A 67,395-nucleotide genomic window follows, 5' to 3' on the forward strand; every position below is an offset into this window, starting at 1 on the left:
TTTCAATATTCAGTCTTTTTATCAGTCATCTTTTTTCTGTTCCTTTATGTTTTTTTTCAAACCATTTTGTTTTGTTTTATTGACTGTGAGACAATGTTTCTCCCATCTATGCATCTCTTTGACACATATTGGTACTCATAATTTTCAGGTGCAATACATTAATGATGTGCTGAAAGCTCTTTTTCTCCAGCTTTTTCTGTTCATTTTTTGCTCATCTGTTCTACATTGTATATTATTTTACAATATGTCTCTTTAAAAACACAAAAATCATCATATTTGTTCAAGTTTTCATGTTTATATATGAGCCGTGTCACGACAAAACCAACATAGTGCGTTTGCGACCAGCATGGATCCAGACCAGCCTGCGCGTCCGATCAGGATCCATGCTGTTCGCTATCACTTTCTCTACTTGTAATAGAGTTGGTAAGCGAACAGCATGGATCCTGATCAGACTGCGCAAATGCGCAGGCTGGTCTGGATCCTTGCTGGTCGCAAACCCATTATGTTGGTTTTGTTGTGACGCGGCTCATATAGTCTTTGCATTGGAAATGATATGTTGATTGTTTCCTACCATTTTTTGATAAAAATAAATGGTTATATTGTGTTCTGAGTAAAAAAAAGTGTTCTTTACTCATTATAGTAATGCTTTTGGTATATTTTTGTTTCTGAAACAAGTCATTAGGCATATTGAGTGTCCTCAGTGCATGTCTGTTCAGTCATGTTTTAGTGTTAACGAAAATTCCTTTACTTGTTGAAGACTTTTTTCCGAAGACTTCATCTATTAATATATTGAAGCATTAACGTACAAATTTGTCAGTATGTATTTGTGCTGACGCTTTTTGACAAGCTCGATCAAGTTTCTGTCAATATCTTTATATAAGCTTCTAATTTGTAATAGCTAAAAGTTTCTAAATACATATATGTCTTGATTTAAATTAGCTGAGAAGAGAACTAGTGAAACAATTATCATTTGTAAGGTACAGAGCATTATAGAGAATTTAAGATGTCAAGGTACATATGTATTTATATATTCCAAGGGAAAAAAAGCATTTACTGCAACAGGCTTCTATTAAAGCTAAAAAAGAAATGCATGGTAAATCACAGAGAAAAGGTCAAAAGCCAAAAGTTATTTATAGATCATACTTTATCAGTATCAGTTCATGCCGAGTTCCTTATCAGAGTGTAAACATGTAGCTTTAAATATTATATGTAGACATATATGTATGTAAATATTTCAGACATAAAAATGCAATCAGTATAATATAATGTCGTGAAGAACTGTTCAATATTTTTTGTCTTTTATTATTATTATTATTATTATTTAATATTGATTACATAGTTGCAGGTATATATGAATGTTTTTTATGCTTGTTGATAGATTTATTATATGTATACAATGAAAAAATAACAAATCGTCACAAAATATATCATGACTGAAATCGTCCGTTAACAAAGAATCTTTTCATAAAAGTTGGTGGTTCTACACGGGTGCCTGCTTGTGCCTGAAATAATGCACGGAGGGACGCTTGTGGTCTTCCTTCACCAGTAAACCAGTAAGGCGCCATTTGATTGTTACAGTGTTGATGTAACTTAAAACCCAACAAATCAAACAATAAAAGTTTTTGTTGGGTCTGAAAGTTGCTCTGGACAATGCATAGGTTTCATCATGACTTTGAAACAAGACCGCAGGTGCCCATCCATGAATTATATTTCGAGACACTAGCAGGTAACTGAGTGAAAGCACTGACCTGAAGCTATCATACAGAACTATGCTGTAATAATGAACAATTTTTCACTGGAAATCACTTATAATAAATTGATATTTGAAGCTAAAGTTCTAAACATAATTGATAAAATCATGTAGATAAACTTTCAACACTAGTTGATTTTTGGCAGTTTAAAGAATTTGTAGGTTTTAAGATAGTTATAATTTATAAAATATGAAGATTAAGACACTGAAAAGAGACTGTTTTGAAAAAAAGAGAAGATTTTATAAACTTTTTTTTATAAACAAAATAGGTCATAGCAATAATACTTTTTTTTGCAAGAAAAGCAATTGAGAAGTTCCATTTTTTTGAGACTGGTTTAAAATTTAGCTTTCACTGTGTCTTTTTAGCTCACCTGTCACAAAGTGACAGGGTGAGCTTTTGTGATCGCTTTTCGTCCGGCATCCGTCCGTCGTCCGTCCGTCGTCCGTTCGTAAACTTTTACTTTAAATGACATCTCCTCATAAACCACTAAGCCAATTTCATCCAAACTTCACAGGAATGTTCCTTTGGTGGTCACCTTTAAAAATTGTTCAAAGAATTTAATTCCATGCAGAACTCTGGTTGCCATGGCAACCGAAAGAAAAAACTTTAAATATCTTCTTTTAAAAAACCATAAGAGCTAGAGCTTAGATATTTGGCATGAAACATTTTCTAGTGAGTGTCTACCAAGATTGTTCAATTAAAAGCCCTAGGGTCAAAATTGGCCCCGCCCCGGGGGGTCATTGATTTTCCCTATATGCATATAGTAAAAACTTAAAAAATCTTCTTTTAAAGAACCCAAAGAGCTAGAGCTAAGATATTTAGCATGAAACATGTTCTAATGGGTGTCTACCAAGTTTGTTCAAATAAAAGCCCTGGGGTCAAAATTGGCCCCGCCCTGGGGGGTCATTGATTTTTCCTATAAGCATATAGTAAAAACTTAAAAAATCTTCTTTTAAAGAACTCAAAGAGTTATGGCTAAGATATTGAGCATCAAACATGTTCTAATAGGTGTCTACCAAGTTTGTTCAAATAAAAGCCCTGGGGTCAAAATTGGCCCCGCCCCAGGGGGCCATTGATTTTCCCTATATACATATAGTAAAAACTTAAAAAATCTTCTTTTAAAGAACCAAAAGAGTTAGAGCTAAGATATTTAGCATGAAACATGTTCAAATAAGTGTCTACCAAGTTTGTTCAAATAAAAGCCCTGGGGTCAAAATTGGCCCCGCCCCGGGGGGGGTCATTGATTTTCCCTATATGCATATAGTAAAAACTTAAAAAATCTTCTTTTAAAGAACTCAAAAAGCCATGGCTAAGATATTTAGCATCAAACATGTTCTAATAGGTGTCTACCAAGTTTGTTCAAATAAAAGCCCAGGGGTCAAAATTGGCACCGTCCCGGGGGTCATTGATTTTCCTTTTACGTGTATAACAAAAACTTAAAAAATCTTTTTTGAAAAAACCTAAATAGCAAGAGTTAAGATATTAAGCATGAAACATCTTTTAGTGAGTGTCTACAAAGTTTGTTCAAATAAAAGACCTGTGGTCAAAATTGGCCCCGCCCCGGGGGTCATTGATTTTCTTTATATGTGTATAGCAAAAACTTAAAATCTTCTTTGAAAAAACCCAAATAGCTAGAGTTTAGATATTAAGCATGAAACATCTTCTAGTAAGTGTCTGCAAAGTTTGTTCAAATAAAAGCCCTTGGGTCAAAACTGGCCCTGGCCCCAGGAGTGTCATTGTTTTTAACTATATGTGTATAGTAAAAACTTAAAAAAAAATCTTCTTTTAAAAAGCCCAATGAGCTAGAGCTTAGATGTTTAGCATGAAACATCTTCTTATGGGTGTCTACCAAGTTTGTGCAAATAAAAGCCCTTGGGTTAAATTGGCCCTGCAAGGTTGGGGGGGGATGGTTGGGGGGGGGGCCTATATTACAGGTGAGCGACCTCAGGGCCATCATCTTTGTTTTTTTCAACACAGATTTTGAATTATGCTATAACAGTATTAATTTTCTGTAGACTTGTTATGGACAATATCAGTGTGATGTATTTTGTGATGATTTTTTGCAATGTTGTTAGTGGCTGTGATTTGTTACCGTATTTTTTCCATTTAGAGATCCATATTGTAGTATAAGAATCATCGCTTCATAGTGTTAAAATGTGCTGTCTTTGTTATGCTGTTATTGAATGATTTATGTCACAGAATAATCTCAGTGTATACACAATATATTATCATATTTATGTTTTAACATATGTGTAATTATGTTTTATACATTTTATAAGCGTGTTATTTGAAGTTATTGCAGAAATTAATCATGTTATGTGTATGAAACAGACACAAAAATTAAGGTATGTTGACCACAGTTTTTTTTGTCCATATCAATGAAATAATCATGATTTTCAAGGCTTACTGAACTAAAATTACTTTGCCCAAATACTATAATTGTTTATTTAGTTTGCAATCTGGAACTTACAGTTGTATATTTTAAGTGACCAATAAGAATATGTTTTAACCATTTCATTTTCTTTATATAAATAGATATGCAGATGAACTTTATGCAGGCAAGCTGTTAATTATTAAAGTTAAGGATAGTAAATAAAGGTAATAAATTGCCTATAAAGTGACAACTGAAGTGTCCATGGCTGAGTGGTTAAGCTTGTTGACTTCAAACCACTTGCCCTTCACTTCTGTGGGTTCGAATCTTGACAGGAACTTTGGATTCTTACATGTGAGGAAGCTAGCTCACTAGCTTAATGTATATCAGTGTTTCTACTCGGGTGCCTGAAATGATTATTGCACGGTAGAGCACTCAAGGTCTTCCTCCACTATTAAAGCTGAAAAGTTTCCATATGACCTATACTCTGTTGTTGTGACTTCCAGCCAGTACAGTCCAGCCTACAAAAACATATGAGCCGCGCCATGACAAAACCAACACAATGGGTTTGCGAACAGCATGGATCCTGATCAGACTGTGCGGATGCACAGGCTGGTCTGGATCCATGCTGGTCGCAAACCCATTATGTTGGTTTTGTCATGGCACGGCTCATATCCATTTAACCTGATCTGGCTGCTAAATTTTACAATGGACTGATTCAAATTCAAAGTAAGACAAGTTTGTTATACAGGATAAGAATGGCAAAAGTTTGAACAGAAAGATAAATTATCAGGTTTACATAGTTGAATCCTTAGCATGAAATTTTGTTTAAAAATGGTCAATGATGTCATATGAAGATAAGATTAAACTGTTTGGTTTATACAGAATTTTATATAAGTTTGATTGTGTAGGAAACTATTAAGCCTATAGACACACTTTCGGATCCATTCCTGTTACCAACCATTACTGAGCAATGAGTGTAAAGTTTCTTGCTCAAGGAAACAACGACTTGCCCCTGATGGGGTTTGAACCCATGCGGCTAGTTATCATTTGCTTACTAGTTCGATGCTGTAATCACTCGGCCATGCAGCCACATAGACTGTTTTAAAGTGAGTATAGTTTCTTAATAAAACAGTAATTTATTTGTTACATGTTAAGAATTGCTGGTTTTTTTTTTACTGGACTTTACACAAAGAGATTATTATTAAAATGGCCAAAGATCAGGTAAAATCTATGTACAAGTTTGTTTCTTTGTTAGATTAGATAACAGTCAGGTTAGATTACTGTAGAAAATATTTTTTTATGTTAATTGTGCAAAGCAAACACAAAGCAAAAAGCTTATAGTACATAAGCTTAGCTAAGAATTTTCATATCCATTGTTTAAAACAGAAAAAAGTATGTATTGTTTTGCCTTTATTTTTTGAAACTGAGAAATTCCTTAATTAAGCATAATTATTTATCATTTATTCCAAACATTACACACAATAAGCAGTAACCACAAATTCATTCTTGGATTGTCATACAGCATTTCATTACACTAAATGTGGGATGCATTTTACTTTATTTTTAAGCAACTTGAATCAAATCATTGAATAAAGTGTTTTCCTCCTAATACTGTAAATTAAGCAATACTGTATACAGAAAGCTTCCATGCTGAGTGTCAGTTTTCATCATTAGTAAGCAAAGTGTTTCATCATTATTTCTTGGCTTTCTTTAAAGAAAAATGTAAATGTTTTTTTTTCTGTTTTTTTTTGTTTACTAAGATCAAAACATTTTGGCCAATTTTAATCAGAATTTCATTTTACATAGTATGTTTCACATCATTAAAATCATTTTAGGTGATTTGGCATAGATGAGTTTTCTCCCTTACATTAAAAGAAAAAATATGGTAGTTTGGCCAAAACTAAATTTTTATTTGTGTCAGGGCTTGTGACTGGACATATATGATACTGCTAACCCTTAACTTATTTTACAAGAAATTCAATTTTAAAATTCAAAATATCCAATTTGGTAATTTTTTGAAAAAGGAAAATCAAGTTAATAAAAGAAAAAAAAACTGCTATTTTGACCTTGTTAGTAATGAAAGATAGAAACAGACATAATTGATAAATCACTTGATGGTGATCCAGTTTTCATTGTCTTTTTTTCTGTACTCTTTTTTTTATTATGCATGTTTACCATGAATCAGTTCAAATGCTCATTTTGTTCAGCTGAGGATGTTGAAAGTCTTAATATGAGGGAGTTAGCCAGCTCACTTATGGGTTGTTATTTTTTTTCATCAAATGCTCGATCATGCGTGAAAATCTTGCTTTAAGGGACACCTTTGTTGGGGGTGTCTTTGCCCTACAAGTCGAGTTGAAAAATCACCTCATAAACTGTTTAGGTCTCTTGTATTTCTTTATTTCTCAAGTATGTTTTCGATCAATTTTGTTCATGTCGAGTTGTCATGTTTTCGTACATTGCAATATTATATTCTATTACATTACATAATATATATATAATACATTATTTCTCTGTTAAATGCATTATCATTTTATTTGTTCTTTTCTGGTTTTTTATATAGGTGTACAGATTTGTTTTTAAATATTGCAGTTGTACCACATTTTATTTCCACAATCTGTATCCATGATTAATAAAAAAAAGTTTTTATCAATACTAGTTTGTTTGTTTTTTGTTGTGTTTACTTGTGGCTTAGTGGCTGCATTTAAAGGGTCAAGGCATTAGAATTGCAGACACAGTTTATCCCTGAGTGATTGTAAGAGGTGACTTAATGGATTTGAATTACTAGCACTGGAGTTTATGCATCTCTTAGCTCCAGCAGGCGAGGTGGTTTTGACCCCTTGTGTTGCTTTAAGTTAGTAACATCTGAGGTTTAGCCAAAATCATCTAATCTGTTTCAGTGCTATTTGACCTTAATTGTGTTGTGCTGTAAAACCAAACAAAACAAATCTTATTACCTTTCAAACAAAAAATTGTTGCAATTCTTTTATAACACAGGAGCATTCAATTTATTTAAATGTTGCTAGATTAACTTTCATTACTTTATCATTAAACTTGTAATTAAACATGAATAGGTTTATAATTGGGTCTTAGCTTTTTTTCCCAAGGAACTGCATAATTTTGCACCAAAGTCACTTCAACGATGGAGAAGAAATAACATTTGTCAGAATTGCCAAAAAAATGTCAGCATTAAACAAAATAAACATGGACTTCTTCCACCAAATTGTCAGCATTTGATCCGATATCTTCTTCCACCAAATTGTCAGCATTTGACAAGATAATGTAGTCTTCCACCAAATGTCAGCATTTGACATGATAATGTAGTCTTCCACCAAATGTCAGCATTTGACATGATAATGTAGTCTTCCACCAAATGTCAGCATTTGACATGATAATGTAGTCTTCCACCAAATGTCAGCATTTGACATGATAATGTAGTCTTCCACCAAATGTCAGCATTTGACAAGATAATGTAGTCTTCCACCAAATGTCAGCATTTGACATGATAATGTAGTCTTCCACCAAATGTCAGCATTGGACATGATAATGTAGTCTTCCACCAAATTGTCAGCATTTGACATGATAATGTAGTCTTCCACCAAATGTCAGCATTTGACAAGATAATGTAGTCTTCAACCAAATGTCAGCATTGGACATGATAATGTAGTCTTCCACCAAATTGTCAGCATTTGACATGATAATTTAGTCTTCCACCAAATTGTCAGCATTTGACATGATAATGTAGTCTTCCACCAAATTGTCAGCATTTGACATGATAAAAATGTCAGCATTTGACATGATAATGTAGTTTTCAACCAAATTTCCGCATTTGACATGATAGTGTGGTCTTCCACCAAATTGTCAGCAATAAAGTAAAGTTATACTGTTATTCATTGACTAGGCAATTTACCATATGAACAAAATAATTAAAATTTGGTGTTGTTTTTTTTTACACAATTTTATTTTTCTCTATATTATTTTTCCTATCAGTAACAATATAAGTGTTCCAATATTGAGCTTTTACATCAATAACTGACTCATTCTGTTCACTAAAATGTGTAACAGTTTCAAAATAATCCCTTGATACAGTATCACCATGACCTAATTGTCCATAGCCATTCCAACCACTTGTCAATAATATACCAGCATCTAAAATTAGAAACAAAGAACAAGATAAAGGTCTGTAATAAGAGCACAAATGTAACAAAATGCACCCTATATTAATATTAAGCTTTGAGTAGATGTTATCAAATTTAAAATCTTGATTGCTGTAAACATTATACCATGCTTTAAGCATCAACATACAAATATATAAACATTACTGTATATTAGTCCACTTATGTCATTTAACTAAACTTTAGTATTTTAATTGCTTAAATGATTCAGCTCACATAACTAAATTTTTGTAAAGAGCCTTTTTTCAGTCTTATTTCAAATTTCGTTTTTTTGTTGGGTTTTACAGTCCACGAACATGGTAGAGGTAATATGATGACTTTCCAGCTTTACTGGTGGAGTGACCTCAGGTGCCACTCTGTGAAATTTTTCAGGTACGAATGGGCAACTAAGCAAAACCACCTATGTTTCATAAGCCAGCTGGATAGCTTCCTCACATGAAAGAATCCATAGTCCCTGCTGGGATTCAAACCCGCAGTGGTGAGGGGCAAGTAAACAGCAACCACTCCAGAGTCTCCAAAGAATTTGCTTTGTAAAAACATGATGGTGCTATTTCGTTATATAAAATGTTTGGTAAATCACTAAAGATAACAATTCTAGACATGGTATTGGATATGTAATAAATTAAAGTCATTCAATTAATAGGCCATTAGCCATTTCATTAATAGCCCAAATACTTAAATTATCAACTTATTCCAAAGATTAATAAAGGAAAATTACCAGATAATAAACAAGTATGTCTTGTTCCACAGGAAACTGTTTTCACATTCAGTTCATCTGGAAAATCTAAACCGTATGGCACAGTCTGTACCTGGACACAGTCTATAGACTGGTAATATTTTTGATGAACACAGTCTCCTTCAAAACTAGAGTCACAGTCTGGAATTTTTTTTATTCTTTCTGAACATTCTTCATCCTTACTCTTTTCCTGATCTGTTTTTAAAATTATATTTTCATCTGTAACATCCTTATCAACAGTAGTTTTCCCATCAGTTTCTGTAAAATCATCAGAAACCTCAGCACAGTTATCCAAGTCTTTCATTTTTGTATCAGTCTCTTTCTCAATATGCATGAATTGTTTTCCAGAACTAAGTAGTTCTGAACATTTTACTTTGTATGCAGTTTCATATTTAGTATCTTCTGATCTTTTTTCAACATCACTGTGGTATGGACGCTTATCAAGTTCTGTTTCTTGATTTAACAAGCTTTTGTTTTCCTTTGCTGGGTGATATGAAGCTATAAGATCCTGACTGGTTATTGTACCATTTGGTAATCCCAATTGTCCACTCTCATTCCAACCCCAAACATAAACATCTCCTGTATCTAAAAAAAACACAAAAAAAACTGAAAAAGTAGTTCACAGAGGTCAAAGGGGAGTAAAATCAAGGGCAGATTGAGACTGCAGTCAAAGGACAGCTTACCAAAAAATTTCCCCTTGTACGGAAAAATCAAATTGAAGGTTAATGATCATCTTCCATCATATGTGCAACTATGCAACATTTTTTTTTAAAATCAAATTCTTACTTTTTTTTATCAAATTCAAATTACTGCACACATTTTCTTACTTCATACACAGCATCATCATTGGATACCTACGGTTGATTAACATTTAACATGACATTACATGCAATCAATGATTAATAGTTCGGCCATGGGTATCTGTCAATGGTACAGCATTTCCAGGGATAAAGTTGTTTAACTAATTTTTTGAATCACCCCAATCATCATGATCATCTGCCGCCAGTTTTGTCAAAACGTTCTTGATGATACAATGTAGATAAAAGGTTTTGAAACTATGAATTTTAACAGAGTAATCACTTTCTGTTTTTATAAAATGTCACCACCTTCTGATCTGATCAAAATGGTTATCAATATCATCCTGATTTAAAAGCAAAACTGTAACTGTTTAAAAACTTACACATAAAATATGTGTATACAAGCATTATTATATAAAATCATGCTCTTATAATTGATTTATTATAGAAATCATACAATTAAGCTGTATAGCCAAATGCTTTCTAGCTGATCATCTAAAATTGTGAAGTTATATAATTGATTTATCATACAGCATACAAGCAATATAGCTAAAATTATTTTGTAACATAACTGACCAACTATAAATAAACACAAACCAGTCACTGATGTTGAATGCCATCCTCCAGCTGCTATTGAAACTACAGAAATTCCAGACAATGTTTCTACATGTCTTGGTGTTTTAATAAGATCAACCGTAACCTCCCCATGGCCTAGCTGACCTCGACTGAATATATGAACAAAAATCAACAATTATCAAACAGTTTTAATTGCGCAACAAGTTTAATGACAGACGGACAGACAAACGGCAAAAAAGTCATCCCTATATGTCAACACTACTCTGTAGCAGGCAACACTAAAATGAACGTCAAGATTAATCAGTAAATTAATGATGATTATGACTATGATGATGATGATGATGTCATTATAAGGATGATGATAATAATGAAAATGATAATCATGATGATGTTAATGATAATGCTAAAAATAATAATTATGATACTGATTATGATGATTAAAATTCTATGTTGTTTGTTTTATTTTCCCATTAAATTCCAATCCCTTTTTGGTGCCATAGTCACATAAGACAACTGATTCCTAGGAGTTGTCACTAGTAATGATTGATGGAGGAAAATATGAAGGTAGGAAATAATGACCTACCTACCACTGCCAAATGAGAACACTGAACCTCCACATGTCAGCAGAAGTGTGTGTTCAAACCCACAAGATACCATCTTCACACTGTGATTATTTGAAATGACATGTAAGTTTAATTTCATACTATAAGGTTCACCAGATGTCTCAACAATTTGTCCTTCAAAAATCTGTTCCTCTAAAATATAATTGAAACAAATTACAGTAAAGCATGTTGCCTTTATCTTTTTAGGACTAGAATCCATACCTATTGAGCAAAATTTTGTTTAAAAAAAATCACAGTGATTAAATTTTGTGAAATCATTCACAAATGCTTTAAATGTAAAGTCCCTCAGATGCAGGCAAAGCATTAGTTTGTTATATACAAGGAAAATATAAAGAATAAACTTATCTTTTCCAACAAGAATAAAAAGTAAGACAGTATACGGCAGCCATTTCGTCAGTCTTACAAAATCTTACCTTTAATCCCATACACATGATCTTTTGTTCCATCCACAAGGGCTACAAAGTTTTTATCTAATGTCAACTCACATATTTTTGCATCATCTTCTATTACTAAGGTATGACAGTTATCGTGTATGAGTACATATTTTCCTACAGCTATCATTGACATCTTTGATAATTTTTCCTTTCTGTTAAATTGAAGATATGTAGTTAACTGTGAGCTATTGTACCCATAACATGTCAGCTTGTCATCTGTAAAATAAACAATGGGAATAAAATATGACACTAAAGTAAACTTCTTTATATAGATCTACTGCCTTGCACATCATGTAGCACATGCATTTTTAACATTTCTAAATAAATGGCAAATCAAACAGACTTATTTATTTCCAAAACTTCTATTAAAAACATCAATATTTCTTTACATTATATTATTCCCTATTAAATAGTAAAAATAGCAATTATATAAATAAAGAATCAATCAATCAATCAATTAATCAAGCAACAAACCAAACAATGCAAATCAATCAATCCATTAATAAACAAAGTCCACTCTGTCTTAAAAAATTTGAAAGAAGAATTCACAAATTAAGTAAAGAGTACATGTGCAGTAAGGAAAATCAACACAAAAGACACCTATATTTATAGAAAAATAATTCAATAGCTGATATTAAGGCCATATTAGGCAACTGAAACAAAATGTTCAAAAACGTGTATGAAGATACATGTATTCCAGTAAGTAATTTGACATAGGGGACCTACATATGTAATCTATGCATTTGGAAATTGTATGTTTTCTATTATATCCTGCTAGTCATGTGCATTAAATTTAACTGCAATGATAACAAAACCAAGCTGTGATAGGTGTTAATTCAATTTCCATTTACAGAAGAATGATTATAAAAAAAATAATTATTAGATGTGTACCAGTCATTCCCCAGAAATTTGACCATGTGCACAGCTTCATTTGTGTGCTAATTTCTTGTGGAATTGAGAAAAAATTATCGTCCTCTACAAAATTCTTGACTGCATTGGACTGCATCTCTTTCTTACAATGGTTAATCTGTCTAAATCCATTAAATCCGCACATGTAATTCTTTGTTGAACTGTTCATCTGAAAAGGTAAAAGACATTATCATTATAATTATCATTGAATCAAGGAATATTTCCTCTAAGTGGCAATAAATGGAACTTTAAAAGTCAAATGTTTATCTAAATAAGCAGATATCCCATTATTAAACCATATTAGTAACTCGGTTTTATATATTTATCTTGTTATTTACCACTAATAATTAATGGGTTTAGTTGTTGTAAAAGTCGTGAAGTTTAAAAAGGGACGTAACTGTTCTATACTGCGATCTCATATCCATGCCTAAAATTGCCAAAAACATTGTGATTATTTACACTAAAATGAGTATTTTACCTGTGTGTAAATACTTAAAATGTTAATGTTTTTACCTAAAAGATGAACATTTACAAATCACATTCGTATCAATCTGGGACTAAGTATGCAAACTTCTCACAGTGATTGTATACTTCCCTTGGCAGATCTCTGTACAGATAAGGGGAGATCACTCCGTAAGAGATTGCTAAGTATGAACTAGTACGTGATCTAAGTAAAATATTAAATTTTAAACTCGTGTAAGTTCATAACTGAATTTATTGAGCTCGTTAAATAAAATAATATTATGCTAACTAGGCATCTTCCCAATTTGTCAGTGCATTGATACGGATCTGTAATATCTAATTATATATTTGATTAATTAAGTTTACTTTCTCTTGAATATACCGGGATACAATTAATTAATAAGCGTTTTAGGAAGCAATATTGAATTCAATAAATATAAAATCATACATTACACTGAATTATATATAAAATCAAATGGCCTATGATTATGTTTGTATGATTTAAAATAAAAAAGACAGTTTACGTTTGATTTAAAAATGCTTGATAGTTAACTCGTACCAGATCCGAGCAAATGTTCAAAGATGGAGTTCCCTAAAAAGGAATTTTCACAGCATTTAAAGATCCTTTAAAGAGGCCATCACTTAATTTAACATAATTTATGTACATTTTTTATTCTGCTCTCATCTTCAAAAATGCATACATTTTTTCTTTGAAAAAAAAATTAAAAAGAAAATTCCTTCAAATATCAATCCCAAATTTAAAGAAATTGTCCATTAGTATGTACTCATATGTAAAAATATATGCAGTCTAAAAAAGCATTAATTTGTTTTCATGCAAAAACTCGAATAATTCTTTATGGATTATGTTATCATACAGACACTTGGGGTGACAAATATACATTTTATTTGGATTTTGAAGGCGTTTTAAGGTCCACACCCCAAGTGTCTGTGTGTTATCCCGGCTTCAATTAATGATATATGGAAATATATTTATTTTTCAAGAGCTCTATATAATTTATTCACTATATCGATGAACAGTCATATGACAAGACAAAGCAAGAACTAAAATACCTACAGTACTGTATCCTATTTTGATATTTGAGCATGAATATATATGTGCATGTACCATGCTGTGATCTATGTACAGTATGACAGCTATCTTCTCATCAAATCTGGGTACTGCTTGTATTAAAATTCACATTGTTCGTAAAGTTCTACTATTATATTGATATAAATTAAATTTAACATGAAATTATTTCACTTTCTCACCAAAAATATTTGTTTCTTCTATATTTGTTTTAGGCTCGTGAAGTCACGAGAATACTCTTCACATTGGAGATAGAATTATGAAAATAAAGTGACAAAAAATTTCCTGGATTTTTAAACATTTTGTATCTTTATTGACTTATGCAAAAACAATTGACGCTATTTTAAATTTCTTATGATAACACTGACATTGGTGAGTATAATAGTAAGTACAAATGCTCAAGACATTCGTTTGTTGTTTTGTGGTTCGTCTTGAAACTTCTGCAAATTAGATTTGGATTTTACGACCTGCATCGGTGCATGCCTTGAAGTTGTTGATAATGTTGATTTCATTTGTACTTCAGACATGGTTTATTTCTGTTATAACGATCTGTAGGGGTTTTCTGAAGACGTTCCCATTTGAGCACGAGCTTTTCTAAGAGAGATTTCAAGCTTAACAGTTCTTAATCTGACAAAAATAAATTTAGAACTCCAGTGTAATTTCAAGCAGCATGCCTCTAGGTTCATGCTTTTTATAAAAATAAATGCATATATATTAAAGTAAAACATTGGTAAGCAACCAAAGAATGCAAATGGTGCTTACAATACAAATAAATTATCAAAAAGAGGTAAAAATATGTAAAATGAATAAATCCGGAGCAATTTTAGAATCTGTCTGCAGCTAAATCCATGGTTTAAAATCCTAACTTTAACCCATACCCAAAGCACTAACCCCTAATACTAACCCAAGAAGTAATCCGAGTGATTTTGTAGAGAATTTGAAATTTTGAAGAAAATATATTTGGTAAATTAAAGTTCAAAATGTTAAAAATAGCAGCCAGAGGACTTAATCACTTATAAAATTCTAAAATCTACTGTAGCCAAAAATTACACATAATGGCGGCAGATTCAATCAATTTTTGCATATACATAATTGTTGATAATTGTTGCAGTGTTTTGGCGAGTAAAGATAAACAATGCCCAACATCTTAGAGGTGTGAATATGTTAGAAAACTTGCTTGTTAAAAACTTTCGGAGCACTAATCATTAGAAATTATGTGAAGATTTGTATCTAATATTTTATTAATACATTGAACTCCGTAAAGTTAACACACTGATTTTACAAAATTAAATGTTTCTTTCATTCTAACTTGTGGGCAAATCGCTAAACGAAAATTGTAGACGATGACCAGTCTGACTCATTGCCAATGGCAAGTGGCACTGCTCTATCTGCCCTGAATATTGTTACCATCTAAACATACTCACTAGGCCTACATGTATGTGACCCCGATGTTTTTTTGCCTTGTATATATAAAAGAACAAAACTGAGGGTAATACTGGTTCTTTAATTTAATTTGTAGTGGACACTATTTATAGTTTACAGGTTACAAAGTACATTTTTTTATTAAACATTATATATTATACATTGTACAACATAAACATTATATTGCATTAATTACAGTTACATTACTGTTACATTACAGTTACATTACATCTACATCACATCTACCAAGCCATGAAAGTATAAATACCAAACATTTTATACTATTATGAAATATATAGTTTTATACATTTGTATGACTTGTATACACTACAGTACCTTAAATATACTTAATTAACAAATTAGTTTATATAAATAAACCATTTATTTTATTTTATGTAAATAAATTATGTACACATAAAATACATTTTTAAATGTATTACATTATATTGTACCTGCATTTAGTAACCACTTAATTATTTACTTATAAAACAATATACAATTATGCTTAACTTAAAATTATACATATAGCTTTAAAAATATATAAACAATAACATATAAATATAACATACCAATTGTAAATTAAACTTTGTAAATATACATGTACCTTTGTTACTTACACCTGTTTTACTGTGCTGTTAATTATGCTGTAAACTGTAATTTACAAACATTAGTGCAATACAAATAGAAACAGTGATTTTTATGAATAACTATAAGATAAGAACATATGCTGCCATTTTGAATTTTAACACTTAAGAACAATACAAATTTATTAAAATAACTTTTATTAAATTTACAACTGTATTTAATTACTATAAGTTTTTATTTAGTTGACATTAGAACTTTTAAGAACAAATGAATAAAACATACAAATACCAAATTTTTAATTTAAATTTTTATTAATAATATAAAACCAACACATTTACATGTTACAATAACCAACAACTTTTTTAACACAAAAAATAACCTTAAGTAACCCTAACTTTAAAAAAAAAACGTTATGGTTAAGCAAATAGCCAATGTGGTTAAAAAAACATAATTACACAAAGTAAAAATTAAAATTAACAAGGCCAACAAAGTTACCTTTCTTAAAAAATAGCAAAAACCTTAAAAATAGCACTTGGTTACATGTATACAGCATATAATATATAAATATTGTGTTTGCTATTGGTATACATTTATGAAAAGTAGAATTATAGTAGAATTGTTTATTTGAGAGGACTGTTTCTTATTTATTTTCTGGTAGCTTATAATTCTCCAGATGAAGAAGAAAGGATAAAATATGGTATATTAAAACATAATCTTTTTTCAATAATTATATTTATTATTATTGAATGGTGTTTTTCAAAAAAAAATAGTATCATGGTATGCCTTGTAATGGACATTTTGGGTAATTATTTTCACATTTTTTGGAATTTTCAAGATTTTAATTGTAATATTTCAAGTAATTTTAACACAGTTGATAGCTAGAAAAGGGCCTTTATTAGGGTGCATTTTTATGTCCAGTCAAAAAAAAAATCATTGTGCCATGTTACAGTTGTGATTGATTTTTCTTATTTAGATTGTAGAGAATGGCTGATGATGTGGAAATAGTGTCTGGTGATGAAGAAGAAGAAGCTATGGAGAACAATGCTGACATGGAGATAGTATCTGCCAGTAGTGCTACATCCTCTACTGATACTGTCATCGATGTGGTCTCCACAGGTTTATATTTATAGAATATCATTACTTTATTGATAACCAGATTTTGGAAATGTATTAAACGTCTATTTATTTTCCATATTTTTCACTTTTGGTGGTACCGACTAACCAAAAACTACCTACAGAATATGTTATACACTCTCTTTACTAAAATAACTTACTCGAGTAAATGACCCTGTGATGTGGGACTGACTCTACCCACTGCACCCTACATACTTAACATCAGTTTATTTTATGTCTCTTTGTCTTATACATGTATAATAGTTAATACAGTAAATATATGAACATTTAAAAGTCCATGCATTAAACTGAACATTTATAAAATTCAGAACTGTTGCCTTTTTTGACCTGAAAGTGTTTTGCAAAAAGCTAGGTTCATTTTCTAAAGTAGGCATGTATATTAGTATATACAAAGAAAACTTCATTTATCTTTTGTGGGTGTCTCTGCCAATATAATACAATTAAATAACAAATTTTCTATGACCAGGTGAACGATGTCCAGACATTGTGAGCAGTGTGTTGTCTGAGAAGAGGGACAAGGAAATACAGAATGATGGCCAGCATGGTACCAGCAATCATACTGGTAGAGATCTCCAACAGTGTAGTGACTGTAGCAGTTCTAGCGTTCAACAAACTCCGGAAAACCTTACCGTAGCTAAATCTAGCTCTTCTGCTAAATTTAGTTCGTCTCAGAATGTTTGTGATGGAAATGTGTTAGACTCGTCTTCATCTGACAACAACTTGACAATCCAGACAAATAGGGGCTATCTGTCAGATAATGAAAGTGAAATAATTGTTGATGACAGTCCTTTGCCTACAGATAACACTACTGATAGAGTTGGATCCTCGAGTCGTAGTTTGACTGAAGAGCATGATAATCAGATCTGTGACAACGGAGGTGAAATAAGCGTCCGCTATTTAGGTCGCTCAAGGTCTGTGACACCTAGTCCTTCATTTGTAAGGCTGGCCACCCCCAGTACACCTGGGACACCAAGGTTAAGGTCAGGATCAGTAAGTGGAACAACTTATGCTCCGCTATCACCGAAACCCTCCCCGTCAGCAAGAGCGACACCTGGTGAGCGTCAGAGAGCTGGTAGTATGGGGGAGATAGAAATGAGAGACAAAATGATTGGCCGTGAGTTCAAACACGGCATAAGGATAATTGATAATCTAGATATTCTACAGTTACCAAGACCTCGCAATCCAGGTGGTATTTTACCATTAAATGGACATAATCATTTCACTGGTTCAAATGAAGCTTTAAATTTAACTATAGAAGATAGGCAGCAAAGAAGACATACTGCAGGAAACATTCAGTCAGTTTCGAGCTCGTTTTCACCTATCATGCCATCAGATATTATCTCGACATCAGCATCAAAGCGAGCCAACACAAGTTATCTAATTAGTAACATAATAAGAACTACGCCAAATAGACAGAGGATTTCTAATAATGCTACATCATCGTTTGCGACATTGACAAGACGAGGTCATGGTTGTGCCATCAATGAATCTGTAGAAAGACCATTACCTAGTAGCATTGTAGACAGTGAGGGAGTGGCTAAGAAGATTGCCAGGCTTGATAGTGAAGGGTTTATGTGCTCAAATACAAGGGAGAATTTATGGAACACCTCAGGTAGGATTTTTTTTAAAGATTTTTATTTTGACTGTGATGTTGTACCTGTATTAACTCTCCAGGAACAATGGTTAGGAAACTACCCGCCTATATGACTCAAATACTGTTGGGAAAATGCGTAAAATGAAACAAACAAACAAAACGTGTATTAATCTTCACTATGAATGGATTTTGTTAGAATTTGATTATTTTAACACTCGTAATGAGGTTGATTCAGGTTAAATGTACAGCTGTCATTGATTCAGTGCTATGCAAATGGATGATATATTGATATCGCATGACAAATATTGATGATGCACTGATATATAATGATAATTACTTACTTAAAGTATTAATTACTTGTCTTGTCTGTAATTCTTTTTCATACCAATTTAAATGCATAAATTTATACATCTGTCTTGTTTATAAATGCCCATTGTTTAATTATTTTGCTGACCATTTTTTGTCATCTCTGCTATGAAATATGCTTCTGCTTATATATTTGGGGTAAATTTTCATAATTTCTAGACATTCAATTAATATTAAGTAAAAATTATCGATTTTCTAAAATGTTTGTTAATCTACAGAAAAATATGTTAATTAACAGAAAAATAACAATTGATATCATTTCTATGAATGACAGCTCTAGTTAAAATGTACTAATTTCAGTGCTCATGATGAGTAAAAATTTTAGTAGATTTTGACAGGTTATATGGTCCAATATAAACCATTGTAGGCTTTTATGACCTGAGCTGTTAGGCAAGGGTTATATGGCAAACAAGCAAACAACCATAGATACACAACTATAATTTCAGGCAAAAGTCTTTATAACTATTAAATTTAAAATACTGCACAACAGCTACATGTACATTTATATTACATTAAAAGATATCAATTTATAAATTTGCATCGGCTGAGTATAAAGATGATATAAACATCATAATTCTCCAATGATAATCAGTGTTACAAATGTGTTGTGTAAAATCATATCATAGGGAGCAAAAGGCTAATCAGGTTGTTTTCCTTGTTTCATAATTGAAACAGAATATTAAAAATATTGTTTATTCTTGAAGAACATTGCAGGATATATTAACGCTGTTTTTGTGTCGCCTCTACGGAGTAGTGGCGACATATAGGGATCACTTCTCCGTCGTCTGTCTGTCCGTCACAAAACTTGTCCGGATTACTCCTCATTAACTACTGTTGCAATTTCATCCAAACTTTACAGGAATGATCAGTACCAAGTCTAGTTGTGCATATTGTCGGCATTTTCCGGTTCAATGATTTTTGTCAGAGTTATTGCCCTTTAATAATTTTTAATTTTAAAGTTTGTCCGGACTACTTATCTTATACCACTAATGCAATTTCAATAAAACTTTACAGGATTGATCTGTAGCTCAAGTGCTTGCCCATATTGCACGGTTTTCCGGTTGAATGATTTTTGGCCGAGTTATGGCCCTTTGATAAAAAGGTGTTTTTTTCCTGTGTGTTGCCAGATACACAAAAGCTTGTCCGGACTACTCCTTATAAACTAATGGTGCAATTTCATCCAAACTTCACAGGAATGATCTGTACCAAGTCTAGTTGTGCACTGTCCATCTGTCTGTCTGTCTGTCACAAAATTTGTCCCAACATGAAATTGGCCATCATGAGGCTACACATGTGATTACTGATCGCTCTTGTTATTTGAATATTAGATAAATGAACATGTTAATTCATCAAGGACGTTGAAGGGCATATTAGCACATCCTTTGATTATAAATTAACAGAATTGTGGTCATGAGAAAACATTGATCATAATAGTATGTGGCACGAACTTTCGTAACCTTTCCAATAGGAACACGTCCATTTTTTATATAACTTGAAGAAAAAAATTTAATGCAGCGGGTTAAGTAGTTTATTTCATACATATAGTAATGATATAGTATTCTAAGAATTACCATGAGGATTTCATAAAATTGGAGGTAAATAATATACTTTGTTGGAAAAAGCTTTCATGTGTTAGTTATTGGTAGACACACTTTATATGATATAAGTTGGCTGTTCTCGTGTCAATACACATGTACATAATTGAGCAGTGCCATGACAAAACCAAGATAATGGGTTTGTGACCAGCATGGATCCAGACAAGCCTGCGCATACGCGCAGTCTGATCAGGATCCATGCTGTTCGCTTACAAACCCAATAACAAGTAGAGAAACTGACAGCAACAGCATGGATCCTGATCAGATTGCACCGATGCACAAGCTGGTCTAGATCCATGCTGGTCGCAAACCCATTATGTTGGTTTTGTCATGGCGCAGCTCATATAACTTCATTTTTGTGTAAAACCTAAAAAAATTTTTTTTTTCTCATGAATTAATCCACATGTAATATTTTTATGAAAATTATTTTTGATAATCTCAAGCATTCAATTATAATTTTGCTACACATTTTGTATTAGTTGTATAATTGACTAAACCCTATTTGGAACTGTCTGTTATTTCATAAAGGATTTCAATTGATTGAGCTGTCCAAGTCCGAGTGAGAAATCTCTAACAATGGAAGTCACATTATATCTATCTATGCGGTAAAGAAGGAAAAGCACAGTTGTTTTGGGAGTCACAGCCAAAGTCAAGTAGTAAATGACTCCCAAATTTCCACTAGCTGAAGTCATGAAGTGTGCCAGCAGTATAGTTCGCAGAATGATGTACTATACTTGTTCTGACATTTTTACCTGTGACATTTTTTTAAATCATTATCATACATATATTTAGAATTCATAATACATATAGTTTTAAGATCTTGTACATGTACATGTATCGCGGGCTTAGCGCAAAACGGTTGTAACTCAATTTAAGCAAATTTTTCAGGAGCATGAAAAAACTTTTTAAAACTTTTGTTAATGAATAAAAATGTTTTATTTTAGGAAAATATATACATTTTAGTTAAGGAATTAGAAACAAAGTAAGAAAAAAGAAGCAAATTATTTTTGAAAAAAGATATTTGAATAAGTTCAAGTTACAACCGTTTTGCAAATAAAATTTTGATAATTTGTTACATATTTTTTTGTGCAAAAGGGTAGTATCTCAAGTTACAACTGTTTTCCGCACAAATTTTGAGCAAATTTAATTATTTTCTTTGTGCAAAACGGAAGTATCTCAAACTCGCATCTTTTTTATAGGATGTAATAATTGGATAAAATAAAACATTACTTCTAAATCACATAAAATACATGTAGCCATTATAAAATTAGATTATAATATGTGCAAGTCATGTTTAGAATGATAAAAAATAATGAAAGTAAGAATAATCAGTAAAAGTTTGAAGAGAATGAATGTCCTCAATAGAGAATAATATAGCCTATACCACTTTATTTAAAAAATATATTAAGGGATAAGCTAAAATTATTTTTTATGGTAATTATAAATTTATATGCTATTCTATAGGATGGTATAAATGCTATCTTAGGCACATGTACATGTATTTCAAAATAAAAAGTAAGGTTAGCCACCCTTTCAGCTGCTGGGCATTTAACCCTTAATACCCCAATTGATATTATAAAATTACGAATTTCAATTTTAGCGAAATAATTCAAAATCTTTTTGATTTCAAAATCTTTTAAAGGATTATTAAGCTGGCTCTGATCTTCACTGGTTGCATGATAGAATGTGTGACACCATTTGCAGGTTAAGAGTTTAAGCTGTAACATTTGTTAAATATTTGATTGGAAATATGACAGAGTCACCATAACAACTGTGAATACAAGGTCCTCATAATGTGTCTTGACTTAAAGCTACAGTGTCATTGACATCCCTGCAGAGCCCTGGTAGACATCCGGGGTGATTCACGGCTCTACCGGGAACAACCGGGGTACATCCGTTACACTGCCTACAACATTTTGGATGATCTGGGGACATCCGGCATTCGACCCTGGATGGAATAAAATATTTTATATCACCAAGGTGGTGTCGGATGATCTGGGAAGTAAAGCTCTGCAGGCTTCATCCTTAGCTCTGTCGGGAATAACCAGGGTTACACAGGGGAAGCACTGTAGCTCTTCCGGCACAAACTGGGGATGATCTGGGGTATGATATAGCCAGTAGAGCTACGGTATAGCCCCGGTGAATGCTGGCAGAGTACCGGTAAATGTCGGCAGAGCCCCGGACGATGACGATTGAGCTACGGTTGATCCAGGTAGAGCCCCGGTAAAGCCTAGTTCATTTCAAAAGAATCACAACAATTTGCGATGATTGCACTTGAATGTTTTAAAACCCTTCCAATTTCCCTTCAATCCAGTATGGCATAAGGATTTTTCAGAAAATCATCATGAATTACTGTTCTAGAACAATAAATATTATATTAAATAAAAATTATGTATCAATGTTATCAGGGCTCCAGATAAGATGCGTATACGCGTAAATTACGCATGGAAATAACACGTTTACGCATTCAAAACAAAATTTAAGCGTATGAAAACGCACACAAAATTCAGGTTACGCATTGAGCAACATTTCTTTCGCGTATAAACGTAACCGAAAGTAAACTCGGTGATTATCTTATTTTTAATTTCGTCTGAACGCTTTGCAAGCGTCTACCTGTAACTTCCTGTAGTTCCGACCATCATCGGTTGTTATCGTATGTATAGTATGGTGGTGGAATAAACTTCGTATGAATGCTTTGCAACGTCTAACGGAAACTTCCTGTAGTTCCGACTATCATCGGATGTTATCGTATGTATAGTAAGGTGGTGGAATTAACACAATTTCATAAACATCCGGTACAATGTCGCTGTCAAAAGTTAAAACGATTGACTCGTATTTTATGCCGAAAAAAATCGGTTAAGGTTGTAATTAATGAAATAATTAGCGCTGCCACGTATGAGCAACAGAAACATGCCTCAGGTTCAGATAAAACGTACGCAAGATTGTAAACCAAGGGAGTCCAAAAAGCAAAAGAAATGACTTTGACATATCTTGTATTACAAGTATGATAATGCAATAAACATGGAAGCATAATAAATGTTTTACTCTTTTACATACATTTTAAGGAGTAAAAATACTCCTGCCAAATTTCAGATTTCAAGTTTTACTCATTCACAAAAAAATCAATGAGTAAATACTCATTGCCCTAAAAAATTATCTGGAGCCCTGACTGTTATTCTTTTTGTGCGTTTAATTTTTCAATCTACAAGGGATCGACCGGGGAAGCACCAGTGTATTAACCATAGCTTCACCTGGGCTCTGCCTGGATGGTCAGGACCGCATCCTGGTTGGTTAGTTGGGAATACCATATTGCTGCCGGGGTTAGTGTGACTGCAACAATAATTTCACCCCGGATTGTCCCTGATCATCCTGGTTACTTACCAGGTTGGTCCTTGGCTCTGCCGGGAGTAAGTGAGACCACTGCTTAAAATTGATGGGTGCTGATAAATCAATTTCTACTTGTTATACCTTTCAATTTCAGTTATAATATCAATTACAAGTACTTTGTCATTCTAGGAAGTTCATAAAAGCTTAGAATACCTTTAAATTACATCAACCCACTGACCAGTTCTCATTAAATTTGCAGAAGTTGTACATTCTATATCCCCAAAAAAAATTTCTTTTACTTCTGGGCATATTTTGGTTGGTAATATTGTCCAACAATATTGTTCTTGATCTTCATTAACTTTCATCAAGGTCATTGAAAAAACACTTGTATCAAACGAACATATTGATAAATATTTGTTATCTTCACATGTCAGTTAGGTGAGGTATATTTGTATAGATTCTGGGCTACTGATCTGAAGGTCTCTGGTTTGATTCCTAACCAACGCTGCGTTATGAAGTCACACTTTTTGGTTTTTTTTGTTTTTTTTTTATTATAGCAAGAATTGAATTAATTTGAAATTGTTTTAATGTATCTACTTTTAGGAGAACTTTTAAGTAGTGTGGTGTTTCCTTTTGTTTTATCAAGATGACTTGTTTTCTTACGTACTCTGACATACAGACGTTGGACAATCGTAAGTTTTTCTCTAGAACCCATATTTTTCAATGGTTTCTTGGTGACATTATGCAAACGTATATGGTTTAGCGCATACAGACTACAGAGTTAATATAAAAGTACACAGATAGTATACACACAAAAAAAATGATTTGCACGAGTTAATTTACAGAAGGAGAGAAGGGCAATTTTAAAATTAAAAGAAATAAAGTGGCTGAACCAGGATTTTAACTTACGACTTTATAATGTCTATAATATCTTGAAGCAATGACGTATTAATTACTGCTTGCGCTAAGAGGGATTCTTAATTAAGACCATTTAACAACTGGTTATATTATTAGTTATAAAGATTGTTGTCAGGTTATATGGCCCTATATAAACCGCTATTTGTAGGCGGGGTTAAATTGCAAACAGCCGTTTATATACCGCCATATTACCTGTCAACAATCTTTATAACGAATTTATAATACAGCAAGCATTTTTTTTTAGAGAAAAAAGTAAGATGTTTTTATGAATCGACAGCTGCGAGCCTTGTATATAAAACTATATAAACGTCACGATTATCCAATGAAAAGCGACGTTACAAACATGCAGTATTATAAACATTCATTAAGATTTTAAAGTAGATCAAAAGTTTACCGAATTTACTGGCTAGCGGGACAAATGAAGAGTGCATGGTCAATATTGTTGGGAAAAAACATACCCCTGTCTGTCTGTTAGTGAACAATTTGTTTATAAAAATAAACTGCTGAATGTCTGTAATGGATTTGCCCTGCTTTGTATTTGGAAAAATCAATCAAATCAATCAATCAATATACAGGAACTAAAATTGAGCTGTCAACAGTACAGAAACTGAACTGAGTGCACAGGTGATCAGGCTGGCCTGGATCTATACTTTTGGCAAGAACTGATCATTTTCTGTTCCAACATGTCAAGGGTTACAGACTTCAAAGATCATCATAACAAACTTAATAAATTACAGAATTAAAACTGGATGTTTATAATATTTAAACATGGTCCTCTTCAAATTTGGTCTTACCCTGAATTTGTGATATAGAGTTTAATATGGACTTCTTTTAGGTTAATTCTACATTGTATGTGGATAGAAGCTGTAAAAAGACTTTATATTATAAACTCTTAAGCTATGTTTTTGCTATTTCCATGTTTCAAGGCAATGTCATTCTATTGTTCCTTTTTAAGTATGTCATTTGCTTCAATGGTTTGTTTGGGGATTTTAACAATGGTCTTGGTTCCTGCCACTTTGTCCATTCCCTTCTCAGTTTTTCCTCTTTGTATTTTACAGTGTGTCTTTAGTCTGTATAGTTGGAGATTACACCCCCACCTCCCTCCCTTCAATAATGGTCCCATATCCCCTTCCACTCTTTTATCTTTAATCATACCTTTATGATATACTATGGTAGTTTTCTCAGCCATTCACAATAATAAATTAATAATATGTTTTTTGAGAATGTAAGATGCTTGTACCATGAAGAAAATGGTGATCAATGTAATATAATTTGTCATAAAAGTAGCAAAATGTAATCAAAGCACTGGCAGTATTGACTTCCACAAAGAATACTAATTCACTGTAACTGTTCTTCTTTCAAAATTGCAAAAGATGAAAAAGATTGTTCAGGTAATTTGCCATGAGTAACTTTCTTGATAAGAACACTAAAATTTAGAAGCTTTTGAGAAATAAAAATAAAAGCATTTCTGAAGCATTATGGGTCTGAGCTAGGTGGCCTTGACATACCTTCAATGAACAGACTTTGTGCTACTATGAGCATAAACTGAAGAAGATATTCTGAATTAAATCTACATGTGCATTATTTTTCAAAATAGTGAAACGTTTGTCTGCTCTGTAAAAATAAGTGTGGCGCTAATTTTCGACCCATAAGGGGCTTAATCTGTCCACCTTGTTATTTTATAAACTGTTTGTGTTTTTGAGGTAGGTGTGTGTGTGTGGGGGGGGGGGGAATATGGACATTTGTCCTTCAATATATATTTGAAAGTTATTTCATTTACTAAATCAAACAATTGCTGATTGTGGCAGTGGATATTTTCATTTATTGGAATTAATTTATGAGATTAAACTATTAAAAGATTAAAAATTTCATGAAGATAATATAAAATCACAATTTAGTTGAATTTTTTACCAATATTTAAGGTTTATTTAGATATATTTAAATAAAAAATCTTTTCTACTGTCTTTAAATCCTCCTTTTCATGTGATGATTCAAATAAGACAAACAGAATGCTAATTTACTTCCATTGCACTATCAGAATTTTCAGCGCAAAAAGGTTGTAACTTGAGATACAACCCTTTTGCGCTGAAAATTAAGAGCAATTTGAGATACAACCTTTTGACAAATATTGATTTAACTTGTTAATTTTCAGAATCCATTTAAAATACTTACTGAGGATATGCATAACCACAAAACACATTGAAAATGTTAAAAATGTTATTTTGTGGAAAAAAGTGAGTTACAACCGTTTTGCGCTAAGCCCACGGTATATATTTTGTTTGTTTGTAGGTAACTCAGAGGCTAGTAACGATCATTTGAGTCGAGTGCGGGTGATATCAGACAAGACACCTCCAGAGCGGCCCAAACCACCACGTAGGACAGTTCTCTCACCAGCGGACAATGGAAGTATAGACATGACACATGACAGATCTTTTGTGTCTTCTAGTAAGTGTGAATCTCTATACCATAACATTAAAGGGACTCCACTGAGGGTTTTTGACATGATTTTCGAACAGATTATTTAAGCCTCGGTCTCACTTACTCCCGCAGAGCCCAGGACCATCCCGGGAAGTTTACCGGGATGATCCGGGACGATCCGGGATGAAATTATTGTTGCAGTCACACTTTACCCCGGCAGCACTACGGTAGTTTCCTACTAACCACCCAGGATGCGCTCCGGATCATCCAGGCAGAGCCCAGGTGAAGCTACGGTTCATGCCGGTGCTTCCCCGGTCGTTCCCAGATGATGCCGAAAAGAGCCCCGGTTGACCCAGGCAGAGCCCCGGTCGATCCAGGAAGAGTCCCGGCAGAGCCAGGACGATCCAGGCAGAGCCCGGTAGAACCCCGGTGGATTGAAAATGATAACATTTATACATAATTTTTAGCTCGACTATTCGCAGAATAATCGAGCTAATGCAGTCACCCATTTGTCGGCGTCTGCGTCGGCGTCCCTGTGGTTAGGTTTTTGTATGTAAGCTGGTATCTCCATAACTACTGAAGGGAATGGATTGAAACTTCACACACTTGTTCTCTGTGATTATCTTAGATGATTGGCCCAAGTCCCATAACTCTGATTTGCTTTTTTACATAATTATGCCCCTTTTTCGACTTAGAAATTCTTGGTTAAGTTTTTGTATGTAAGCTGGCATCTCCATAACTACTGGAGGGAATGGATTGAAACTTCACACACTTGTTCTCTGTGATTATCTAAGATGATTGGCACAAGTCCCATAACTCTGATTTGCTTTTTTTACATAATTATGCCCCTTTTTCGACTTAGAAATTCTTGGTTAAGTTTTTGTATGTAAGCTGGTATCTCCATAACTACTGAAGGGAATTGATTGAAACTTCACACACTTGTTCTCTTTGATTATCTAAGATGATTGGCACAAGTCCCATAACTCTGATTTGCTTTTTTACATAATAATGCCCCTTTTTCGACTTAGAAATTCTTGGTTAAGTTTTTGCGTGTAAGCTTGTATCTCCATAACTAATGAAGGGAATGGATTGAAACTTCACACACTTATTGTCTGTGATTATCTAAGATGATTGGCACAAGTCCCATAACTCTGATTTCCTTTTTTACATTATTATGCCCCTTTTTCGACTTAGAAATTCTTGGTTAAGTTTTTGCGTGTAAGCTGGTATCTCCATAACTACTGAAGGGAATGGATTGAAACTTCACACACTTGTTCTCTGTGATTATCTTAGAAATAATTGGCACAAGTCCCATAACTCTGATTTGCTTTTTTACATAATAATGCCCCTTTTTCGACTTAGAAATTCTTGGTTAAGTTTTTGCGTGTAAGCTGGTATCTCCATAACTACTGAAGGGAATGGATTGAAACTTCACACTCTTGTTCTCTGTGATTATCTAAGATGATTGACACAAGTCCCATAACTCTGATTTGCTTTTTTACATAATTATGCCCCTTTTTCGACTTAGAAATTCTTGGTTAAGTTTTTGCGTGTAAGCTGGTATCTCCATAACTATTGAAGGGAATGGATTGAAACTTCACACTCTTGTTGTCTGTGATTATCTAAGATGATTGGCACAAGTCCCATAACTTGGATTTACTTTTTGCATAATTTTGCCCCTTTTTGCCCCTTTTTCGATTCATAAATTCTTGGCTAAGTTTTTGTGTGTAAGCTTGTATCTCCATAACTACTGAAGGGAATGTATTGAAACTTGAAGGGTTTGTACCTTTTCGGACAATTTTATATATTCATATAGGTAAGCATTATTATACTCAATGAAACACCCTTGTGACAAATTTTCGAATAGTCGAGCGTTACTGTCCTCCGACAGTTCTTGTTATTTAATATAATATCTATTGTTCCAGAATAGTAATTCATGATGATTTTCTGAAAAATCCTAATGCCATACTTGATAGAAGGGAAATGGGAAGGCTTTTAATACAAATAAGTGCAATCATCGCAAAATGTCGTTATTCTTTTGAAATGATCCGGGCTTTGCCGGGGCTCTACCGGGATCAACCGTAGCTCTACCTTTATCCTCCGGGGCTCTGTCTGTAGTTACCGGAGCTCTGCCGGCATATACCGGGGCTCTACCGTAGCTCTACTGGCTATATCATACCCCGGATCATCCCCGGTTTGTGCCGGCAGAGCTACGGTGCTTTCCCGGTATAACCCCGGTCGTTCCCGGCAGAGCTAAGGATGAAGCTGGCAAAGCTATGCCTTCCCGGATCATCCCGGACCACCCCGGTGATATTAAATATTTTATTCCATCCGGGGTCGAATGCCGGATGTTCCCGGATCATCCCGGATCATACAGGACGTTGCCGGCAGAGTTATGGATGTACCCCGGTTGTTCCCAGTCGTACCCCGGTCGTTCCCGGATCACCCCGGACGTCTACTTGGGCTCTGCCAGGGCTCTGCAGGGATGTAAGTGAGACTGTAGCTTTACTCACTTCCTTTTTTCCAGAATAATTATTATCACAGCAAAAATTACCAAAATTTGAAAAGCGTTGCAATGCTTTTCATTTAAAATTGGACTTATATGATACCACAAGTACGATTTTCAATTTATTTCTGAGTATATTTCTTAATTATTTTTTGCATATTGTTCTGTTTTTGTAAAAAATTCAATTTTCATGTTTTTAAGCTTTTGGACCTCAGTGGAGTCCCTTTAAAGTTTAAAGCCCTGCATCAAATGATAGTTAATAAGCATATTTTTTTTTACCTGTTTGTTTGTGTGTCTGTCTGTCAGACTCTCCCTACCTAGAATTTCAATTTTGGCTGTTTCATTTCCCCTTCTGGCTGAGAGGTTGCCTTTAAGGGTTGAGGCGTCAGAATTGCAGTGACCCTTTATCGCTGTTTGATCGTAAGAGGCAAATACATGTAATTTGGTTTGAATTACTGCAGTCTATGTATGAATCTCTTAGCTCAAGCAGGTGGTCTCAACCAAAGTTCTCTTGACCCCTGGTGTTGCTTTAAGTAAGTTTTTAAGTAGTTTTGGCTAAAATCATCTTCCTTGTTTTGGTGCCATATGACTAAAATTATGTTGGTAAAACCAAAAAAAAAGTTAATTATCTGCTACATGTATTTGTTTTATTAGTTCATTGCAAAATCTTGGTTTTTATGATATGATGATGAATGGTTTATTAGTATAAATGGTTTCCTAGTATGAATGGTTTCCTAGTATAAATGGTTTCCGAGTATGAATTGCTTCCTAGAATGAATGTTTTATTAGTATAAATGGTTTCCTAGTATAAGAATGGCAACAAATGTTTCCATACCAGGACTACTGCAAAAATCAAGATTTTTCATGGAGCACTAATTTTCGTATTTTATTTTTATGGATAGATCAGTCCATGAATTTAAGATCCAACCAAATTTCAGTTGATTATTATACCCCCAAAAACGAAGTTTGGGGGGGTATATAGGAGTCACCCGGTGGTCGGTCGGTTGGTCGGGCGGTCGGTCGGTCGGTCCAGACGTCCGTTGCATTTTCCTTGTCCGGAGCATAACTTGAAAACTAATGGTTGGAATTCAATATAACTACATACAACGGTCAAGCACATTGAGAGGAAGTGCAGTGCACAAGAACCATAACTCTATCTTGACTAATTACAGAGTTATTGCCCTTTGTTTCTTTTCCATTATTTTTTTTTTTTTTGTCCGTTGCATGTTCCTTGTCCTGAGCATAACTTGAAGACTAATGGTTGGAATTCAATATAACTACATACAATGGTCAAGCACATTGAGAGGAAGTGCAGTGCGTAAGAAACATAACTTTATCTTGACTAATTACAGAGTTATTGCCCTTTATTACTTTTCCATTGCTTTCTTTTGTCCGGACCTTAACTTGAAGACTAATTGTTGCAATTTATTATTACTTCATACAATGGTCCAGCACATTGAGAGGAAGTGCAGTGCACAAGAACCATAACTCCATTTTGACTTATTACAGAGTAACTGCCCTTTGTTTCTTTTCCTTGTCCAGAGCATGACTTTAAAACTACTGGTTGGAATTCAAAACAACTTCATACAATGGCCAAGCACAATAAGGGGGAAGTGCAGTGCACAAGAACCATAACTCCATCTTGACTAATTACAGAGTTATTTGCCCTTTGTTACTTTTCCATTGCTTTCTTTTGTCCGGACCATAACTTGAAGACTTATTGTTGGAATTCATGATAACTTCATACAATGGTCAAGCACATTAGGAGGAAGTGCCGTGCATAAGAACCATAACTCCATCTTGACTAATTACAGAGTTACTGCCCTTTGCTACTTTTCCTTGTCCAGAGCATGACTTGAAAACTACTGGTTGGAATTCAAAACAACTTCATACAATGGTCAAGCACAATTAGGGGGAAGTGCAGTGCACAAGAACCATAACTCCATCTTGACTAATTACAGAGTTATTGCCCTTTGGTACTTTTCCTTGTCCAGAGCATAACTTGAAAACTACTGTTTGGAATTCAGTACAACTTCATACAGTTGTCAAGGACATTAAAAGGAAGTGCAGTGCACAAGAGCCATAACTCCATTTTGACAAAATACAGAGTTACTGCCCTTTGATTCTTTTCCTTGTCCGGAGCATAACTTAAAACGTACTGGTTGGAATTCAAAACAACTTCATACAATGGTCAAGCACAATAAGAGGAAGTGCAGTGCACAAGAACTATAACTCTATCTTCAGTATTTATAGAGTTATTGCCCTTTGTTCTTTTTCTTTGTCTTTCTGGACTTATTACAGAGTAATTCAATTAAACTTCATCAATGGCCAACCACATTGAAAGGAAATGCAACATACATGAACCACAATTATCTTTAATTGCCCACAACCATAACTCTATGTTTCAATTCTATTACAAGGTATTCTGTTACTAGTAACATCCTCATTTCCGAAGCAGACTTGTGGGGGTATTAATCACATTTAGTGATAGTTCTAGTTTTGCTTCACATTATTTGGAAAAATAAACAATCCACGAATTTAAGTACTCACCCATGAAAATGTTCTTTGTGACAAAACCCTGAAATTTCAGATTCACAAAATTAAATGAATTCACAGTACCAGTATTTCAATGGTAATTCTATTTCAGGTGTGAGAAGGAGACTCAGTCCAACACAATTACACCAGTCAGTGCACAGAAATAACACTCCACCTGGTGGTAAGAATCTATATCTCTCTCGTTTTTGACTATATATTAGATTATTGTGATTTTTAGCTTTACTATTTCAAATGGAACATCGACTTACTAACCTTGGTGTTGATAAAATCATTTTGCAAACAATTTATTTTTCATTAATCATTCATTAAAGATATTCAGTTGTTTTAAGTTTTGCATTCATATTTCTATCTCAGCAGTAACAGCCAGTAACTTGTTGAAATTTCCAAGATATTTTCAGGATTATTAAATATTATAGGTCACTGACCAAGACCAATTACAAATGAGCCCCGTCATGACAAAACCAACATAATGGGTTTGCGACCAGCATGGATCCAGACCAGCCTGCGCAGCAGTCTGATCAGGATCCATGCTGTTCGCTTACCACCTTTATTACAAATAGTGAAACTGATAGCAGCATGGATCCTGATCAGACTGCGCAGATGCGCAGGCTGGTCTGATCCATGCTGGTCGCGAACGCATTATGTTGGTTTTGTCGTGACGCGGCTCAAATGTACTTGCTCTCTTACCAAGATCTATGACTGTACTTAATTATTTCATTTACCTGAAGTTAACGATTACTAATATAAACACTTTGGTTTATTGCCTTCTTTTTAAATACTGGGGATTAAGTTTGTTTCTATTTGTTTAGGTCATGGCAATGGTGGTATCTATCCATCATCACCGGACTCGGAGATTTGTCAGCTACCCCACAACTACAAGTGTAGACTGTGCAACTACTCCTCCAGTAGTTATAACCAGTTCCAGTTACACTCAGCAAAACATGGTGGTATGCTGTTTTTCTATGCTTTTTACAGTATTTGTAGCTACAGTACATGTATTTCTCTTTATAAACCAGGGCTCACCCTGTCGGTCGCCATAGTCGCCATTTGCGATTATTAGCTCACCTGAGCACGAAGTGCTCAAAGGTGAGCTTTTGTCATCACTCTGCGTCCGTCGTGCGTCGTGCGTCGTGCGTCGTGCGTCCTTCAAAAAATGGCGTCAAACTTTTCAAACAACATCTCCTCCTAAACTACATGGCCAATTGCAACCAAACTTTACAGAAATGATCCTTAGGTGGACCCCTTTCAAAGTTGTTCAAAAATTTAAATTCCATTAAAAACTCTGGTTGCCATGGCAACCAATAAGAAAAACTTAAAAAATCTTCTTCTAAAAAACCGTAAGAGCTAGAGCTTAGATATTTGGCATGAAACATCTTCTAATGAGTGCCTACAAAGTTTGTTCAAATCAAAGCCCTAGGGTCAAAATTGGCCCCGCCCCAGGGGGTCATTGATTTTCCCTATATGCATATAGTAAAAACTTAAAAAATCTTCTTTTAAAGAACTCAAAGAGCTAGAGCTAAGATATTTAGCATGAAACATGTTCTAATGGGTGTCTACCAAGTTTGTTCAAATAAAAGCCCTGGGGTCAAAATTGGCCCCGCCCCGGGGGTCATTGATTTTCCTTATATGTGTATAGCAAAAACTTAAAAAATCTTCTTTAAAAAAACCCAAATAGCTGGAGTTTAGCTATTAAGCATGAAACATCTTCTAGTGAATGTCTACCAAGTTTGTTCAAATCAAAGCCCTAGGGTCAAAATTGGCCCCGCCCCGGGGGTCATTGATTTTCCTTATATGACTGTGTATAGCAAAAACTTAAAAATCTTCTTTGAAAAAACCCAGATAGCTAGAGTTTAGATATAAAGCATGAAACATCTTCTAGTGAGTGTCTACCAAGTTTGTTCAAATAAAAGCCCTAGGGTCAAAATTGGCCCCGCCCCAGGGTGTCTTTGATTTTCCCTATATGCATATAGCAAAAACTTAAAAAATCTTCTTTTAAAGAACCCAAAGAGCTAGAGCTAAGATATTTAGCATGAAACATCTTCTAATGAGTGTCTACAAAGTATGTTCAAATAAAAGCCCTAGGGTCAAAATTGGCCCCGCCCCCGGGGGTCATTAATTTTCCCTAAATGCATTTAGTAAAAACTTAAAATATCTTCTTTTAAAGAACTCAAAGAGCTAGAGCTAAGATATTTAGCATGAAACATGTTATCATGGGTGTCTACCAAGTTTGTTCAAATAAAAGCCCTGGGGTCAAAATTGGCCCCTCCCCGGGGGTCATTCATTAGCTTGACATTTTTTTTTTAGATATATACATATTATATATATATACATATATATTTAATATATATATATATATATATATATATATATATATATATATATATATATATATATATATATATATATATATATATATATGTATATATAGATAAATATATATACATATTATGTATATATATATATGATATATATATATTTATAAACCCCAGGGCTTTTATTTGAACAAACTTGGTTGTATATGTATGCATGTATATATATATATATGTGTGACTTTTTTCCGGCACTTGTTTTCATTTTTTGTATATATATATATATATATATATATATATATATATATATATATTAGAGCTGTCATTGATTCAGTGCAAAGCATATCAACGATATATCGATATCAAGTGACTAAAATCAACGATACACCGATATATCGATAATATCCTATACTCACTTGTCTGTCATTCACTTTCATACCTGTTTCAATGATTTCAGTCAAAAACATGTTCTGTACAGTGTCTTGTCCACTGCATGATTTTTTCCAGACAATATTTTTGTCACCATTGCTATGAAATAATTCCACTATATAACAAAAGCATAACATTAGATATAAATTACTGCTTCTGTATATATTTTTGGTGAATTTTATAATTTCTAGACATTTAATTTATTAGTCAAAAGTATCGATTTTTTAAAATGTGTATCGATTATTGATCGACAAAAAAATATCAACGATACATCGATATTGTCGATATCGATGACAGCTCTAATATATATAGGTATTATATAATATATAATGTATATAGATATATATATACATATTATGTATATATATATACGATATATATATATATGTATATATATATGTATATATATGTATGTATATATATGTACATACATACATACATACATACATACATATATATATATATATATATATATATATATATATATATATATATATATATATATATATATATATATATATATAGGTATTATATAATATATATAATATATATATATATATATATATATATATATATATATATATATATATATATATATATATATATATATATATATATATATATATATATATATATATATATATATACATGCATACATATACAACCAAGTTTTGTTCAAATAAAAGCCCTGGGGTTTAAACTGGCCCCGCTCCAGGGGCCTATATACAGGTGAGCGACCTCAGGGCCATCATGGCCCTCTTGTTTTATAAGATTGGCGACTATTTTTGCATTTTGGCTACAAAATCTGGCGATTAATTTTTTACTTCCAACAGTGTTTATATAAGGTGTAAAAATCGATAATGAATGCAGTAGACCCAATTAACACCAGCAGGGTGCATTTAATTGAGTGTCAACTTTTTACCGGTCATGTGCTGCTAACTATATTGCCCGAGGTGAAAAAATACATGCGAGATGTATAATTGTATAAGTACTTCAAAGATATTGTCCAGCATTTATAATAGCCATCAAATATCCGTCAATTAGCCACAAAAATCATTTTAAAATGGATAAACTGGATATTGACTTACCGAAAATTAACCGTGAATTGCAGTAATTGCAAATTTTGATTTTTTTGTTTGTTTTAAGCTACTTGACTAAATCGCCAGTGGAAAACAATGGTAAAATATTTAAAAAGTATTAACTTCCAAACAACTATTTGCACAACAACCAAAATTGTGAATATTTCTTCAGAAAACAGGAAAAATCCGATTGTCACATATTTTCGCGACACCGATAATTTTGATTTTTATTTAAAGGTGAAGTAAGCTATGTTCTGTTTAAAAATCTTTACTACTATGGCAGAAAATTTGTATTACATTGGTGATGATGATATTTTTCAGTAAATTATTCAGAAAAAAAGGCTGCATTCTGTGAATGAGTTTGCAAACTTGTGTTATTTCTATAGGCTAATATGACTTAGATCTACTCCAGTTCTGTGTGAAATGTGGAAATTGACAGAGGTTATAGCTGACAAAATTTGATCAGAACAAACAAAAAAAGTTGTCTGATAACAGCATTATGTAAAGTTATAATGAATCTTTAATATTATTGTTATACAGTAATTATACGAATTATAACGTTTTTATCTGTTCTATAATAATTAAAGTTGTGGTTCTATTTTAAAAAAAAAGGTAGTTATCAATATACACAAATGTATCAGTTTATTTGAGAATCCTTATAAAACTATATGTAATGTTTATTTAATCAACTGCTTATGTTGTTAATCGCTAATTCGTGAATAGTCCGCTGAACTTTTGGCTATTATTTTTTTAAGTTGAAATTATTGGCTGTTATTTTATTTGAGCCAGTGTGAGCCCTGTTAAACTTTGACTAAGAATCACTTCACCCCTATTTCTTAAATAAAAGTGATTGTTTCAATGCTAAAAGGACAATTATTCTGCACTACATTAAGTGGCAGGACCTATACTGAAATCACTTTGTTGCATTGGTCAGTTTATAGGTTGGTTCCTCTACCTTCCAACTTGATAAATCCTATACCCTTTGAAAGATTTTCTTGAAAACATCTGATAGTCACCTGAATACGGCGATGTGCAAAATCCATTCTGTTGCAGTGCTGACTCAATGTCAAGGTTATGAAGGTCAAATGCCTGCCAATTTTGTTGTCACACTTATGTTCACTTTTTAAAAAAAAAATTAAATAGACCTTTTTATAATCCTGAGTCATAGAGATGGTGAGGCACTAATGGTATGTGTCACTCCTGTGACGGCTTGAGTTTAGAAAATCACAGAATCTTTAAGCTGCTGAAGTCATTATATTTTGGCTTTATAATTAGGCTTTGTTTTTTTGAAAAGGGTCCTTTGTCAACTGTTTTAAGTCACTGCCAGACTTGGAATAATCAGACTTCCACAGCTAGGGTTCTATCAGGGGTACTGAATTCTTCTATTTTAGGAAGCTAATCAGTTAATGAATCAATTTTGGTTCTACTAAGGTTTCCAGTATCAATGAAATAGTGGGAGACAAGTCTTCTAATATCAGTAATGCAACAATGTTTCCATAATGACCTTGACATTAGCATGAAAGCCATGAAAATGATGGAAAAAAAATTGTGATTGAATGTTAATACTTTCTTTGTAAAAAGTCTAGAATATTAGTGGAATAATTAGAATATTTATAGTATATTGTTTTGATATTATTTGATTAATTAATAGTTGTGAGCTGTACATATTTTATTACTGTTTATGTTATTATAGGAAATGGGAAGACATTTCGTTGCTCATTATGTGACTACACTACACACGATAAATCCAACTTTAGACGTCATCGGAGACTTCATCATAAAACATCACCTGTTAACGTACTGAAATGTGTTAAGTGTGCATATGTTACGTCAATTTCTCGTAAATTACGCGATCACTACCAGCAGGCTCACCCGGATATGCCGGATTTAGCGCAGTCTTCAGTTATTCCAGGCATATCTAGAAATGTTGTGTCGCCTCAACGTTATATCGGATCTCATGGATATCAGCCAGAGAGTACAGATACAAACAATTACACAGGACATATATTTGATAATTCGTTACTGGTCAATAGATCAAACAGGGTTGGTTTCCCGTATTCTGTTACTGGGAGACAACCTGCGATGAATTTTCCTCTTGACCAGTATGGTGTTCCGTACGGAAATTACAGAGATCGGCATGGAGAGAATCTCGCTTCAAATTATTTACGATCAATTGTATCATCCATAATGAATTCAGAATCATCGCGACAGGCAGCAACTAGCACCGTGACATCATCAAATTATTATATACCGCCCGGTTTAGACAATAGTCATCCCATACAAGACGTACACACTTGTAATAACCATGGTTCATGCCCACACTCTAATTGTAATGACTTTCATCAAGATGTAAAGGTTAAGATAGAGGCGGACCTAGATAATGCCTGCAGTATATCTAGCTCGGCTCACTCGCGAGGTTTAACAATGCCAGATATTACTAGAAACTTGACGGACAATCATACCCATAATCAATCTGATACTGTTAATCCAGGTATTAATTTGTTAGCTAATGGGTCAGCTGGAACATTGCAATTACCGATAGGTCGCAGTCGTAATGAAGACAGTTTATTGTCAGGGAATCCGCACAACGATATTCCCACAGATCTCACTAGTCCTCGTAAAATATGCGGTAATTCTGACCACGCTGCCTCATCAGGAACTGTTACTCATGTCAATATTGAACTTGAAAATGGCAATGAATTAAACCAAGATACAAGCATGTTATCGCCCCCTCCCAGCAACACTATCATTAAATCAGACCATACAACTAGAGGAATTCAGTGTGTTTTACCTATCGTAAAATCTGAAATTGACCTAGATGGAGATTATTATGATTTCTGTGGGCGGCCCCGTTTTCGGGGCATAGATCGGGCTGTGCAATGTAATATGAGCAATTCAACAACGTCTACCACAAATTCACGATCTCAGTGTCAGAGTTCAAGGACAACTTTCCGATCTCAGTCGGTTAGCGAATCAGATGCTAGCGAACATCATAGTTCGGTCTGTGGCGAGTCAAGATGTGAATATTGTGGAATTAATTTTGACGATGAAGTTCTGTTCTCAATTCACATCGGCTGTCATAGTCATACGGATCCGTTCAAATGTAACGTTTGCGGGAAACAGTGCGGTAATAAATACGGTTTTTATTCTCATATAATGAGAGGACATCAATTGTGAATTAAATTTCATCGGTTTTTTTCTCTTTTTACAAAATTGTGAATCTATATTTGTTACAAATTTTTGTTATAATAGTTTATTATTGAGTTATGTAATTTTAGATGAAATGTTTTTTTATTATCTTTTTATGTTTGTTGTAATATGTAACTTGTTAATCTATTTTTGTTCTTGATGAAATGTTTTACTGTAAACTTTGGTCCCATGCCCTCAAGACATTGTTTATCATTGTCATCGTTCAAATTTTAGAACTTTTTCAAAATTTACATCTATGGGAGTTGATAAAAAGTTTCTTTATTCTTGTAACATCTTTACATTCAGTTCAAACGTTTTCCTAAATCTTTTTATATTGTCTTCTCATGTTACCTGAAATGTTTTTCTTTTCTTTCTTGTTTTTCAATGATAAAAAACTTCACATATAAAAGTACATGTTTATTTAAGAAAGTTAATGGAACTCAACTCCAGGTTTAAGTAAGTTTACAGTAATACAAGGTTTTACAAATTTAATGTTCTTTACAAGATTAAGGTCATTAATTCATTGTATTGTGTAGTTTTAAGTTTTATTCCAAAAAACAGAACTCTTTATATGATCAAAATTTGGACACTATATAGCTTAAAAAGTGCTAAAGTAAGTTAGTAGTTCAAGGTCATTCTAGGTAGAAATTAATATACCATTAATAAAATCTACCTAAGGCCCAAATTCTATTAGTGTAGTTGACCATCATTTTCTGACTCAAATACTTAGAGCTTTTAAATATTATTTGTTGCTTCTAAAGTGCATAAAATTCAATATGAAATCTTTGCCTATTACAATAATGACACGGAAAAAAAACAACGATGAAAACAATGCACTTAACACAGCAAATTGTACATGACCGTTCAAATGACTTTTGATTCTTTTATGTCATGACATTCTTGTGCAAGCCAATGCTATGTGTTTACTAACTTGTATACAATTACAAAAATTTCTTGTTAATAGACTTTGGGTCTCACGTTAAAATCAGCAGAGTTGTATTTGTGGCCGTCATATGAACAAATTTTACCGGATCAAGAAACAGGCAATATTGGCGAGGTAGAAGCCTTTAGTGTATTTCAAATGTCTTAGATGTAATACTGCTTTAGAGATAGCATTCAACTTTTTATCACTCTTTGTTATGCTCAATATTTGCTCATTGAAATCTATCTACATGCATATGTTGTTTTCTAGCTACATGGGTATATACCAGTCATGTCTTGTTGCTAATCCAGATTTGCTTGTCTTACACAGCTTTCAAATTTACCCTGTAAACTGTTTGTCGTATATTTTTGTCTTGCATATGCCATTGTTGTAAAGCAATGTCAGTCTGGCTTAATGGTGCAGTCTGACCACATTGTATGTGGATAGCAAATTTATTTTAGCATGTTGGTATTAAAATCTGTCCCTTTAATGATCAACAATTCCAAAATTAAAACCGGACATGTTTAGGAAATTTTCATTATACTGCTTTTTATGTAGACTTCATTCCTGTTCTTGTACAGAAACAGACTTGCAAAATTTAGTTAGCTGCATGTTTTGCTTGAGGTTTTTCCAGTGTGCTCATTTTTTCCTAAGGTTAAACCAAAATGCTTGTTTATGCTTGAGGTTATACTAAGATGCTTGTTTAGCCAAAGGTTATGCCAGTATGCTTGTTTTAGCCCCAAGTTATATCAAGATGCCAGTTTTTTAGCCCAGGTTATACCAAGATGTTTGTCTTAGCTTGAAATTATGCAAAGATGCTTGTTTTAGCCTGAGCTTATACCAAAATGCCTGTTTTAGCCTAAAGTTATGCCAGGATGCTTGTTTTAGCCTGAGGTTATATCAAGGTGCCTGTTTTAGCCAGGATATACCAAGCTACATGTTTTGTCTGAGGTTTACCAATGTACTCATCAGCTTAAACCAAGATGCTTGTTTATGGCAGAGGTTATACCAAGATGCTTGTTTTAGCCCCAGGTTATACCAAGATACTTTAATTAGCTTGAGGTTATACAGAGATGCTTGTTTTAGCCTGAGGTTATATCTAGATACTTTAATTAGCTTGAAGTTATACAAAGATGCTTGTTTTAGCCTGAGGTTATACCAAAATGCTTGATTTTTAATGAGGTTATACCAAGATACTTGTTTTAGCTTGAGATTTTACCAACATGCTTGTTTTAGCTTGAAGTTATACCAAGATGCTTGTTTTAGCTTGAGGTTATACCAAGATGCTTGTTTTAGCCTGAGGTTATACCAAGATACTTCTTTTAGCTTGAGGTTATACAAAGATGCTTGTTATACCCCCAAAAACGAAGTTTGGGGGGGTATATAGGAGTCACCCGGTGGTCGGTCGGTCAGTTGGTCGGTCGGTCCAGCGGTCCGTTGCATTTTCCTTGTCCGGAGCATAACTTGAAGACTAATGGTTGGAATTCAATATAACTTCATACAATGGTCAAGCACATTGAGAGGAAGTGCATTGCACAAGAACCATAACTCCATCTTGACTAATTACAGAGTTATTGCCCTTTGTTACTTTTCCTTGGCCGGAGCATAACTTGAAAACTACTGGTTGAAACTCGAAACAACTTCATACAATTGTCAAGCACAATAAGGGGAAGTGCAGTGCACAAGAACCATAACTCTATCTAAAGTAATAACAGAGTTATTGCCCTTTGTTATTTTTCCATTGCTTTCTTTTGTCCGGACTATAACTTGAAAACTAATAGTTGGAATTCAATATAACTTCATACAATGGTTAAGCACATTGAGAGGAAGTGCATTGTACAAGAACCATAACTCCATTTTGACTAATTACAGAGTTACTGCCCTTTGTTACTTTTCCTTGTCCGGAGCATAACTTGAAAACTACTGGTTGGAATTCAAAACAACTTCATACAATGGCCAAGCACAATAAGGGGAAGTGCCATGCACAAGAACCATAACTCCATTTTGACTAATTACAGAGTTATTGCCCTTTGTTACTTTTCGATTGCTTTTTTTTGTCCGGAGCATAACTTGAAGACTACTAGTTGGAATTCAATATAACTTCATACAATGGTCAAGCACATTGAGAGGAAGTGCAGTGCATGAGAACCATAACTCCATCTTGACTAATGACAGAGTTATTGCCCTTTGTTACTTTTCCTTGTCTGGAGCATAACTTGAAAACTACTGGTTGGAATTCAATACAACTTCATGCAGTTGTCAAGCACATTAAGAGGAAATGCAGTGCACAAGAATTATAACTCCATTTTGACAAATTACAGAGTTATTGCCCTTTGATACTTTTCCTTGTCTGGAGCATAACTTAAAACATACTGGTTGGAATTTAAAACAACTTCATACAATGGTCAAGCACAATAAGAGAAAGTGCAGTGCACAAGAACCATAACTCCATTTTGACTAATTACAGAGTTACTGCCCTTGGTTACTTTTCCTTGTCCAGAGCATAACTTGAAAACTACTATTTGGAATTCAAAACTATTTCATACTATGGTCAAGTATATTGAGAGGAAGTGCAGTGCACAGAAAGCATAACTCTTTTTTGACTAATTTTAAAGTTTTTGCCTTTTGTTACTTTTTATTGTCCAGTGCATAACTTGAAAATTAATGGTTGGAATTCAATGAAACTTTATACAATGGTCAAGGGCAGTGAGATGAAGTGCAGTGCACAAGAACAATAACTCTATTTGGACTAATTACAGTTATTGCTTTTGTTACTTTTTTGTCCAGTGCATAACTTGAAAACTAGTAGTTGGAATTCAATACAACTTCATACAATGTTCAAGCGCAATGAGAGGAAGTGCAGTGTACAATAGCCATAACTCAATCTTCAGTATTTATAGAGTTATTGTCCTTTGTTCCTTTTCCTTGTCTTTCTGGACTTCTTACAGAGTAATCCAATAAAACTTCATCAATGGCCAACCACATTGAAAGGAAATGCAACATACAAGAACCACAACTATCTTTAATTGCCCACAACCATAACTCTGTTTCAATTCTTTACAAGGTATTCTGTTACTAGTAACATCCTCATTTCCGAAGCAGTCTTGCGGGGGTATTAATCACATTTAGTGATAGTTCTAGTTTTAGCCTAAAGTTATACCAAAATGCTTGTTTTTAGCCTGAGGTTAAACCTAGATGCTTGTTTTTTTTGCCTGAAATATTGTACAGGGTGGCACACCTTCTATCAAGAAAATCTTTTTATGACTCCCATTAGTTAAATAATGCTAAAAACCTAACAAACGAGTACAAATTAAAAGAAAAAAAGATCTGCTAAGTTTCATCTTCACATATTGTTTCATCTTAAGTTTTTCTTACATTTATCCCATTTTCAAACCAACTCAAAATGATCATGACATTAGTAATTATTCATATGGAAACCTTTGAAAAGTTAACTTTAAATGTATGTTTTTAAGTATTTAACCTTTTAGCAGATTAACTTTCTTTTGTTATAATTGTTGATAATGTTTAAGAGGATACTGTTGTTAACATAGTTTCAGTAGCATCTTTGTTAGGAGCATGATGGTTTCTATACTTCCTTACTGGATAATGTATTCTGGTAGTCTGAGATCTTGTTTGTTAAAATAATTAATGAAAATGATTTGATATAATTATACATTGTTTTGGACAAACTTAAATCTGCCATTTTATCTCAGAATCTGGTCATAAGTACTGCTTAATTATAACATCTCCCACTTCATCAAGTTAATGTTCCAACTTGGAAGTAAAACCAAAATCCATCATATATTTTTTAACATCCTGTTCCATTACAAAATATCATCTCGCAATTCTTTTCATTATCATTTGTATTTTTGGTTGATTAAAATGTTTAAAGTGCTGATGAAATATATGTAATATATATGTTTAAATGAAAACATTTGCTATGAAAAATGTGCAATACTGTCATCAAACTTTAAATTGTTTTATTTTCAAAGACAAACATTATTTTTCATCTCATTATTGAAGAAATAACAAACAAAGAAACAAATCTTCCTGACATTCATGTAATTCAACATTTGAGCCGCGTCACGACAAAACCAACGTAATGCGTTTGCGACCAGCATGGATCCAGACAAGCCTGCGCATCCACGCAGTCTGATCAGGATCCATGCTGTTCGCTTTCAGTTTCTCCACTTGTAATAGGGTTTGTAAGCGAACAGCATGGATCCTGATCACACTACGCGGATGCGCAGGCTGGTCTGGATCCATGCTTGTCGCAAATGCACTATGTTGGTTTTGTCATGACGCGGCTCATTTTATTTTATGTTGTTATAAATTTACATAAAAGCTCATTTTTATAAACATATTTATCATTAAAAATTGAAAATTGATCCAACTTTTGAGTGCCATATTGCTTAATCTCTGAAAAACACTGTCTTGCATATTAAATGAAAAAATGTTACATTGTGAAATTCAAATGTGTGTTGTTTTAGTATTAATTCTATGATTTCTTTTAACCCTTAACTTGCTAGAACAAAAAGAGATTAGACTTGTCCACCAGTGTACAGCTATGCTAGAAGTCTGGCTCTAAACTGTTGGTAGTTCAATGTCTTAGCTAGACTATTTGAAGAATAGGGAGAGCTTTTGTACTTGTTTGGGTGTGGACAGGCGTCACACTTTCATTAAGTTTTTTGTGTGCAAGTTGATATCTTTAAAAAAAATAATGAAGGGAATGGGTTTAAACTTTACAAACTTATTTGAGAGGATAATAGAAGGGTACTATCCATAGCCGTTAACTGAAACATTGATTTTGACAGAATTATGGCCCTTTTTGTACTAGAAAATTCTACATTATCCATTTTCTTAACATTATCCAGGCACTTGATTTATTACTAAGTGCTAAGAATAGTCAAGCATGCTGTCCTACCGACAGCTCTTGTTTGTATTTTAATATTGAAATCCCTTGAACTTGGAATGGACTGTTCTGAATTCAAAGCTGGGCAAGTCCATTTCACAAATTCAGCAGGTTAGGGGTTAATTTAGTTTTTGAAAATGAATGATATAGTTTTTCCAAATTTCTATTCCAATTCTACAGAAGTTCAAACTATTATTATTATACTGTACATGTATGTCTTTTGATGAGATTTATATGTTTAAATGTACCTTGAATGACAAAAAATTCAGTTTGAATTTGGATGTAAAATACAAACATACATTTATGTACATGGTACTAGAGTTATATATAACCCATATTGATTAGCAGAAGTCAACTTGTTTCTTGATATTCTACAAATATATAGTATTATATAATATCTTTAACTTTCTAAACTGTATAGTATTTAGTATCTTTTACTTTCAAAAGTGCTACTGCTTCTATTGTTCCCTTCCCCTCTGGAATTGTATAATGGATTTGCCCTGCTTTGAATTTGGAACAGTCCACTTGAAGTTTTAGGGATTACAGTATCAAAGTACAAAATGTGGGGTATCAACATTGTAGAGACAGACTCAAGTCAGACTGCACGGTGTGGGTTGGCCTAGCTCAGTATTGGTAGCAAAGGCTTATCACTTTACAGTACCAGCAGGTTAACTGTTGAAACTGCTTTTATGAGTGAATTTTGTTATCTTTTGTATTCAGTTTTTTTTCCTTCTCTGCAAAAAAGTATTGCACTATTGGTTCTATTGTTATTGAATGATGAAAGATTTGATTTAATGATTTTAAAATGTGAAATCAACAGTAAAATTTTTCTATAAAAGCCAGTCCTAGGAATCAGTAGCTATAAGGAAATAAAAATATTATTTAAAGACATTTTTTGTTAGGCATAAATGACTACAAATACATATTAAAGTGACAGTGTGGCGATTTTTCTTTCTGTCGAGGTGAAATAGCTATGTTTTTGCAAAGTTTGACAATTTTAATGGTCATTGACCAGTAATTAATAGTGACAGAATTTAAGGAAAAAATACTGAGATTAGCGTTATAATGAAGAGCGAGTTATCGAGGCTACAGTGTATGAGAAAATGCCTTTAAAATAAAAATATAAAGACTGTAACCCGTTTTATCAAGTGAATGGTTCCATTATAAATTACTAAGGATATTTATTGAAATTTCCATGGGTCATGATTGTTGAATACTGATTATTTTTATGTGGCATAATATAAAATTGTAAACAATTATGGCAAAATTTAAGCAGCACGCCCCCAGACTCCTGTTAATTTTCATAAAATTTTTGGAAATGTATGTAAAAGTAAAATACTGTGAGGTGAACTAATTAAAAAAATTTACATATTGCAATCGACACAATCTACGAAAATTACCAAAAAGTGGTCAACATATGCAAAGACTAGTAACGTAGTAGAAATATGGTTATAAAATACCGCAAAATCAGTGTTTAACCGCACATAACATGTAAAATATAACTTGGATCTTGAATGTTTTTACCTTTCTTAAAAGTTAAGTGCATTTTTCTCAATATTGATTTTCTTAAAATATTTTGGCTCATCTGAAGGCGTGCAGCTTTAAAGTTATTTTGACTTGGTGTATGTACTTACACTTTTAAGTGTTTAAGTACACCAACAGTTATAATGGGTAAAAAAAGTCCATACATGCCTTTATACTGACATTATTTTTCTTTCCATGATCTAGTTTTAATTTTCATATCTGTTATAATGGGTGAAATAAATATCCATACTTACTTTACTGACATTATTTTTCTTTAATTTTTATATATTTTTTTACCATAATTTATGAAATCATCTTTGGGAGAACACAACAACATTTTGTTTTATGATGGTAGAGATCTCAATATACTGGCAGCATATAGAAATATTATAGAAATTTGAGGTGTTTTATTTAGTTCACACATATAAATACGGTAGGTAATAGAAATATCATACGTAGAGTATTGTTCATTAAAGGAACTCCACTGAGGTTTAAAATCCTATTTGTATAAAATTTGAAATGTTTACATAGATCAGTTCTTAAAATGAATGGATGATATAGAAAGACACTTAGAATTAAGTTGTAAATTGATTTTTTATGCAATGCTTAGCCACACTTGAGAGAAAGGCATTGCTTTTCATTTGTCGGTGACTGCATAATTAAAATGAGTATTCTGGAAATACAGGGTGATGGAATCTGAAGATTTGCATACAAGTTATTGGTTAAGACCAACATCAAATAGTACAAAAATCTGGAGGAAATATTTCCATTCCTGTCATGTCAAAAAACTTCAGTGAAGTCCCTTTAACATATTATATAGGATGATTTAAACATCGTCTTTATGTTGCAAAATTAATGTAATGTCATACCAAAATTATCAACGATAATTACAAATTATAAATATAACAGATTTTATTTCTTCTGCTGTATAGTCTGATTTTATTGACCTGTCAATTATGAATACATTATAGGACTCATTTAAATATTCGATCCCACTTCGGTTTGGTCCGTGTAGTTTACGAGAATTAATGTGGAGTATATTAGTCATGGATTGAAAGTCACGCCAGCTTAATGTAAAGGTTTTCGTTAATTCACAATAGGACAGTCGGTAAAGAGAATGACTGATAATTGAGAGGTCTGTGGTTCGATCCTTACTGTTGCCATTGTTTTAGTACTCTTTCTTTATTTTTGCAGTATATTTTAATGGAACAGATTTGTAGTATGTTTTACGGCATTGAAAAGACATTTATTGATTTTAATCCGTTTTAATTTTAAACATGAATTCTTAAAAGACATGTTATTTAAAAAGAGTATATACATAACAAAATTAAGTAAAACATAAACAAAACGAACAACATAAAATAATCATATATAGATTCAATAATGTTGAAAGTAATAATAAGAAAAAAACATGAACTTAAAACACGTGTTGCACTTAGATTATAAACTCGTGATTTACGCTTTTGTGCTATAACGCTGAGTACACTTAGTTTAGCGATACAAATTAAATTAAATTCCATTGTATAGCGTACATCTCACGGAACTTACCGAACATCTACCGAAGATTAATATACTGTGTGCATCGACCGTGTAATCAGTATGTAATTGACAGGTTAATAAAACCAAACAATACTGATGTTAAATGGTCACACATTTTTGGACATAGAGAAAACAGTGTAAAAATATTATGGGTTTTATTTGGCCTAGAAAAAAAAGTGTAAAATTGCTTCTCTAAGTAGAACAAGTGTAAGCATAACCATTATTCCTCAAATGTTTTGCTCATATTACTACACCATGAGCTTTTGGATTTTATATGATTAAATCATATTTTTATTTTGTTATCAACATGTACATTGTATTAAAAAAAAATTAGAATGATAAATTCATATTTTGCGATTGACCTGAAATTTTATTAGCCAATTTAATTTTATAAGGTTGCTACTTGTACATTTCCTGTTAAATTGATTTATAATCATTTTCGAAGAAGTAAGTAGCTCTTACAGCATAATTAAGAGCAGAGCCATGACACAACATACATAGTGCGTTTGCAACCAGCATGGATCCAGACCAGCCTGTGCATTCACGCAGTCTGATCAGTGATGCTTACAACCATATTACAAGTAGAGAAACTGATAGCAAACAGCATGGATCCTGATCAGACTGTGCAGATGCCCTGGTTGCAAACGCAGTATGTTGGTTTTGTTATGGTGCGGCTCATTTATATTAATATTAAGGTCACAACTTCAAAAATTTAGGAGGCATTGCTCTTTTGAAATAACAACAAATGAAACAAATTTAGAAATTGCCCAGTTTATATAAAGATTCTTTACAATGTTTATTATGTTGATATATTTGTAATGGTTTACATGCTCAATTTTAGAACTTAAAAAGTCTGTTACAGAATTCAGACAGATTACCTTAATTTAGTAATATAACATGTGTATTGATTGTAACTTCATTTTTAGCTCGACTTTTCTATGAAAAGGGGAGCTATCCTACTCGCCCCGGCGTCGGCGTCACACCTTGGTTAAGTTTTTCGTACCACCCCACTTTATTTCAGAAGTATTACAAGTATGGCTTTGAAACTTACCATACTTGTTCACCATCATAACCTCCATCTACAGACAAGAGTACATAACTCTGTCAAGGTTTTTGACAGAATTATGGCCCTTTTTTGACTTAGAAAGTGTATTGAGCTTGGTTAAGTTTTTTGTACCACCTCACTTTATTTCAAAACCATTGGAGGTATTGCTTTGAAACTGACCATACTTGTTTACCATCACGACCTTCATCAACAGACAAGAGGACATAACTCTGTCAAGGTTTTTGACAGAATTATGCCCCTTTTTGACTTAGAAAAATACATTGAATATGGGTAAAATCCACTTATTGCCTTAACCCTTTGAGATATTGCTTTGAAACTTTTAATGCTATTTCACATCATTACCCCCATCTGTACGCAAGAGAAGGTAACTCTGTCAAGGATTTGTTTTAAAAATTAAGGCCTTTTTATCGACTTAGAATCTTGGTTAAGTTTTTAGTACCAGTCCACTTTTTGACTGAACTGTTTGAGATATTAATTTGAAAGTTGGAATACTTGTTTACAATCATGATTCCCAAACATGTCCAGGAGAAGGTAATTCTGTCAAAGATTTTATTTGAATTATGGCCCTTAACTGTCAATGTTTTGTATTATAGGCAAGCACTAAAAAACTTAAAAAATCTAAAAAAATTCATTCCTATCCACTTGTTCACTTTACCATAAATTATGTCATAATAAAATAATTCTTCACTAAATATCTTAATGCTCATGGCCATTGTTCACTTTAAAAATACAGAGATTCTTGTATTGCCTTTTACTGCAAAAACTTTTTTTATTGGCAAGCAATAAAAAAGTCGAGCGCGCTGTCTTACGGACAGCTCTTGTTAGCTCACCTGTCACAAAGTGACATGGTGAGCTTTTGTGATCACTTTTAGCCATCGTCCATCTGTCCATCCATCGTCTGTCCGTCTGTAAACTTTTACTTTAAACGACATCTCCTCATAAACTGCTAAGCCAATTTTATCCAGACTTAACTTAAAAAATCTAGCTAGAGGTAAGATATTTAGCATGAAACATCTTCTAATGGGTGTCTACCAAGTTTGTTCAAATAAGGGGCCTAAGGTTAAAATTGGCCCCACCCTGGGGGTCATTGATATGTGTATATTAAAAACTTAAAAAATCTTCTTATAAAAACCCTAAGAGCTAGAGCTTAGATATTTTTCATAAAACATCTTCTAATGGGTGTCTACCAAGTTTGTTCAAATAAAAGCCCCTGGCCCCGTGTTCACAAAGAAAAGATCAGGATCAGGTGATCCTGATTTTATTTTCATTGTTTTATAAAACTAAAATTGATTGTATTGTGCTAGAGTTAAATGGTACACATTCAAATGTAAAAAATTGTTTATTTGCAAAGAAACCAACCTATTTTGAGATAGAATCAACTAATAACAAAACAAATACAAAAATAATCGGATCAGAATGAGGATCAATTTTAGGATCAAGATCAAAATTTGGATCAACTGTAAAATGCCCATTTGCTGTAAAAATAACAATAGATTTATTCTAAAATTTCATGAACAAGCTATTTCAAGTTCAGTTTTACCAATTTAATATTGAATATTTAATCTATAAGGATAAATAATGGAGAATATTTGAGTTTTTAAATTTGATCCTGATCCTTAAATCTTTGTGAACATGGGGCCTCAGGTTTAAAATTGGCCTTGGCCCAGGGTCTTATATACAGGTGAGCGATTTCAGGACCATCATGGCCCTCTTGTTCTTGTTTAAAGATATACTTTGCTCATCCTTGAGTAAAATTTTTTAATCACAGAAATTTATTGAAATCTTTGAAAATCTCACTGAATATGTCTAATTTGTATAAAAGAATGAATTAGCCATGTAATTGGGAAGCTATGTTTCCTATTACAGCAAGTAAAGTTGGTCTTTTCTAAAATGCCAGTCTTGTGACCACCTATAGTGTTGAGAATTTTAAACATTACATATCTACTTTGTGTAAAGTCAAAACATGTTTATTTTATTTTACAAAAAGACTATGCAGCAATTATCAATATTTTCTAATATCAAATTTGAGCATGGTATATCTTTAATATTTTACATGGTGATTTTTTTAATCTGCAATAGCTGATGATATGTATACATGTTTTGTACCATGGTTTTCTTATAAATTTCAGAAACTGTTGGAAAGAGTTTTTGCATATATGTATATATGCTTTTACCTGAATATTTCACCCAAAGCTTTATGTTGTTCAAGAAGATAGACAATTTATTTTGACTTGTTTATTGTGCTGGCTTTTTTATACATTTTAAATAGAGGCATAATTTCTGTTAATTTCTGAATAAAAAGCTTTATATACAATTGTCTTGTTGCTTTATTCATTGACAACATGTATAGGTTGCGATTGGTAGCGCAGTGTACCAAAGGGAACAAATGAAGTGCCAAACTGAATGAGCTTGGTCATTTGGAACACCTTGCAGATTACCAATTATCATCTTTGTTATGATACAGATTGAAAGTAGTTCTACCACATGACTTAAAGATCCTGTAACACAATTTTTTTTCTGGTTTTATATCATAAATATGATGCTCAAATAAAGATTTATCAATTTTGTAAATTCCAAAAAGCATTATTTATAGTGTGGTATACAACTGGTAGTACTGTGCTCTGGTGAATTCAATGTGGCTTACTGTCGTGATTGGTGAATTCAATGTGGCTTACTGTCATGATCCCGAGTGAAAACAACCAACACCACCACCAGTATACAACCTCAATAACAACATACAGGATCTTTAATATAAACATAAAGAGTAATGAACAGATTTATATGACCTATGTTGGAAAAAAAATAATGTATTTTTAAAATATTAGTTATTTAGTTAGAAATTTAGTTAATTTAGATCAACTGCCACACAATATAAAGAAGTAAACTTACTCAACACATCAAGACTCTAACTTGCCTACTTGTTTAATTTTTGTAGTGCAGGTTATAGGGAAATACCATATAACTTCTCATTACCAAATGGTTGCAAATAGAGACTAATATTTCACTTCATCTTCATGTGTATGTTCTCAACTAACCTTTTCTCTCCCCACACAAATGAATCATAACTGGCACTAATAATCTATTATACCATTAGTATGAAATTCAGATGATGTTCTTCTTCAAATATAAGAAATAGATTTATCAATGACGAAAATTTGATTGTAATTGAAAATAAAATTAAATACAATTTACAAGACTTTAATGTTCTCCAATTTAAATTACACTGACTAGACTGTAACATAATTGTTCCTCTACTCCCCCTGTAAGATTGTTTAAGAATTATCCTTAACAGTGATTTTATTATCAAAATCACTATTTGGAATTCAGATGTAAGGAATTATATCACTAGGGCGTAGCCTGAGTGATATAATGATGCATATCCGAATGACAGACATTTATTTTATCAAGCGATAAAATCACCATCTTGGATAGAATTCAGATGCAAGGAATTATATCACTAGGGCGTAGCCTGAGTGATATTATGATGCATATCCCAATGACAGACAGTGATTTCATCAAGCAATAAAATAACCATCTTGGATAGAATTATATTATTTCGATTCTAACCTGACATCAACAAATAAGTACCACTGTATCTGATATTAAACTAAATTGTGCCCGATTTGTTTCCGTACTTATTTTCAGCGCGTCCCATTTTTAGTGATTACGTCACATGTATATTGATTACGTCACATGTCTTAATAAGGAACGTCAAACAGTGATTTTATTGCATAATAACACACACTTTCGTTTCTTCTATGTTCAATAGCAAAAAATGCCGGTTGTGTTAGAATACAGTTTATTACTTGTTACACTGTATGGATATATATACCACATGTACACATAGTATAAAAAATGTAATGTGGACAATTCCTTTTGTGGGGAAAAATATCAAGACAAAACAAACAAACATAATAAATTGTCTTTTAAATGCAAGTATGTTACATTAATAATGTACATGTATATTGATAATGAAGGTACAATGCCTTGGTCAATAAATGAACAGTTAATACATTTAAATTTATTATACTGAAGATCCTACTTCCCTAAAATAAAAATGTATGATAAAAAAATATACATAAAAATACCTTATCAGTTGTATAACCTAACTGACAGATTAATTATATTTCTTTGTAAAAGATTACTGAACCTCTTCTAAAAGGGCTGGAGGGTTTATAAAACTCATCACATTCTATTTCGAATGGATGAAGAAAATCAACTAAGCACAGTTGCAAACAGTAAACATCCGTATCAAAAGATAATCATTAATATCGTAAAAATTTGGAGACCTCTAAAATGTCAATGTCAGCAAAAATCTGACTTTCTGGCACAAAAAACCCTACAAAAACATAGAAACATTATTTAACATTATGTAATAGTGAAACCCTCATTCCTGCTCAACTTTTATTATCAAGTTAAGTAAATATGAAGAAGCAGAATGATTAATCTTGACACTATAACAGAAGTGTCATTATATTTGCTATTACTACAATGGATAAATCATGACACTTATTAAAACAAGGAACATCGCAATGCGATGCAACCAGGTTTCAGCAAAATATTTCACAGAAGCCTCGTCATGCAGGGGCATTTGTTTTAAAGTGAACACCCGCCCGCCCACCCAAAATCACAAAACCCCGATGATATGCACAAGGACTCTTGATGAGAAAGCTTTTGTGAAAGTTTGTCAAAATAGTTTGTAGGAAGAGGTGTGCAAATAAGAATTTGTTCACTTTATATTCTATATATGGAACAAAAACAATATATTTCTATATAAGGGAAAAAAATAAATGGCCATAATTAGGTCAAACATTATCAAATCTCATAACCCTGACAACATGCAGCAAGAGTTGATGACAAAGCTTCTGCGAGAGTTTTGTCAAAATCCCTAGAGAATTGTAGGAGTTGCGCACAGAATTGCGCAGAGAAGAAGTGTTCACTATATATATTCTGTATAAGGAAAAAAAACAAAGGGCCATAATTAGGTAAAAAATTATCTAATCACAAAACCCCGACAATATGTGCTATGGCACTTGATGACAAAGCTTCTGTGAAAGTTTGGTCAAAATCCGTTGAGAAATGTAGGAGAAGTTGCGCACTGTAGAAATTGTTCACTATTATATTCTGTATAAGGAAAAAATACACAAAGGGCCATAATTCGGTAAAATATTATCCAATCACAAAACCCCGACAATATGTGCCAGGCACTTGATAACAAAGCTTCTAAGAAAGTTTGGTCAAAATCCGTTGAGAAATGTAGGAGGAGTTGCGCACAGAAGAAATTGTTCACTATAATATTCTCTATAATGAAAAAAAACAAAGGGCCATAATTAGGTCCAATATGTACCAATTGCAAAACCCTGACAATATGTGTCAGGGCACTTGATGACAAAGCTTCTGAGAAAGTTTGGTCAAAATCCGTTGAGAAATGTAGGAGGAGTTGCGCACAGAAGAAATTGTTCACTATATATTCTATATAAGGAAAAAAAAACAAAGGGCCATAATTAGGTCAAATATCATCTAATCGCAAAACCCCGACAATATGCGCCAGGGCACTTGATGACAAAGCTTCTGTGAAAGTTTGGTCAAAATCCGTTGAGAAATGTAGGAGGAGTTGCGCACAGAAGAAATTGTTCACTATATATTCTATATAAGGAAAAAAAATAAAGGGTCATAATTAGGTCAAATATTATCTAATCGCAAAACCCCAACAATATGCGCCAGGGCACTTGATGACAAAGCTTCTGTGAAAGTTTGGTCAAAATCCGTTGAGAAATGTAGGAGGAGTTGCGCACAGAAGAAATTGTTTACGCCCGCCCGCCCGTCCGCCCATCCGCCCGCCCGCCGACATACCTCAATCTAATAACCAGTTTTTTCCTTCGGAAAACCTGGTTAACTAGACCTATCACTGAAGGTGATTAATACCCCCACTTTTGAAAAATAAGTAGTCTGAAGAAAAATTTGAAGACAAACTATCAACTGTGTACAAAGAAATATTTCAATTAATTGTAATCCCAACTGGGGTTTCCACATAAGCTTCCTATACACCAAGTTTGATTACAATATCTCATTCTTAACTGTAACTAATTGTCCGGAAACCATTTTTCTATTTTTAGTGACAGTGACATTGACCTTGACCCTAGAGGGTCCAAATGCAATACAAACCCGCTTCTTCATATAATCTAGCTATACACCAAGTTTGATAACAATATCTCATTCCTAACTAGTTATTGTCCAGAAACCATTTTTCTATTTTTAGTAACGGATTAGCTTGACCTAGATCCCAGGGGGTCCAAATGAAATACCAACCCAGATCTTCATATAAGCTTGCTACACACTAAGTTTAATTACAGTATCTCATTGCTAACTCTAGTTATTGTCTGGAAACCATTTTTCTATTTTTAGTAATGGTGACCTTGACCCCAGGGGGCCCAAATGCAATACCAACCCAGGTCTTCATATAAGCTTGCTATACGCCAAGTTTGATAATAATATCTCATTCCTAACTTTAGTTATTGTCCGGAAACCATTTTTCTATTTTTAGTAACGGTGACCTTGACCCCAGGGGGTCCAAATGCAATACTAACCGGAGTCTCCACATATGGTTGCTATAAACCAAGTTTAATTACAATACCTCATTCCAAACTCTAGTTATCGTCCGGAAACCATGATGTGGACCAACTGACCGAAAAGCTGACTCCTATATACCCTCCCTAAACTTTGTTTATGGAGGTATAATAAAAAGAGCTTGTCGTAAAACAGCTGACAGGTACTGACTTTTTCATTAATAGCTTGCCAATTAAAAAGTTTTTGCAGAAAAAGACATACAAAACCCTTATTTTTAAACTCAAATGCCAAGGGAGCAATTAAGCATATTTTCTGTGACAGAATTTATTTTACATCATGGGCATATACCCTTGAAAACTAAGCAAATTTGAAAATGCTTTAAGTCAAAAATAGTGCATGGATAAAAAAGAAAAAAAAAACCAGTTGATCACGTCAATAAATAAATATTAAATTACTTAAACCCAACTTTAAACAATGGTATTTTCTTAGGTCACTCAGAACCTTGGTAAAAACTAAACTAACAAAGCAAGTAAATCAATACTGCCAAAGGACAAAACATATAATCATTTGTTGGCAATCCAGCTAATTATAAGATACAAAAAACCAAGGGGACAGCAGCGCCGCGTTGGGCCGAGTGATGCTCCCTTTTCTAGACAAGCGAAGTAAATACTTGTGTTTAAGTTTTGTCGGGAACATATAACAAACATTGAAACTGTACAGAGATACATGTTACTACATCTTTCAATTAAATAGATATGCTAACAATGTTGATATGAGATAGTTTCCTATGTCATGAAAAAAAGACACCTACACACACACCCTTCTCTTAAAAACTCAAATCATTCAAGGAGAGCATATTAGTAGCAAAATTGCCAGTAATGTTTTTCTGTGCACAGATAGTTTCTGTATTTTATCAGTCCAGGGGCAATAACTCCTGAAAAACTAAGCAAATCTAGAAAATGCTCATGCTATTTCTTGGGTATTTCACACTTATATCCACTATAATTATTGTTTTTCATTGACACATAAAATATAAGTTGACAAAAAAACACACCAGTTATATCACAGTCAAATAACTCTCAAAATATGTACAATTTAACAATTAATTTACACCTATTACCTTTAAACAATAGTTTCGTTGATCGTATAGCTCAATGAAGTATTTAAAAACTTAGAACTATCTAAAGGGAATGTAATCAAATAACTGACAGAAGGATCTCAAAACACTCATAAAGTCATATGGCATGTTGGCAACTTTCCAACTTAATTGATGGAAGCAGCTCTTAATTAAAGAAAATTACAATAAAATTATGATAAAAAAAAAATTATATATTAGAAATTCAACAAAATGAGTATTGTATTTGCATAGGTGGATGAAATATTATCTTCACACATTTCATAATTTATGAACATTAGTATTTTCTATTACACGACTAGTTAGCAGTTTTGTAGTTTATGTAATATAATGCCCAATATTAAGTTATATTTATATTAATTATTATTTTGTTTCTTTTATTATGATAAAAAAATAAAACATCTTGTTAAGGATCATAGATAGAAGAGATACCCTGAAACTCGGCAAATGTGAGTTTTTACAGTAAATTCTACAACTTGGTCAACATATCGAATATAAGTGCAACATGTCATTATCATTCCATAGTAAACTGTAGTACACACTGTAAAATATATGGTAAGAGCAAAGGTTTGTTTATAATACTGCTTGTTTGTAACATCACTTCTAATGGGATAATGGTGACATTTATATAGTTTTATATACACGGCTGCTGTCAATTTTCTATGAAATCTCACTTTTTCTCAAAAAAAGGGAGAAACAAGAGCCCGGTTTGAGCCAGGTGATGCTCCCAGAATAGGTTTTGGACACAGGAAAGTACACCTCTTGTAGTTTCAGAGTTATGTCCGTGGAAAAAGTTCAAAGTGCAATAATTCTAAAATTAGGCAAGGCAGAGTTACAGTTCTTTGCACTGCACTTCTAATCAATGTGATCTATCAACCTACAAAGTTTCTTGATGATATCTCTTATGATTTCCGAGTTATGTCCTGGACAATTCAAAAAGTAAAAATAAACAAAGGGCAATAACTCCAGAATTAGGCAAGGTAGAGTTATGATTCTTGTGCACTGCACATCTACCCATTGAGATTTATCTACCTACAAAGTTTCATGTTGATATCTCTTATAGTTTTACAGCTATGTCCTGGATAAGATTTTTCTAAAAGGGGAGATTATTCAAAAATAAGGCTTAACAGAGTTATGGTTCTTTTGCACTGCACCTCTACTCAATGAGATCTATCTACCTACAATGTTTCATGTTGATATCTCTTATAGTTTTAGAGTTATGCCCCGGACAAGATTTTTCTATAAGGGGAGATAATTCAAAAACCAGGCAAAATAGAGTTCTGGTTCTTTGACACTGCACTCCCCCTTGATGCCCTCTACCACTGTATGAAGTTTCAACAAATTATCTCCAAGGGTTTTCAAGTTATGTTCCGGACAAAGTTCAAGTTCAAAGTATTAAAATTAACAAAGGGCAATAACTCCAAAATTAGGACAAAAAGAGTTATTGTTCTTATGCACTGCACATCTACGCATTGAGATCTATTCACCTACAAAGTTTCATGTTGATATCTCTTATAGTTTTAGAGTTATGCCCCGGACAAGATTTTTCTATAAGGGGAGATAATTCAAAAACCAGGCAAAATAGAGTTATGGTTCTTTGACACTGCACTCCCCCTCGATGCCCTCTACCACTGTATGAAGTTTCAACAAATTATCTCCAAGGGTTTTCAAGTTATGTTCCGGACAAAGTTCAAAGTATTAAAATTAACAAAGGGCAATAACTCCAAAATTAGGATGAAAAGAGTTATTGTTCTTATGCACTGCACATCTACCCATTGAGATCTATTTACCTACAAAGTTTCATGTTGATATCTCTTATAGTTTTAGAGTTATGCCCCGGACAAGATTTTTCTATAAGGGGAGATAATTCAAAAACCGGGCAAAATAGAGTTATGGTTCTTTGACACTGCACTCCCCCTCGATGCCCTCTACCACTGTATGAAGTTTCAACAAATTATCTCCAAGGGTTTTCAAGTTAAGCTCCGGACAAGACAATGGACGGACGGACGGACAAGGCGCCGACTATATGCTCCCCCGAAATTTTTCGGGGAGCATAAAAAGTAAGTTTGCTATATTATAAATATTCCTGATACGTTATATGACTGTATATAAATGGTTGATTGCAATATAACCCTACCCTAGCTGCTATTTATATAGGGCAATATAACCTGTCAAAAATCTTTATAACTAATAATGTACCCTGGGATTAGATTTTCCGAGTTCCAGATAAAATGAGCCGCGTCACGACAAAACCAACATAGTGCGTTTGCGACCAGCATGGATCCAGACCAGCTGCGCATAGGGTTTATAAGCGCAGACTGGTCTGGATCCATTCGCAAATCCATTATGTTGGTTTTGTCATGACGCGGCTCAAATCTATTTTGACCCCACAGGATTTAACTCATAGTTTGATATCTTATCCCAGGTTGACCTTCAACAATCAAAATTAATTAGTCTTTGACAACAGTACACGCAGTCTGACCAGGATCTATACTGTTGTAGCTCAATTTTTGTAAATTTGAATATGAAGTCCCACATTCTTTGAATGGACAGTCCAAAAGTCAAAACTGGGCAAATCAATTACGTAAATTCTACAGGTAAAATAAGAGATATCTCTGAGTAACTGTTAAGTGAGTAACTTATGCTTGAGTAACTGTAAACCAACAATGTCATCTTTATAAAAATAATTTGTAATAAAGCTTATGTCACAAAATTTGTTGAGTAAGTAAATCCCATTTTCATTTAAAAATCATAAAAAATATAGATCTATTACATAAATTCTGAGGTAAAAATTTGTTATGAAAAAAACAGAAAAAAAAATTTTGGATGGAATTTTATGATAAAACAAATAGTTTATGCATTTATTACACAAAAATTTATCATTACCTTACTACATATACTTCAAACTCTCACCAAGTTGGCATGGAAACAATGTGTACCATCCCACCACTTATTTTTCGGAAAAATACCCAACTGGGTCTAAAAATCTACCTCACTTCTACTGAATCAGTTACAATAACATATATTTTGTACACTGTATAATCATACTATCCTAGAAAATCACTCAAGCTTCATTAAAAACATACAAAAAGTACATGTAGAACAAGTAATAAAAATTAACCCAAAACCTTAATTACTAACTATTTCTATAAAACTATATGTCAATTTCCTTTACCATGTCAGCCAAAGCGCAAAAATCATCCAATATAAACTCCAACCAATGCAAAATACACTTTTATAACAATAAAAAATCTTTCAAAAAATACTTTAATTCTGATTATCACATGTGTTATATTTCTCTGTATACATTGTTATCAAAGTAAATATATTTTGTATATATAAAAACTGAGGCTCTGCCTTGTGATTTATCATTTCTGAAATTAGTCAGGTCCATGTAAGGATATGCATGCTGGTATGACTCTACACTAGAAGCAAAACAATTATAGTCGGTGGTGTTGTTAGTTTACCCTTCAGATCTTGGCATTAAGTCACAATGAATTTACCAGAGCACATTTTGTTTATTTGTTTCATTTTACGCCTTTTTCCCCCCAACAGTATTTCAGTCATATAGGCAGGTAGTTTCCTAACCGTCGTTCCTGGAGGGTTACACCAGTACTCTCCAGGAACGATGGTTAGGAAACTGCCCTCCTATATGACTGAAATACTGTTGGGAAAAGGCGTAAAATGAAACAAACAAACAAACAAAATGTGCTCTGGTAAATTCACAGTCTGTTCCTGTACAGGCTGTCAAGCAGTTTACCAGTACTAGTTGCTATCACTTTCTAAATAAACTTCTGTACATGGCAAAGCAGAGTTATAGAACAAATAATTGTAGAAAGGATTTCATGATCAATCAGAACATAAGAGGCTGTCGCCATCCTGGAATCGAATCTGGGTTGCCCAAACACAGTGCAAAGCTCTACCTATTGAGCTAACTAGATGGCCAACAATTACATTCTCAGAATAGTAAGGGTTTATATAACAATAAAATAAATGAGCTTTTTTTAAAGTGAATTACTAAAGCTTTTTGAGTAAGAAAAAAATTATACACATATCCTAGTATGTTGTTATTTTCAACTTGAAAAGCTGTGAATTGCCGAATCTATGTGAACTTCATATTAGAATTAGGTGAACTTCATTATAAGCTTGAAGATGATTCAAAAGAAAGTGGAAAAGTTCACAAAGTGAGGCAGCTCCATAGGACAATGGAACATGGTCTTACCTTGTTTTATGTTCTCACCTTGTTTTATGGTCTTACCTTGTTTTATGGCTCACAGAGATTTAATGGTGCTGTCATAAAAACGCTGAATATGTAACACTGGTCCAGAGTATACAAACTGTATAACCACACATTATAAAAGAAATCTTACTACTGTTTCTTTTTGCTGTATGAAGTAAAAAGAAACTTCAGTTTTGCAAGAAGCAAGAAAGAGAAGCATTAAAAAAGGCAAAGGGCAACATAAAAGATACATTGATATGATTTGTTATCAGACGGAAGTTATTATGATATGCAGGAAAATAGCCAAATAAAAGCCTTACGGAATGAATGACATCGAAGAGAAAGTACAGTTATCTGCTGTTCCTCTAGCCACATAAGTATCTAAATGTAAGCTCAGATAGAAAAAAAGACAGAGAAGAGGTCCCTATATGTCGGTGTTACTTTGAAGCAGGCAACACAAAAAGCATAAACATATTTTCACATACATTATCAAACATTTCATAGATCTTAAAAACACGAGATCCAAATAATACTTTTCAACAAAAAAAATACACTAACAAAACTAACAAGATGCAAATTATCAGATCAAAAGAGTACATATAAAACATCAGATCAAAATGACATATGAGCTGTGTCATGACAAAACCAACATAATGGGTTTGCGACCAGCATGAATCCATGCTGTTCGCTTACAGACCATATAACAAGTAGAGAAACTGATAGCCAACAGCATGGATGCTGATCAGACTGCGTGGATGGGCATGCTGGTCTTGATCCATGCTGGTTGCAAACGCACTATGTTGGTTTTGTTGTGACACGGCTCAATTATATAAAAGTTCAAAATAATGATACAATTATAGTAAGATATGTAAGTGTACATATATAATGGCAAATCTTGTATTTGTAAAGTTACATTCATGGCACAAACGAACAATAAAAAATATAGATATTGCATCAGTGAAAATATCATAAACACTGTGAAACCAGTGAAAACAGGTAACAGGAGTCATATATCAATAATTACAAAAACTCCATCTGGATATGAAAATATAATAGTAAAGTATATAAACATGTTACTGTGGATTTCATAACAAAATAAACAGCAAATAACTAAAACACCTGGACAACTGGGTCAGTGTCAGAAAAAAAATTCCTATATGCAACTATTCTACTTATGACTAATTACCTACAAGCATATAGCCCTGTTCATGGATTTGTTTTCCTTTAAAAGTTCTGGAAAGGGGAGATCTTCTGTTAGCAACAAAACACAAAATAAACAAGACCTGTTGGTAGGACAGCATGCTTGAACTATTCTCAGTACTTGAAAGTAAAACAAGAACCAGGATAATGATAAACTTTCTTAGGTCGAAAAAGGGCCATAATTCTGTCAAAATCAATGTAAGAGTTATGATTCTTCAATAGTGACCTCTTATTATGCTAAAACAAGTGTGTAAAGTTTCAACATATTCCCTGCATTAGTTTTATAGATAACAATCTGCAAGCAATAGCTTAAACAAAGTGTGACGCCATCGCGTCGGAGAGAACAATAATTCTCCCTATTCTTTAATAGTCTTTCTAAACAGTAAAAACTGAAGACTGGGTTTGACTGTGTCTGTTCATGAGAGACAAATAAAAAGAACCAAAATCAATCTTGTTCCCAAGCACCTGCATTGGCAGTATTCAGGCAGCATTCAATCTTCAAAAACATGAAATAAAAATTTCTATACCTTTAACCCCTGTCAAATGGCATAATAAATACAAATTAACATAGATTTAGCACTTTTCTCATGTGATCTTGGCACTTATATGTTAATGGTATACATTTTAGCTTTTCAACCTTGACCTTTTTCCAATTGGCATAAGAAAGATATTAATTAATTGTTAAGTTTCACCCTGTTTAAATGACACTGTCTGGTATAAAAATGTTTAACATTTTAGTCTTTCAATCATGACATCCATTTATTGGCATAACATATACATAGGATTCAGCACTCTGACCCTGTTTAAGTTACACAGGCATAACAATAGTATACATTTCAAACATGACCTGTGTCAATTGGTATAACATATACATAGATTCAACAATTTGACCCAGTTTTAGTGACACTGGCATTAACACTGGTACATTTCCACCTTGACCTCTAACTATTGGCATAACATATACAAATATTCAGCACTTTGACCCTGTTTTAGTGACACTGGTAAAACAAAAGTATACATTTCAATATTTCCACCTTGAAGTTAATCTACTGGCATGAAAATGACATAGATTCATTGTGACATTGGCATAGAAATATATAGAGATCACCAATCAAAAAAGACAATTGTTTTCCATATGATCACATACATTTCATTAAATTTTCTTGGATCAGAAGTCTAACAAGAACACCCCAAAAAGGCCGGCAAATGTACAAACCTGCATTCTACATTATTGTCTCACTATAATTAACAAATCTGCTAAGAAGTTTCAATCTTCTTCAATTAGTTCAAAAGGTAGTTGCAGAATGAACAAGAGCCATGTCAACATGGTCATCCCCCGCCAAATGTGTTTGCTCATTGGAAGAATGTATATGTAGTAGAGCAGAATAATTCCATTTTAAAGGCCCAACTGGACTATAAAAGCCAGCAGATGGCGCTAGGGCAGGTTTCTTATTAATTTTATGCATGCTTCACTTCAGGGACCCTTTTTCAAAGATTTAAGATTAATTACTAAATGCATTTAAACAACACTTGGCATGTATGTAGGCATAGATATTCTTGATATAGATTGACCAAAATTATTCAAAATAAAACTTTGTTAAGTGTGTTTCTGGACAAAAATACTGGCTGTCAAATTTGAAATTTGAATTTCCATGGGAGGAGCCAACTGATCATTACAGGTCATGAACCTTCAGTAGTAAACAGATGCACGTGGCAGTGTTTATATCAGTGAGAGAGATTTGTAGCAGACTATATATTTCAGGGAGGGAGATTTTCAGCAGACAACACATTCGAATGCTGAATACATGATAAGAAAAAACAATAACTTTTACTGATCTTACTTTATCAAAAAGTATTTATATCCAACAAATTTACAATAATGATAATCCATTAATCTATGATTTTTTTTTAATTTCAAAGTACTGATTCAACGTGTATTTAAATGGTTTAAACTTCATGAAAACAGTGAAAGTAACTTCCAGGTATATTTCATTTACACTATATTTTGTTGGAAATATCTTGTAGTCAAAATTACATTTCACAAATGTTTATCATTTGTATAAAATTTTTATATATTAATAGAAATCTAGTTTAAAAATATTTTAAATTCCTGTCAAGATCATTTTTAGCAGTTTTTCTTAAAAGAAATGTCCCATGTAAGGCACATCCTTTGGATTTGGACATAGTTGTCTGACTTGATGAAAAACAACTGACTTCAAAAATAATATCTGGACAAGATGGCTTGATAATGTCTTTTAATTAATCTGATTAATCTGTGAGTTATATAAAACATCCATTAAACCTCTCCTGTGTAAAATCAGCTGTTTTGTTTACATTCTCTCTGCAGGTTAACACTGCATTCTATTTTTAGCTCATGGTTTATAACAGACAGTTTTACATCACTGATTAGTCACACCCACAAATACTCGCTGCCGCGGCAGCGAATGTTGCCCCTTTAAGAGGTCTTTTGGTAATGAAAACTGATGGCTATAGTGATTACAGATTTGAAACCTATGTGAATACTGATGGCTGAAAATAACAACGGGCAATAACTGAAAAATAATGCAGGGTAGGTTATCATTCTTGTGTGCTGCATCCCTCCTCAGTAAAATCTATCCACCTATGAAGTTTCAAGTTGATACCTCAAATACTTTTTGAGAAAAAAATTGAATTGAAAAATTAAGTATGAAAAATAACAAAGGGCAATAACTCAAAAATTATGAAAGGTAGAGTTATCATTCTTGTGCACTGCACACCTCCTGAGTGAGATCTATGCACCTATGAAGTTTCATAATGATATATCAAAGGCTTTTTGAGTTATGCTCTGGACAAAACTTAATTTTGAAAATTACAAAGGGCAATAACTCAAAAATAATGCAGGGTAGAGTTATCATTCTTGTGCACTGCACTCTTCCTCAATGAGATTCATCCACCAATGAAGTTTCAAATTGATACCTCTAATACTTTTTGAGATAAGCTCTGGACAAAATAGCATGAAAAAGAACAAAGGGAAATAACTCAAAAATTGTATAGGGAAGAGTTATCATTCTTGCGCACAACATTCCTCCTCAATAAGATCAATCCAACTATGACATTTCATGTTGATATCTCAAAAACTTTTTGAGTTTTGCTCCACTCAGGTGAAAAATTAAGTATGAAAAATAACAAAGGGCAATAACTCAAAAATTATGAAAGGTAGAGTTATCATTCTTGTGCACTGCACACCTCCTGAGTGAGATATATGCACCTATGAAGTTTCATGTTGATATCTCATAGGCTTTTGGAGTTATGCTCTGGACAAAAATCAATTTTGAACAAGATTGCATTTGAGAAAAATGCTATGCCACCGCAATAATACAACACTAAATAGTAGTGTAGGAACAGATTTTTTTGTTTCTATACAATTGAAGATTTTCATAATGCATATCTAATTCTTATTATCAGATTAGTGGTTAAATCTATTGTTAACTCAATAAAAGATCAGAGTAGGAATATATCAATGCACTTGAGTCTAGTGAATTTGGTGGTGAAGGTCATATTTCACACAGCCTAAAATTTCATGACTGCATCAAAGGACAACATGTAATACACTTTGTCAAAATCTAGGTCAGCTGATATCAAAGTTCACTTTTAATTTTGACACTAGAGGCAAAATTTGAACAACTTTGGTAGAGTACCTATAGATGATATCATTTAACAAATATTAAAGCTCTAAGCCTTGTACCTTCAGACAATAAGATTTTTTTATTTTTTACTATATGTATATATTGAAAATCAATGACCCCGGGGTGGGGGCAATTTTGACCCCAGGGCTATTATTTGAACATTCTTGCTAGAGGTTCACTTCACAATGTTTCATGCAAAGTATCTAACCTCTAGCATTTGTCAATTGCTAGAAAAATTTTTTTTAAAGTTTTTACTATAAGTTTTTACTATGTAAATATGAGGAAAATCAATTGACCCCGGGGCCGGGCCGATTTTGACCCCAGGGCTATAATTTGAACAATCTGGGTAGAGGTCTATCAAACAATGCCTTATGCAAAATATCTAAGCTCTAGGCCTTTTGGGTCTTTACAAGAAGGTATTTTAAATTTTTACTATATGTACATATAGTGAAAATCCATGACCCCTGGGGCAGGGCTGATTTTGACCCCAGGGCTATAATTTGAACAATATTGGTAGAGGTATACCAGACAATGCCTTATGCAAAATATCTAAGCTCTAGGCCTATGGGTCTTTACAAAAAGGTATTTTAAGTTTTTACTATATGTACATATAGTGAAAATCAATGACCCCCGGGGCGGGGCGATTTTGACCCCAGGGCTATAATTTGAACAATCTTGGTAGAGGTCTACCAGACAATGCCTTATGCAAAATATCTAAGCTCTAGGCCTTTTGGGTCTTTACAAGAAGATTTTTTTAAATTTATTCTTATAATTCCTTTTGGTTGCCATGGCAACCAGATTTCTGCATGGAATTAAATTCTTTGAACAACTTTGGAAGCCCTTCACCCAAGGATCAATCCTGCCAAGTTTGGTTGAAATTGGACTAGTGGTTTTTCACAAGAAGATTTTTTAAGTTCACTATATAATCTATATAACACACACACACACACGCATACGTGTTCATGGGTAAAAGTCACTACACCAACTTCTACCCGGAATATGACTACAGTACCTTCCGCTCAACGTGAACGTGTATAAATTCGGCAATGCATTCAAAAGGCATAAATAATAACCATTGTGGGTGATTCGTCTTAGAAATGATCAATAGAAACAATTTTGATTTTCACAGGAATGTCACTACCATGGTCACGTGGTGAATCATTTACACACCCGAAAATCACTACATGGTCTTTTAAAAAAGATACACACTTGAAAAATCACTACTGCTTGGATTACACACTGGGAAAATCACTACATTGTCACGTGATAAATATTTTACACACACGGAAATCACTACA

At 33.2% G+C, this 67,395-nt stretch overlaps 2 protein-coding genes across 3 annotated transcripts; one reads left to right on the forward strand and one right to left on the reverse strand.

Annotated features, from left to right (window-relative positions):
• Nucleotides 1–6,620: 6,620 nt before the first annotated feature.
• LOC132719414 (uncharacterized) lies at nt 6,621–12,747 on the reverse strand. Its single transcript, XM_060703184.1, has 7 exons — nt 12,711–12,747; nt 12,355–12,541; nt 11,443–11,679; nt 10,990–11,161; nt 10,428–10,555; nt 9,016–9,618; nt 6,621–8,271 (listed from the first exon to the last, which is right to left on the reverse strand). Exons 2-7 carry the CDS (start codon nt 12,539–12,541, stop codon nt 8,072–8,074), a joined length of 1,527 nt encoding a protein of 508 aa, XP_060559167.1. The 5' UTR covers nt 12,711–12,747; the 3' UTR covers nt 6,621–8,071.
• Nucleotides 12,748–14,141: 1,394 nt separating this feature from the next.
• Nucleotides 14,142–47,629, forward strand: LOC132719425 (uncharacterized). Of its 2 annotated transcripts, none has more exons than XM_060703193.1 (7): nt 14,142–14,293; nt 16,902–17,044; nt 17,529–18,674; nt 27,152–27,307; nt 32,434–32,502; nt 33,152–33,289; nt 37,853–47,629. In XM_060703193.1, the coding sequence occupies exons 2-7, from the start codon at nt 16,912–16,914 to the stop codon at nt 39,334–39,336; spliced, it is 3,126 nt and encodes a 1,041-aa protein (XP_060559176.1). In that variant the 5' UTR covers nt 14,142–14,293; nt 16,902–16,911; the 3' UTR covers nt 39,337–47,629. The 2 variants fall into 2 exon arrangements, with proteins under 2 accessions (XP_060559176.1, XP_060559181.1); XM_060703198.1 differs by having other exon boundaries at nt 14,150–14,305.
• Nucleotides 47,630–67,395: the final 19,766 nt, after the last annotated feature.

The sequence above is a fragment of the Ruditapes philippinarum genome, unplaced genomic scaffold (genome assembly GCF_026571515.1).
Source record: "Ruditapes philippinarum isolate M1 unplaced genomic scaffold, ASM2657151v2 ctg5651_1_1_1_1, whole genome shotgun sequence".
In the NCBI taxonomy this organism is placed as follows: Eukaryota; Metazoa; Mollusca; class Bivalvia; order Venerida; family Veneridae; genus Ruditapes; species Ruditapes philippinarum.

Excerpts from the sequence above, each read along its gene's own strand:
- LOC132719414 (XM_060703184.1), bottom strand. The coding sequence starts at position 12,541 with ATGAACAGTTCAACAAAGAATTACATGTGCGGATTTAATGGATTTAGA. Across the intron at positions 10,556-10,989 it reads TTCTCATTTGGCAGTGGTAG|TCGAGGTCAGCTAGGCCATG; the intron begins GTAGGTCATTAT and ends TCATATATTCAG. Across the intron at positions 8,272-9,015 it reads ACATACTTGTTTATTATCTG|ATGCTGGTATATTATTGACA; the intron begins GTAATTTTCCTT and ends TTCTAATTTTAG.
- LOC132719425 (XM_060703193.1), top strand. The coding sequence starts at position 16,912 with ATGGCTGATGATGTGGAAATAGTGTCTGGTGATGAAGAAGAAGAAGCT. Across the intron at positions 17,045-17,528 it reads CATCGATGTGGTCTCCACAG|GTGAACGATGTCCAGACATT; the intron begins GTTTATATTTAT and ends TTCTATGACCAG. Across the intron at positions 33,290-37,852 it reads ACACTCAGCAAAACATGGTG|GAAATGGGAAGACATTTCGT; the intron begins GTATGCTGTTTT and ends ATGTTATTATAG.